The sequence below is a fragment of the Melanostigma gelatinosum genome (assembly GCF_949748355.1).
Source record: "Melanostigma gelatinosum genome assembly, chromosome: 15".
NCBI lineage: Eukaryota > Metazoa > Chordata > Actinopteri > Perciformes > Zoarcidae > Melanostigma > Melanostigma gelatinosum.
The window spans coordinates 10,470,482-10,537,280 of NC_136648.1; the positions used below are offsets into that span (position 1 = coordinate 10,470,482).

General features: G+C 42.8%; 1 protein-coding gene across 1 annotated transcript; it reads right to left on the reverse strand.

Annotated features, from left to right (window-relative positions):
* Positions 1 to 29,753: 29,753 nt before the first annotated feature.
* LOC306789006 (opsin-3-like) lies at positions 29,754 to 60,680 on the reverse strand (the record flags this gene model as incomplete). Its single annotated transcript, XM_079284757.1, has 4 exons — positions 29,754 to 29,889; positions 41,793 to 41,842; positions 55,702 to 56,030; positions 60,314 to 60,680. The coding sequence occupies 4 exons, from the start codon at positions 60,678 to 60,680 to the stop codon at positions 29,865 to 29,867; spliced, it is 771 nt and encodes a 256-aa protein (XP_079140883.1). The 3' UTR covers positions 29,754 to 29,864.
* Positions 60,681 to 66,799: the final 6,119 nt, after the last annotated feature.

The window sequence follows — 66,799 nt, forward strand, 5'->3', positions numbered from 1 at the left end:
TGCCTCTTCATTGATTATGTTGGATATGTAATTATAGATGAATGCATGGCTCGCTCAATAACCAATTGTTTCTCCTGGCAGGATGTGATCCAGTGTGGTGACAATGTGTGAGAAAAGCTTGTTTTATTATTCGATTTTTTTGTCAGCCCTGTGTGATGTGCTGGCCGAAACGTGGCAACACGCCAGGTTATCGTCACATGACTGGAAGCAGGATTGCTGCTCTGTGTCAGCTGAAGCCAATTTCATTATCATCAGGTCCAGGGTGTGTTATGATGCCAGATGTGACTGATCTCGGTGTTACCTAACATCACTTTAAATGCATGTGAATTGGTACATCCAGGAGCTCTTTGCAGTTGAGAGCTGAACAGAGCGGAGGTCACAAGGTTACTGTGTGTCTCTGCCAACATCGTTTCCTGACGGTGGCAGAAGCCTTTTGTCCGATGCCAAAGAGTCACGATGTGAATAGCCTGGCTCTGTCTCTGTCTCTTGACTACGGTTTGTAACCTTAATAAGCAGTCCAATTCGAGAAGCAGACTTCTGTGGTATTCGCTCATAACCTTTCATTCTGCTCTTAAACTTTCCCCCAGAGAGAAATACAAACTGATATCAAAGATACCAAAGAAATACATGTCATACAAGTGGTTTCCTTCGTCCTTAGAGGCATGAGATGAAATGCTGACATAGCTTTTGTTCATGCTAAGAATTAATGGCTCTTGCCAACCACATTAACTTTTCCAGGAAATCAAGGAAGCTTTTTAGATTTTCAGGTAGCCTACTGCCTTCATCTGCAGGACGGAAATCTTAAAGGATGTTGTGCTCATTTTATGCTTTGTTTACATGCTTTAATGTTCAAAATCCTCTTCATTTTTCTCCTAACTGTCAGTCTGAATATACAGCACCTGTATTCGCCTTTGTGCTTGCTAGGCAACAGCTTGGGTATCATAATAAACTGGGGCACATTTAGAATTTACGTTGAATGGTCTATGTGTTGTATAGTTGTGACACCACAACTGTATAAAGATCCTGACGGCTCATTTAAAGGCTGTGCATATTGCTCCATGGATTGAGCGTTTCTAAACGTACTGTGGCAGCCGGGGTGGGCGAGCCCAGGGAGTAGTGATGGCAGGAAGATACTACAGACTACCAGAGAGAAATGGATTGCACTTTGCACACGCTCCCTTAGTGCCAGCAGGCAATCAGCGCAACAAGGCACACCTGAGAGAGCCGGCCAGTGGAGCTTCATGGGCGGATATAAAAGGAGAAGGAAGATGTGAAGTCGAGGGAGTAACTTAGGTGAAACCATTCAAGACGGTGAGAGATTGTGAGACTACTTAGCAAACGACCCTGGAACGGAAGACTACCCCAACTGGATTGCCCCCGGCTACTGACCCCTGCTTGGAGGAGAACGACGCCCCTGCCCAATCCCTGGACCGTACGAGAATTGCGCCTTGTGTATCAGACCCCGGAACTGCACCTAGACCCTTCTCTTGCTTAACGGACTTGTATTGGCTGTGTGGCTGCTGTGTCGTTACCAATACCCCAGTAAAGTATTTGATTGCCACGTCTTTAAGTCTCCGTGTCTTTATAAGTATTGCATATTGTCCAGTAACACCCCTGACCACCCCGGGGGCTGTTACATTGGTGGAGAATGTGGGCATTCTAACCGGCTTCTGGACAATATCTAATATTTATATTACGCGTCGTATCGACATCAAAATGTCCGCGCCCAACCCTGTGCAGGAGCTTCTCGCAGGTCTCATAGCCAGCAATGCGGAGACTCAGAGGAGGCACGAAGAGGCAATGCAGATGCAAGTACAAATGCTGCAACTTCAACAGCAAACACAACACCAACACCACCAGCAAATGGAAAAATATATGGAGTTGCAAACCAACCAACAGGAAGTGAAACGACTGGAGCGAGTGAATCCCTCGCGCTTCCTGGTTAAACAAACAGCCAGTGACGAAGTGGAAGCTTTCCTTCTGACTTTCGAAATCACTGCAAAACGTGAACAATGGCCCGAGGAACGGTGGGCAGACTTGATCGCTCCTTTTTTGACGGGCACCGCGCAACGGGCTTACCAAGACCTAGCCAATATTTCACCCGTCACCTACGCAGCACTGAAGGAGGAAGTGCTTCAGCGTAGCGGGGTGACTCTTCTGACAAAAGCGCAGCGATTTCATGAGTGGAATTATGATGCCACCCTCTCTCCAAGAGCGCAACTGTATGATATCACGCGGATCACTACCGCCTGGCTGATGTCGGAGCCCCTCTCATTTTCCCCCCTTGATCGGGTAATCATGGATAAGTTACTGAGGTCATTACCGTTTGAAGCAAAAAAATTGGCAGGACAAAAAAATCCCCGCAGTCTCGAGGAACTGACTGAGGTAATGGAGGGCTGGCAAGCGGCGCAGGCTCTGGTGCGTGGGGGAAGACCGCCCAAGATGGAAATATCCACCCGGCCCCGACTGTTGAAACATGGAGATTCCCCACGAGAGCCGGCCATGAGGACCCCTCCCGTGGAAACCCCCCAGCGCAGATCCCTGTTAACCCCCGACACCCGCAGGTGTTATGACTGTGGTGAGATGGGACATATTGCCTGGAACTGCCCACAGCGGGGGGACGCCCCCATGCCCACAGCTAGCGAGACTAGTCACCCCTGTGGACTACTGACCACCTGTTGGGCCCAACAGGGCGATTCGGCCCCACTCACCCCAGTACGAGCGAACGGGCATGACGCGGCCGCCCTGGTCGACTCCGGCAGCGCCGTCACCCTCGTCCGCCCCGACTTCGTCGAGCTACCCTACCTGAAAAGTACAGTATCAGTCACCTGTATTCACGGGGAGACCAGAGACTACCCCACCGCGATCCTAGAGCTTCACACCACCCAGGGGAAGAGCACCGGACCGGCAGGGGTGGTACCCGACCTACCGGTGGACCTCCTGATCGGAAGGGACTCCACTGTCTTCCCGGGGCTATGGAGAGGCCTGGCCAACGGGAAGAAAGCCCCACCACGAAAACCACACCGCACGCCAGGAAAGTTGTGTGGGTTTCAGGGGGCCGACCCCCTGAGCTCCACGTCCCCCCTCTCAGAAGGCGCCGCCAGCGCCGCCGTCCGGGCCGCGGAAGCCGCCATTCGTCCAGCCAGGGAGGAGGACCCTCTTCCAGCCCCCGAAGAAAGGGATCCAAGCCAGGCCAGTGAGGACGCCGGGGCTGATTTGTTCCCACTAAACCCAGAGGACCAACCCCTGCCTGCCCCTCTAGCGGGACGCTTCGGGACCGCCCAGCTGGAGGACGCCAACCTCCAAAATGCCCTGCGACAGGTGTCCGTGGTGGACGGCAAACCCATGGATGGGGTAAGACAAATAATTTACCCTCACTTTGCCATTAAAGCTAATTTGTTGTATCAAGTGGTAATGAAGGACGGGGCACCCCTTGAGTTGTTATTGGTGCCCCGCCCTTTTGTGTCGGTGGTGCTCCAGATGGCCCACACCCACCTGTTGGGGGCCCACCTGGGGGTGGAGAAAACCCTGGAAAGAATCAAGGCCCGGTTTTACTGGCCCGGGGTGAAAAAAACGGTGGAGGACTACTGCCGGAGCTGTCCTGACTGCCAGCGGGTCGCCCCCCAGCCGCACCATCGCAATCCGCTGATCCCCTTACCCATTATTTCAATTCCCTTCAGTAGGATTGCGATGGATTTGGTGGGACCCCTCCCAAGGTCCAGTAAGGGATTCCAGTACATCTTGGTGGTGCTGGATTACGCCACTCGCTACCCAGAGGCCATTCCCCTTCGGACCATGGCCACCAAAGGTATTGCCAGGGAATTAATGATGTTATTTTCTCGTGTAGGCATCCCGGACGAGATCTTGACTGATCAGGGGACCCCCTTCATGTCAAGAATCATGAGGGACCTGTGCGGGCTAATGAAGGTAAACCAGTTAAGAACGTCGGTATACCACCCGCAGACAGACGGCCTAGTAGAGAGGTTTAATCAGACCCTGAAACGGATGCTCCGGAAAGCCATGGAGGCAGACGGACGTAATTGGGATCAGCTGCTCCCTTTCCTCATGTTCTCCATTCGTGAGGTTCCCCAGGCCTCCACGGGATTTTCCCCCTTCGAGCTGTTGTACGGAAGACGGCCCCGGGGACTCCTCGACCTGGCCAAAGAGGCCTGGGAACACCAGCCATCACCCCACCGTACGCTGGTGGAACACGTGGAAGAGGTAAGAGAGAGAATGGCAACAATTTGGCCGATGGTTCGAGAACACATGGCCGAGGCCCAGACTGCCCAAGCCCGGGTCTACAATAGGGGAACCCAGCCCAGAGAATTTAGCCCGGGGGACCGAGTCCTGGTATTAGTCCCCACATCTGAGTGCAAATTCCTGGCTCGGTGGAATGGACCCTATGAAATAATGGAAAAAATAGGAGAAGTGAACTACAGGGTAAGACAACCAGGGCGACGACATCCAACAAAGGTGTATCACATTAACCTGCTAAAAAAATGGGTGGCCCGTGAGGCCCTATTTTCCCTCTCTCTCTCTTCCCCTCCCACCACAGGAAAGACGGAGGCAGTAGAGGTTCCCATGGGAGAGCAGCTGACCCCCAGCCAAAAGCAAGACCTCCGCGAGCTAGTGGACCGATTCCGGGACGTCTTCTCCCCAGAGCCGGGGTACACCGACCTCATCCACCATCACATACATACCGAACCTGGGAAGAAGGTACGTCTCAGGCCGTATCGGGTGCCAGAAGCCAGGAGGACCGCCATTGAGACAGAGGTACGCAAAATGTTGCAGGCGGACATAATCGAGCCCTCCAGAAGCGATTGGTGTAGCCCCATCGTCCTCGTCCCCAAACCTGACGGCTCAGTCAGGTTCTGCAATGACTTCCGCCAGCTCAACCAGATCTCCAAATTCGACGCCTACCCGATGCCACGAGTGGACGAGATGATCGAACGGGTAGGGAGTGCCAGATTCATTACCACCCTGGACCTCACGAAGGGCTACTGGCAAGTGGCCTTGGCCCCCGAGGCCAGAGAGAAGACAGCCTTCGCCACCCCCGAGGGGCTGTACCAGTACAAACGGCTCCCCTTCGGTCTACACGGGGCCCCACCTACCTACCAGAGGCTGATGGACCAAGTCCTTCGGCCCCACCGAGAGTATGCCGCGGCGTACCTAGACGACATCGTCGTACATGGGGAGGAGTGGGGGACCCACCTGCGTCGGGTCGACGCCGTGCTCCGAGCCCTGAGGGGAGCGGGGCTAACAGCTAACCCCAAAAAGTGTCGCCTCGGCCTCCGAGATGCGGATTACCTGGGGTACACCATTGGGCGAGGTTGCGTCAAGCCCCAGGTAGGGAAGGTCGAGGCGATCCGGGAATGGCCCCGCCCCCTCACCAAGAAACAAGTAAGGGCATTTATTGGACTGGCGAGCTATTACAGGCGATTTGTCCCCCACTTTTCCTCCCTTGCAGCTCCCCTGACGGACCTAACAGGAAACCGGCTGCCAGAGCGGATCCAGTGGACAGCAGAGACAGAGGAGGCCTTCGAGAACCTCAAGAGGGTGCTGTGTTCAGAACCAGTGTTGGTGACCCCGGACTTTGAGAAACCGTTGGTGGTCCAGACCGACGCATCAGAGACCGGGGTAGGCGCCGTCCTGGCCCAAGTACAAAATGGTGAGGAACACCCGATAACATACATCAGCAGAAAACTCTTGCCCAGGGAACAGAAATATTCCACAGTGGAAAAAGAATGCCTAGCCATCAAGTGGGCCCTGGGCGAGCTCAAATATTACTTATTGGGACGAAAGTTCACTCTGGTCACCGACCATGCCCCATTGGTATGGATGTCGAGAAATAAAGAAAATAACGCCCGGGTCACCCGCTGGTTTCTGTCTCTGCAGCCCTATGCCTTCTCTGTCGTCCACAGATCCGGTGCCGCTCACGGAAACGCCGATGCCTTGTCCCGCAGGGACGCCTGGTGTTCCTGGAGCAGTCCTCCCCCCAGGTCAGATTTAAGGGGGGGGGTGTGTGGCAGCCGGGGTGGGCGAGCCCAGGGAGTAGTGATGGCAGGAAGATACTACAGACTACCAGAGAGAAATGGATTGCACTTTGCACACGCTCCCTTAGTGCCAGCAGGCAATCAGCGCAACAAGGCACACCTGAGAGAGCCGGCCAGTGGAGCTTCATGGGCGGATATAAAAGGAGAAGGAAGATGTGAAGTCGAGGGAGTAACTTAGGTGAAACCATTCAAGACGGTGAGAGATTGTGAGACTACTTAGCAAACGACCCTGGAACGGAAGACTACCCCAACTGGATTGCCCCCGGCTACTGACCCCTGCTTGGAGGAGAACGACGCCCCTGCCCAATCCCTGGACCGTACGAGAATTGCGCCTTGTGTATCAGACCCCGGAACTGCACCTAGACCCTTCTCTTGCTTAACGGACTTGTATTGGCTGTGTGGCTGCTGTGTCGTTACCAATACCCCAGTAAAGTATTTGATTGCCACGTCTTTAAGTCTCCGTGTCTTTATAAGTATTGCATATTGTCCAGTAACACCCCTGACCACCCCGGGGGCTGTTACAGTACACTATGGGACCTTTAAGGATCGCTACGTTAACATCAGCATCATGTATTGTCACTGAATATGCTGACATTAGTATTTAGCTCAAAGCGCACTGTGTTTCTCACTTCATTTTGTCCCCATTCCAATACGTTGTTATGCTAAGTTGAAGGAAATTATAAAATGATGTGACTTCCTCCTTTACTGACATCATCATATCACAATGAATTCAAAGGTAGCAAAACCTCTGAATTGATTTGTTTCATTGCCCTTGAATTGATTAGTGGGAAATGTATACTTGTCTTTTTATGTCCAACAGTGTGAAGCACATGGTAGCTTTACATGGTAGCTGTATACAGTACAAAGAATGATAAACAACAACAAATAAATGGTGATGTAAAGATGTGCACAAGGTTTCATTTAGGTGATGTTTATCACGACGGGAGGACAAACCTGTATAAATATTATCTTATCTGTGACAAAGGAATGGACAACAACTGAAGTGGCCCACAAATATTCATTGACCTTTGCAAGCGAAACGGAGCGTTAGTTTGATGGTGTAAAAAAACTAAAAACTGTGACGTCTGATAAGTCAGGGGAAGCCTGGACAAAGAAGGATGATGCAGATTCCAGAGGTCTGATATGAAGATGAAGACTTTCTTCTCTAACCATACCTCCTCTACCAAAGCTGCGACTCCAAACTGTTCAGAGATGTTAACAAAGCACATTTGAGATTTTATTTTCTATATCTCAGCTTCACGTCCCGCTGTCTTCTGGTGATCCTGAATTTAAGAGAGCCGGGCAGTTTGTTGAGAACCCCAGGGGTTCTTTGACATGCTGTGTAAGTAGCCAAGCCCTTTGATGGATGACTCTTATTTTCTTGTCAACCTCAGACTACTTTAATGTTCATCTTGATATCTTCTTGATGGGCTTTCATTTATCCAGGTCAGACTTGACAGGAAGGGAGGGAGGGAGGGACAGCAAAAAAGAGAGTCCATTAAAGAGAGACAAACAGAGCCAGGTGGACCACGAGGAACAGGGAATGACACACCACAGAGAAAACCCTGCAGTAATTAAAGGTTCCCTACGACATCCAGAGCATAGTAGCAAACAACTATCTGCTATATAACGATATGGAGCAGTGATGTCTACCTGAGCAGAGCATGAAGCTGCTCTCCCTCTGTGTGTGTTGTCATCCAAGCTTCTCTGTGCTTTGTTGACAGAGCCGAGCTGTAGAGTCTCGCTGACTGAACTTACGCTCGAGCTTCATGAGCTGTGAGCCTCCAGCTCAACACACGCCATCATTGGGCCATTGGGAGGCACAAGATATGCTCTGAAAGTCGTATTGAGCACCTTTAAACTGTTCTAGGTCTCAGAAACAATCAGCTCTGAGTGCCATTTTTTTGTGCAGAAACATGTGAACTAAATGCCATTTTCCTCAAAATACTGAAACAGATAAGCTTCAGTGGCTGCCAAATTTGGAATTCACTCCAATGTCCTTTATTTGACTCACACAGCGTTCATTGGTTCACCTTCACGGTCGGAAGCCGTGCGGGCCAGCGATGGAGCGAGTTCACACTTCTCCTCATGTGTCGTCATCACTGCTTCACATTATGGGCGGCATGCACAGTTGGAGGAGCTCTCATTTTTCTCCACGTATTTCTGCGGTATTCATTTGGGCCCTGCAGTTACTCACTTGATGAGCGGCACTCCTCCACACCACCCAGGGGAAATTGAACCACCTCACATTGATTTTCAAGGCCTTCCGTCAACTTAAAAATATCTTGAGCATCCTCGTGAGCGCTCCCTAAAACACAGAGAGAATGTCGTTTCTCACAGCCTGTCAGAGAGAAACTGGCACAAATTCTGTGAGTTCGGACCGTTGAACTGAGGCTCATTTGCATATGGGCCAATTCTGCGGCACATGTATGGATATTACCTAATTTAAACATGCTGAAACAGCACAGGAGCACCAAGCTGTGCTTGGCAGTGCAGTTATGGGTGCATTTCACGCTTTGCAGGTGCTTTGAGAATTACACGGTTTCTTTTTGTCTCATTGTGCAGGTTTGGCGGCCGCAAAAGCCGGTAATCCTCATGTGAATTCGCTCATCAATGTCTTTCTGTCCATTTTGCTTTTCATCTTTGTATTTGCAGTATTTAATGGATAAGACACAAAATGCAAAATCATGAGTACTGCTCCTTGTGATGAGTAAACAGAACTTTATTTGTAAAATTGGTACCCCTTCATGAATGCTTTTGTCCAATGATCTGTCAATGTCTTTTCATCCCACGATGTTTTATGCTTTCACCAATATTGCATTCATTTGAAACCATCAGAAAACACTTTTATTGTGATAATGCATTTGACCGTGACCATGAATTACATCAGGACACATAAGGACTAGATCTGGCCCTGAGGATGCCAGGATTGCATACAAATACAAAACTAAATTTTCAATTATGACAATACGACAAACCTGAAGACAGTAATATGGGTAATGAATTGAAAATAAGATCAGTCATGATAGAAAGATCTGTAAAAAGATATTTCATTTTCCAGATTAATGTCGCTGACGTGACATTTATATGCCGCCTGAGAAAAATAAAATAAATGAAATCTAGGATCTACTTCCTCCTACAATAGTGCACAACAATATGTGTCTATATTCTCAAAGTGCACATTGATTTGACATCACCGAATGCTCAAGCACATTAATATTACATTGAAATCACTGCATAAACAAAATTCACGCTTTACAGGATTATCGGGTTTCTCCTGAGCTCAGCTTCTTGCCGCTCGAATCCACCAATCTGGCGTCACATCCACATCGTCCACTCAGCTTTTATGAAGTGCTCTCTGTCCAGAAAGATGGATTTTCGTGGTTTCTCACAGTGTCAGGGGAATACTGTACATGATTTTAAATGGTTGAATTCAAACACGTTCCATCTGTTAACACCATTGTGTGTTTGCAAATGGATGGAGGAAAACTGAGCACACACAGTACATATGTTGTACTTTTGATTGTGCTAAATAAGGAGGAAACTACATGTAATTTAACTAGAAGTTTAACTACATTTTCCAACAGCCTGCGGGGTAGTCGTGGTTCGACTATATTCATATTTGCAGATTCAAGTTTTTACATATTTCTTTTAGTGTGGTGTTCTATGTAATTGGTTAATTAATGACCTGTGAACAGGTGGGAAAATGTATGTGGCGATGAACTGAGTTGCATTTATTGCCAGCATGTGATTTTCTTTGCATTACATGTTGTTATAATTGTTTTATAAGTTGTTCTAGTTAACCAAACTAGATTTCTCCCAAGAGTAGCTTTGCTGTAGTTCAACAGTGTGAAGTAATTGGTACAAGCTATGAGTTCAAAGGAACTTACTCAACACTGTAAATGAGTTAAATGATCTTAAGCAGCTGTAATCAATATTCTTGGATTGAAAATGGATCTGATGATGACTTGTATGTGAAAGGGGTCCTTTGTAGCGATGAAGCTGACCCCCTCAGATCTATGGAGATCATCTTTCAGCGGATTGTTTTGCTTTCTGACTCATAATGTTATACTGTTCTGTTTCACTCTCACTGCTCTCATCCGCCTCTCATATCGAGCAAGTGCAGGCTACCTGCCCAGGACCAAACTCACTAATACCGGGGATTCTATGGTGAGCGTATACCTAGCTTACCACAGCAGCATTGGCGTCTAGAGTGTGTGTGTGTGTGTGTGTGTGTAGTCCTGCCACGCTGGCTGTCCCTTTCACACAGACATCGATGTGACTACATCATGGACTCACCCAGTTTCAACTGTAGCCCTCATCTGCCAGACAGCTGGCGTATAAATCCCAGGAAACTGCCTCCTCCTGACACCCATGTGCTCATCGGCTACAGGATCTATGAGGGTCACGCATCCTTTTGTCGGCCAAAGCCCACAGCCATTATTACCCTGGCACGTGCTGCGTTTCAAAGGCGGGAGGGAATCTGACGGGAGTTGGCTGTGTACTGCTTCTCAGCTGGGCTTAAACAGCAGTTTGAAGTCTTAATCGGATGCACATGCACTAAACTGTAAAGCTTAATTTACTGAAGCTTAAAAACACAAAGGATTCAGAAAAAAATGTAAAGGGAAAAACAGCTGCGAAACGATGATTCAACAATGCGAAATGAACAGCACTGGTTCGTGGTGTTCACATTTCATCATGAGGAAGATGGTTACAGATGTCAGAGCTTAATGCCTGTTAATGCTTTAGTGCTTCCCAGCAGCACAGACATTCCTTAGACAAGGATACTATCACACTGATTAATGCAGTATGATCTGTCACGCTGTGACAAATTACACAGTGGCACACTGTATCATCAAGGCTTTCTCTGTCACTTCCTGTTGTGACCCTGATTCCCCACAAGTTAGAAATTGTGTATGAATAAAGCAGTATATGATCTATATAAATTATCTAAGAAGCTTTGAATTCAAAGTAAAAATACGTCTGACTTGCCAGCTATCTATTCCCATGAGGCTGAAAGTCAGCAGAAACCAAATGTAAGTCACATTAAAACTTGATCTCTTGAGAAACTATATCCTCAATTTACATATCAAGTATATCTTTATAATTATTTTCTTTAGCTATTTCTCTCCAGGAACAAGGTATAGCTTGAGCACACAATGGCCATGAAGCACAGCTAACTCCCTGGATAGGTCACGCATCCATCGCAGGGCTAATACAGGCAGACAGACTATCACTCACACTCACATTTATACCTTTGGGCAATTTCAAGGCTGTCTTTTCATCTTGGAAGGATAGGGAAGCGAAGCACGTTAAGGTATTCTGACCAGGAGGGCAACAGGCAAACTACACAACACGGCAGGAATAGACCCTGGCACTGTGAGCTGTGGGGACACTGCTGCCCTGCACTGTATGTTTTTGTTTTTATTTTTACAGTCAGGTCCAAATTTACAACATCGGATGGATTCTGTGCCCTTTTATCAGTGTTGAAGATAAGTTTGTTGACCTCCAATACCGTTATCTGCTGTAATGCACGTTTACTCTGACTAACAGTTCTTCAGAGTACACAGTTCATCAGCTGATTTAGAATTGCTTTTCACTTTACATCCTAATCCTCATCTCACCTTTGACATGCAGAAGAACTACGGCACATAACCTCGAATCTCTCTGCCAACCAGCACGGCCTTCGGTGGCTTTCTGTGAGAGTAAGAAGACACCATTCATCTCACGTCCCACCTGTCAGACTCACAGAGGGGTGTTTGTGATGCTGGCTATATAACGAACACACAGTCTCCAAGGACACACATTGTTACTGCTGCGGCCCCCCTGCATCAGAGCAGGAGTTTACTGCTCGGCAGTTCTTCAACACACCCACGCTGTGCACATAGGATCATTTAGGGGGTGACGAATAGACACCTCTGTGGGTTTCCTTAATCCTCAAAAGAACCAAAGACAAGTTTTAGAACTAATATTGAGGCATCACCAGCAACATAAACTGAGGATGACGATGATTAAGCCAAACATGTTGGGTCCCCTTACGTCTTTGCTTCTCTCGGAACCGAGACAGTCTGGACTATCAGGTGGAAGAAGCGGGCTGCTGCCCTGGCTCAAGACCCTCAGGGGATTTTGATGGCTCCAGGTTCAGTGTGCGACAGTTAGTTTGGTACTGTGATTAATTGTAGAGCTGTTTGGAAATATAACCAAGAAAAGAAGAAAAAAGAAAAAGAGGTGGGTCCTTTCTTTGTGATTTTCAGTCTGGCATGGTTGCCTCAGCATTACATTTCTGCTTTTTGTGGATAACGTGGTTCAGCTGGTTTCCAATCATGAGAAGATGACGGGAGGGACCCCAAATACACAAGAGAGGATTACATGTCGCAGCTGGACTGAGAGCGCCTTGAGATCCCCCAGGAAGAGCCGGAGGATGTCTGCACCATGTTCAGCCTGTTGTCACAGCGGCTGAATAAGCTGCAGAAAAGGGATGGACAGATTATTTTTGTTGACATGCTCCATATTCCAAAATAAAAGTGTGTCCAATCAAACAAGCACAAACTGACACATGGTCAATCTGGAGGCAGGGCCCCCCAGCGGGTCAAATCCACAATACATATCCACTCGTTCCTTTCTTCCTGCTCTGTGAATCCACAGTGTCAATGTAATGCCTCAGTCATGGACAAAGTTGTGTGTCTCAAAAAAAGGAAATGGAGACTTACAGCCCTGGCCCTGAAAGATATCCTGCAGATAATTGATCTGGCTCACCAAGTAATGATCTCCCTGTGCAGCTGTGATTACTGTCTTCTGTACTTTAGACTCCAATCCACTGCCAAGATTCTGTCCATCAAAAGCAGCACATGGGAATCCCTCTGGTTATTATTATAGCGCACATCTCTTTAGGCTTTAAGTCAAATCCATAATGTGCCAGAGTGACCGATACATAAGTTAAATGATATGGAGAGGGATTATCCCCTCACTTCTAAAAGGGAGGACTCTTCTTTCTGCAGGAGGGTGGACATCGTAAAATACCGAACAACACTGATATACTGCATCACAGTGATGCTTTAGCCCCATGAATTATCTCATTGCCTCTCACTATTATGTCTGTACTGCATGGCCTGTGTGTTTGTACACTGGGTGTATAAAATAAGTTCTACAAATACACTTCAAGATGGTTTTGAGCAGCTATGTTGACTACATTTGTTGTATTCATAGTCATACATGTGTTATTTATTATGTGAAAAGGATGATTTGAGATGAGTTGTTGTGGCCTCATTGATTATTTTATAGCTTGATGTTTGCACTCAAACCCTAGCATTAGCATGATGTCTGGAGTGGAGGAGGTTATTTCAGCTGCTGGATGAGCTGGATGTGCTTTCGGCCAGAGAATTGGTTGGTAGCCGAGATTGGACCACGACTTTGACATTTTATTTTAATTAGAAAAAACGGTTTGCACCAAAACCTTCACCTGCATCAAGGTACAACACAAAGCATGTCCAGACTAGAAATTATTTTAGACGTGAGTCATGATAAAAAAAACTTCAACACCATGGTGACTAAAGATTAGTTTGAAAGGTAAAATACAAAAAAGACAGACGACAGTCAAAAAAAATACTTCAAATGATGAATGTAATTAAGTCAGAATAAAGTGTTTACAAAGATAACACAATTTTCAAAAGTATCGAAACAAAGAACTCAGGTGTGACCAAAGGCCAAAACTAAGGAGCTGAATAAACAAAGCAAAACAGGAGACAAAAGGCCAACCAGCAGCAGGGAGACGTACAATAGATGAGATATTTATGAACATCATTCACCGCTAACACTGCACAATGAAACTATCTGTTGCGTGACTTTGTAAAGGGAATGGTGAGCAACATGTCAAGTCATTCATTCAAGCAAGACTGGAATGGAAGCTGCTATAAACGATACACTTATCTATTTGATGATGTTTTTTGATTAACACCAACCACAAGCTTATTTTATCTGCAGGATTTTACATGAAAGGCAAGAGTAAGAGACAGCGATCCATGTCGTATCGGTGTCTGCAGAACCCTTCACTGGAAGGGAAAAGTCTTCTCTACCTCAGAAACGTTGCTTGAGCTCCATGATTCATCTAAACATGAGTCTTCATCGGATAAAAATCAGTATACGTTTTTTTTTATCGTGATGCAAGATTTATTAAATCGTCAATCAGAAAATGTGGCTCCCCTCTGTTTTATTGAGCGTTTCATATCAGGAGTGATTATGATTGTGAGTCAGAACACTGAAGTAAAAGAAAAATGAAGGACCCAACGAAGATCCTTTTCCCGAACATGGTCAGTCAGTGAAGAATGCACAATTTAATTTATTTTGGAACATGATGTGTTACAGAGGGCAAGAAACAGAGAAATCATACGAGAAGGAGCTTGATAAAGAACTGTCGGCTATTGAACTGAAATAGCTCTTCCTTGTCACACACTCGGTCGTAGCCTACAATTGGCGAAAGTGTTTGGGGGGGGGAGTGAAAAGAAAAGAGAGAGAACTCAAAATGGCTGATGGGTGATTTTTGAAAGGTTTTGTGTGAGTTTGTGGTTGAGTGTGTGTGTGTGTGTGTGTGTGTGTGTGATGGAGAAGGCATCGGAGAGCTGTCAGCAGCTGGATGGATGGTTCGGTAACGTATGTCGATCTAGCAGACGCGGCCAGCCGTTACTCATTTCACCTGACTCGTCTGCATTCTGGAGGAGAAGCTGGTGAAGCAGGAGCCGGAGAAGGAGGAGGGGGTAGAAAAAGAAGAGGTTGACTGAAAAGGAGATGAAGCACCTTCCAATCCGTTTACCCCTCCTTCTCCACTGAATCAAGGGAGAGGAATGCTTAGGTAGAGAGTACGAGAAACCCCAAGTTCATGATGGGTCCTGTTGATCATGTGAGGTCAGGGGTTAACACTGGACACAATTAGCCAGATATAATCAATTAAATGTAGATGTGACTGTGTCAGTAAAAATAAGTTATTTGTTGTAATATGCACAACCGGTACAGGCAAGCAGTCGTACAAGACATGACATGAAGTTTGTCTTCTTCTTTGATGAATCCAACGGTCATTTGTGCTGAGGAGCACAGTCTTTGAGACTGATGTGGACTGAATTGTGAGGGGAGGAGAATCTCCAAAGCACATATGACACCCTGAGCTCGAGAAAGGTGACATTTTAAAAAGTAGCAATCATGTCACTCTTTTTTCCTTTTATATGTCGTGACCTTTTCTCATAAATGTGTCTTTTTGCTTTTTTCCCCTCAAAACTTCTACATTTAAGTGTCCATACTGTGTGCATCAGATTGAACAATACTGCACTTGTGTTGTTTACTTTTATTATGAGTTGGACTCCCTGCAAAGCATTATTAATTACTGAGGAGATCATCCTGGTGAAATAAAGTAAGAAAGTAAGAAATTGAATCTCAAACTCATAACGGTGTCTTGATGGGCTCTTTGTTATGAAAACTTCAAAGCGAAGATGTTTTATTTGATTCAATTTGGACCCTTCACACTGTGGCTCCAGGCTTAGGGACCTCCATTTGACCGTTTGGGCCCTTTGAGAGCAGGAGAGAGAGGCTATTGGCCAAGTTATTATTGTAAGTTTCATAAAGCATGACAATACTTTTTTTAAAGATAATATTATACATTTTCTTTGCCACATGGATACTTTTTTGTATTGCATTGCCACAACCATTTCCTCCACATTTGCCCCTCTGGATTGCAGTGAATGTCATTCAGTTTGGGTGTTGAAACAAGATATTGCACCTAACACGTGTGCCCAAGGTGAGCCAGGTGAGAGTAGCCTTCAACTAACAAACAACCGCGTTTTAACTAATCACGTGTGTTCACGTGTCGTCATGCTGCAGCAGAACGCTCACAGGTGGGAGGAGAACCCTTGTTAACAGACCAGAACCTCATCCAAATGAATGTAGCAGTGATGTTGCAACGATATCTGGAGTTTTGGTGAAACACAAGTTCCCAAAGTTACCGCAGACTGAAAACGGGTAATCGGACGGGAGGCCTAAAGTACGTTACGTAATGGACATATAAGCGGAGGAACGTTATTATTTGTCACGAAGGTCACGTAATCCGATGTGGGAATGTGGCTTTTTGCTTCCCTTTGAGGACATTGTCTACATCCATGGCTCTTCCTCTGCAGAAACCGGGTAGGTGCTGATTTAAATAACACCTTCCTCCTCGTCCCTGCTCGCTCTGTGGCCCGCCGTGGCTCTCTGTGTATGATTATTGCACATGGTCTGCTGTGATAAATGGTTCTTTATATAACCTTCCTTGGCTGGATTAAGCTGTGGGTGTTATCAGTAAATTAGTGGGGTTTCAGTTTGATTGTGGCCTTTTCTAAATGTTGCTTCTTGGACTTGCGATGCTCTAATAAATTGACTTCATTGAACGCAACACCCAATAATGTCACTCCTGATACATGGAGACATCCGGAATGTTGCATATTTTGCAAGCGCTCCTCGCTAACGAACGTAATAAATGAGATGCCAAATTGTTTTGCTGAGCTGACAATCCACCCCCTTTTAGGCGAGCAAGGGTTCGTCAGACGCGTCTCCTCCTCCTCCTTGTTTATTCCATTATCTTCGGTCGAATCCTGCCGCACGCTGGATGAAAAATGGGAACCGGTGGCGAAGAGTGTCCTCGCTCAGTCTGTCACTAATGCTTCATTAGATACTTGGCGGGGCCATTCATCGCTGTTATCGCCTGGCCACAACGTGCCCAATTTTTCACAAGAATGATTATTCAACCTGCAAACACGCATTGGCTAGTAGGCAGTGAAGCATATGGATGTTCCCACTATATCATGTGGTTAGACAGTTTCACCACTGATACACACAGACATCATTGACTCACTGGAACCTCAGTGTTGATTCATCCCTGTGCTGCTGGAGAGAACTGTGTCATTACCCGCTTCCAGCGGTTCGATACATCGATTAAACCGTTGCTCTGATTAGGAGATGTATTAAACGGACTCAAGGTGCTCTCCTCAGCATCCATTTTGGAACACAATGTACTGGCTTGTGTTGTAAATCATCTGCTCGGAGCATGTTCAACTTCAAAATGGGCTTCATTATGTGTGTGAAGCATGTCCTGACAGTTTTATTAGAGGTTTATTGGTAAAGGTTTTTTGTGAATTGGTGTAACGATCACTGGTGCTGCATTTGTTCTCTTTGTTGCTTTAAGCCTATGCGAAACCTATACAACACATCTGTACGTAATCAGCTAAGCCAAGGTGTTCGCTGTGAAGTGTCCACGTTCTTCTACATCCATGCTCTATTTACTGCACAGTCGACATTTCTTGGGTTCCTGACATGTGTAATGTCAAAGCTTTTCATAACCAACCCACCTCTTTTGATGTTGTAGCCAAACACAAATCAGTTTGCATCCTAATTGAGGCAGAGAACAAAACTATTTTTTTAATAGTCATGTTCACACCAATTTGCATCAGGACGTAAACAATAATTAAAAAACAAACACTTGGTGCTTCAAAGTATGCAATTTCTTTCCTTCAATTTTGCTTTCACCTTTATTATGTGTCTTGAGGGCCCACTGTACAATAATACCACTTCATTCTTCAGAATATTTTTAAGGACAAAGTTGTTCAAGAAGGCAAATCTCATTTCCTTCCCAAATATTCTTGTGTCAGAGTTCCAGCACACAGTGATGTTTGGGAGCAGGAGAAAGATGATTCTGGGACATAAAGTCACTGTACATAATTGACAGGTTCAACTTAAGGTTTATTTGGTATAGCAGCACATGCTTAGTATACTAACTTTGAAGACCTCACTGCTTGTTGCGGGGGGGGGAGTTTACTTCTCAATTAAAATGTGTGGACATCTTTTCTTGGCTCTCCTGTTGATGGATTTCCTTTGTGGTGGCAGTCCTATCTGCATTTGTTCTTGCAATGTTGGCTGTTTATTCCAGAAAGTGATCAAGCTAATTCAAGGTGGGATAGAAGAACAGACACATCTCCAGCACGCTCCCTGGCTGGGTCACAGTGTCCTCTGTCTGCTGCTCTGTGCCTCTCCCTGACAGCTCCATATTTCAGCTCCACGGCCATCCACCCTCCACTCTGCAGGGTTACAGACCAGACGTACGGCCGGCACACAGCTTTTATTTACTTCCAATTTTTCAGTCCATTCATACCACTCAACAGTGCAGTCATTCAGCCTCCCAGAGGAGAGCGAGGGAGAACGCCATCAAGCTGGATTAGATCGCCGGATAACAGTGAAAACAATGAACCTACTGTAAATCCAACGCGGTTTGAAATCTGTCAAACAAAATGTCAACATGCATGACTTAATCATATCCCTGAACATGCATGTTATTGATTAAAACAAACAGAATTTCAAAATACATTCAACTCATTTCATTCACTCATGTATCCTCCAGATGAAGGTAGCAAGCATAGACTGGATAGATGAACGACACGTCTGCCAGTGACTGAATGACCCCCCCCCCAGACTGATCAATACACAGTTGGTCTGTCCATAACTTTGGTAGATCTAAAGTCGATGGGAAACATTCTACAAACCTCATCAGGGCTTTTGTTCACCATCCTTTATTCCATCCCTCCATAACTACCTCCTTTCCTCTGAGTCCTGCAGCCCTCAGCCTCAGCGACCTGGGAAATTAATTAAACATCTAAAAATGACAAACTACCTTTCTCCAACAACCCCCCCCCCCCTTTTTTCTCAATACTTTACAAACAGCAGATTGATTTCCCCACCGTCTAGTTCTCTCAAGCCATGTCTTCCTTGGATTTTTTTTATTTGTGTTGTCAACAGTGAGGAGAAAGTGGAAAAATGAACGGGAGGGCATGAGGGGCTGCAGAAATGTCAGTGGTGATGCTGATACGTGTGTGTGTGTGTGTGCATTCATGTGGATGGCTTGTGGATATGTCAGCTGGTATATCCGTCTATTTACAGTATGTGCACGTGTCTACAAACAGTTCCTGTCAGCTGTGAAGACCGTTCATTAACTTCCTGCTCTGTTCCGTCAGCATCCCCTCCACTTCCTGTTCTGTGTTTTGTTGCATGTGTCCAATTGAGAGAAGAAGGTCACTCAGTGGAGAGGAGCTTCCTACAGAGACCTCATTAGCATATACCAGCATGATCAAAGACTAGATGTGAATACACAAACGAATACATAAATTGTTATAAATCGAGTAAAATGATATCTCCTTAATTACATTTGTAAGAAAATAATTGATGACGTATCGATTTGTGCTCGATTGAAGCTGTAACCACAACCATCACTTATGTCATGGCTTCTTGAAGTGCACCTGTACATCACTGCAGCGGGGTGAAAAGTTGAACCGCTGACGGTCAGCAAAAAACGAGATTTTCAGGAGGTTTTTGATTTTAATCTACTTCAGTTTATGCAGCAATAAAGAACCAATAGGTCAGCCACTGAACAAGCTCTCTGTCTTTTCTTCCGGATATCCGATTACAAGCACAGGTAATTGGTGTGATTCCCTCAGCAGACGGGGGCTAAATTACAACTCTATGCTCATTTACAACAGCCGACGACTATTTTTGACTTCGGTGCCTTTAACGACCGCATTGGATACTTCCGTCTCAGTTGAAGAAGATTTAAACTATCAGTTAGTACAGCCTGTAGTTTAATGGACAGCATTCAGAGCGGCATTTTAAATAAATATTGATGGAATGACTTTCGGGGCCATCAAATGAGGATTCTTAGTTTTCTTGAATATATTTTGGCTTTAGACTGTTCTTGAACAAAGCCAACACTTTGAACAGATCACAATCAGCTGTTGGAACTTTGTTGTTGAACTTATTCTTTTCATCAATTTTCTGACATTTTATCAACTAATCCATTCATAACTGAAAAACGCTAGTTGCAGCCATTAAATTAATGTAATTGAATTTACACAAATTTGCCGTTTTGTGCCACTTTGATCTTCACAAACTTTTCACATCAAAATGGCATCCAGCAAAAAATAATTTCAAACAACTTGCTGGAGCAGTTCATCCACACATTTCTATATCAGGGGTACACAGACCATTTAATTAACCATTTGTTTTTTTTAATTAACTCCCACTGACTCCGAGAGGACCTTGGAATAATGGCACATCACATGCTTCTGTTGTCAGGATGGAGAGAACATGTCAGTGTGTAATTGAAGACATTATGGGCTCATTACAAAATCTGTGACCCTGTTTTCTGAGCGCCACGCTTCCCCCTCCTTTGCTGAGTGCCATTCAGAGCTTCAGGTAAAGCCCTGTCTCTCTTGTGCTCTCGGCTACGATAGCATTCATGCGCAATGCCGTGTAATTTATCACAACATGCAAAGTGACAGAAGAAGAGAGATGAATGTAATCAGCAGCTCATCACACTTTAATTCCAATTCAAAGAAAAATCGAATGTTGGAAGTGGCAAACCCTGAAAGTGGCCAAATCCAAACAATTTGGTAATGCAAAATGACAAATGTTTAACTTTTGGTGGTAATCTAGAACTGATGTATCTTATCTGCATAGCGTGCACTTAATCGAGGCCATTTAGTTTTAAAATGTTTGGGTAGGAGCGAGTCCCTGGTGCGACCGTTAACCCGGGGCGGGTTAACAGTTAACAGACCGCTTCCTGATTCCCATGCTTTGTGGGAATTTGCCATGTCATCCTTATTCTTATTTATACAACCATTGTGTATATTATTCAAAAATTAGCGAGAGCACTAAGTAAAAGTCCTGCATTCAAAATGTTAATTAAAAGAACAAAAGTATTTCCATCAAAATATACGAACAAAGTTAAAAAAAACAACGTTTTTGAGCATGATCAATTTACGGTCTACAACCTACGTTCATTTATTTTCTATATTTAAATGTGACTTATTAATTAACCACAACTGCCATCCATAAGTAGAGTAAAATAATTAAGTTACATTCAATTGAAAAACTAAAGTTAATTACAAGTACCTGCAAATGTACTTAAGTACAGTACTTGAGTAGCCTAAATGTACTTAGTTACAGTAAAGTAAAGTAGAGTAATGATCTCTGGATGATGAAGGAGCTCGGGTTCAAGGGTCTCCCAAAAGCCCTGACTTAATCCATCAAACAGCCGGCACTTGTGGGGATTTGTGCATTTCTGTTAAACAGGTGAGGGTCAGAAGATGAGATTTACCAGAGAGGGGATGTGAAAGTTACAATGACAATCTGGGGCAGCTTTCAATGTGCAAATTGTAAAAATAGTAACAATCAAAAGCAGTCACAGATTATTCTATATGTTGTTGTACAAAGTTAAGAAAGCAATGTTTTAAGTCACGCAAAGAAACCATGCAAGGAGAAAGGATAAGAGAAAATATGTTGCTGCTCAAAGGTGACAAGAAATATGCATTTGAGCCTTATGTTGAGGAGCTATTCTTCATTAATTTTGGGTCTGTTATTTTTGGCTTTTTCTCCTAAGTGCTCGGGGTTAGCAGGTTAAACGTACCCAGAAAAATTTAAACGGAAAACACAGAATTTGGGAATAAATAAAGTGGGAAAGAAATAAATAAAACTGATTTCATAGCGCCCTACCCAGAGCCTAGTAATCAGTATCGGGACTGAAAACATGAAATTGGTGCATCCATTAGTCGCGTCACATCCTTAATAACCAACCATTAAACCCCAGTCTGCAGCTGCTTTTTAATTATTTAATGAAATTACTTTTCTTCTATTTGTTTTGTATTTATTAAGTCCTGTATAAATGCAACAGTCACGCCACCTTTTTATATGGTTTACGTTCGCATTTGTAGAAAAATATGCATAACTAGACAAATAGTTGATGATTGGTAACACTGGATGCTGCCATACAGGATCATGTATCCAGGTCACAACAGATTGCCATATGATCTCTGGGAGGGAAATGCACAAATTTGACTGAAGCTGTTCCAGAAATACAACACCAGTTGCAATGGACCCGTGCTATTTGGTGGAGAAAAATGTCTGTCTGAGATTCACGAGGGGACAAGGTGTTGTGGTTGAAAGTAGAGTAGAAGGGACAAAGAAGAACGAGAGAGGTGGTGAAAAGTCCAACTGATGAAGACGGAGGAAGGTGTGTAAAAGAAGAAGGGCTGACAAAAGGGGGAGGGAGGCTGATGGGGCCCGAATCAGGGTCCCTGCCTTTCCAATTTAGTCTAGCTGTCATCCTGGCTGGTGATTAATGAAGTATGGAATGCCATCTGTTTTCCCTGGGAATTTCTCCTCTCCAGGCTCAGAGATTGCCCTTCCCGATACTCCCACTGAATTGGTGTTTTTCCATCTCCACTGTACCTTGTGAGGCACCTTTTACTAATATGGAAAAGCCCAATTTACTTCAGACACTGAGAAACTGGAGGGAGGTGGCAGGAAGAGAGGAAAACTGGAGTGTTGGGGGACAGGAGTAGAGAAGCTATTAAGGTAAAGAGGGACAGTTGATGAAGTGTTATCACACAAGGCTGAGGACCACGGGCCACGAGGGAGAAGCTGGTAAGATTGCTATTTGTTACAAACATTACTGCCATCACCGTCCAGAGGGATTACTGGAGCAGTGAACTGCGACGAACAATTTAAAAACAAGTCCGTTATTTCTTTCACCATGAAGGCCATTTGGGGAATTTATCTTGTGGTGTAGAAATCATTTTTATCTAAAGGAAAATGATGATTAAAAGTTACTGTAAAGTTAAGAGACCAAACTATCCCTTTAATCCCACTTGATCAGTTTTGGGCCGATTCCGATATTGGGGATTGAAAAAATGTCCAATGTTGATATATTGTCCGATACTCTTGTGTATGTATAAAACAACGTACGCACAGCCTTCAGGAGCAATTTTGAGTTCAGTATCTTGCCGAAGTCCACTTAAACATGTGGCTTGGGATCGATCTTTAGATTAGAGGACGACCTGCTCTACCTCCTCTGCAATAGCTGCCCACTGCAGATATTCTCACATTCCTTCAGCAATGTATTGCTCGACAAAGCAATGCTTATTCAACCTCAAAGCCACCGACGCATGATCAGCGGTAAAGCGGCTTGGCGCTGGCCGTGCCACTGTTTTACTATGGGGAGAGTGGTGGCGCCAACTAGGCGGAAGTCTATTGCCAGTGAGAGCTGCGCTCAAAGTTTAGATTATTTTAACTTTGACCTGGTTGTCGTTGACCTTTTTTACAGTGCTAACAATGAGATAAAAGCTGTATGTGACTTCTCCACTTTTTGATGATGTATACCTGTGCTGTGCTTTGCCTCTGTAAGTGTCTGCTCTGTGCCATGTGCCTTACCTCATGGTGAGCGAAGACGCACATTTCTTATCATTTGAAGGCAGCTTAAAGGTACATTTTTCTACTTTTTCAGTTTGCGTCATGGGCTATCATGACATCACAGTTTGGGCTGATAATGTGACATGCCTCATGTCTTGGACTATCCAACAAGTTCAATCCTGGTACATGTCGGAGGCACTGTGTGATGCCCTGTTAGAATCACTACAGGAAACAGCGATTATATTGCTGCTCTACTGCTTGCTCTCGTATTGGATGAGCTTGTTATGATCTGAACTAAATCCACTTTCTGTTCCTCCGTCTTGTACATACTTTGTAAAAGCTGGTAAGGTTGTTTTATTGCACTTTGAGGTTTCCAGGGAAGGTAGCTGTTTGGCCTTCCAGCTCCCTGCCTATGTCCTTTAACTGCAGAGCAGCAAAGTCTTGAAACTTGTATCCAGTGAGAACATTTTGTATCTATAATGAGAGAAAAGACAGAAACCCCACTGTCAAAGTGACCTGTTTGTGCAGCAGGGCAGGGACCACCATCTGGTGTGCAGTCTCATTCCTCTGGCGGTGTGGCTGCACAACAGGCAAGGCAATTTAGAGCAGGCACAGCAACCTTTTCTTCCTCACATTTTCATGCACAAGGGGAAACTCACCTGCCTCTAGTTTGATAACAGTAAACTGGCGCAATCAGCTGATGAAGCTCCAGCCTAATGTTTTAGTGCCAAACTAAAATGTTCCACTGACTTCCTGTTTCATTTTTGGCATGTTCATTTAGGCACCCCGGGCCTGATTTTGATCATTTAAAAAGAAAATAAAAGGCTGATCTTGTAACACTGCTTATGTTTGCATAAGTTGCCATTCCATGGTAATGGAGAGTGACTGTTTATTTTATTTAGTATACTCGTTTTTTCTTGGACAAACATGTTCACTGATTACTGTGGTGACGGAACACATTTAGTTTTCTGTCGCTTCTTCACAAAACAATAAAAACACTGTTTCGCCAGTTAAAATGCTTTCAATGTTCAGCAGCAGCAGTAGGATTCTCCGTTTGCATTAGGAGTGACTGACACTGTGAGAGCGAACAATAAACCGTCGGACTGCAATGAATGAGGTCAAATTGTTGTGAATCCCTTATGCATTGGATTTTGTGGAATGTCTTTGCCTTAAATTGGCAGCTCCGAGCGGCTACACAGTCAAAACAGACAAAACACCAGACTTGCTCTGATGCACCATGGATTCAGTTTTTCACAACACTCTCATAGGGGATTTTGGAACTGAATAACCAGGAGAGTGACAAAACCGACACTGGAGCCACTCTTGACTTTTGCCCTGAGAAGTGAACGTCTGTTATCTTACGTTTTGCACCATCGACCAACAACAACAAAATATGTAATACAGGTTTTCCTGCACAGACGGTTTGAACATTTCAGCATGTAAACATGTTGTAGTAGAAACCCAAGATACAAGTATGAACCTGAAGATGAGCAATATGGCCTCTTTACTTTTTTAACAACAGCATGGACCGACGTCTGAGTGATTCAATTCTATAACCGAGCTTGGCCCGTGCTTGTGGATGATTATAGCTACGGTGTTACGCTGGCGTCACAGTGACAGTTGCACAAAAAGGAAGCTGACTCACTTATTTTCCCTTTCACACTCGAACTGGATTTCTTTTCTGTATTCAAATGCCAGACCTATTCTTGCGTTAAACAAGATGACTGTTGTTGAAAATAGCACTTATGAAGAAGACATCAATTGTTATTTTAATGTGAATTGTTGTGCAACTGTTTGTTCTTTCATACATATATTAATTTGAATCGACAAACTGTCTCGGTTTTTTATTCATTTTGAGAGAAAGCATTTGTTATTTTACTACAAATAACAATGATTAACATAAAAGATATGAAGGCATGAGCAATTCCTCAGTGTGGGATCTATTTGCCGATAGTCCTTCTAGGCTTCACAGGACAGATGACCTGATACTGTCTTGGCCTCCTTACAGAATCCCATGGCTCCAATTAAAGCCTTATGAGTGCTGCAAGCCTAACTAACTACCGCACACAGTATCTCTCTGATGACAAGTGGCTTGTCAAAAGTCATGTGAGGGGCTAAAAGTTACAGAATAGTCTTTTCAGCAGCTTGCTTCTTCAGTAAATGTCTCAATAGCCAATTAGTCTGATCAAAGCAAAAATGATAATGGCTCTATGGTTGCCACCAATAATGACAGTGAAGGATAAAGCTTAGAAACCAAAGACAATTTGTTTCTGTTCTTTTACGATATCTTTATCGTGACCTCAGAGAATGTACAAGAAAACCTCACAACTGCCATCTGATGGACACATTTGTTTACATTGGACTTATACTGACATTGTGCTCCAGGGTTTTCCAATATGACCGCAACAGTTTGTTGTAATCCTCAAAGTTTCAGTCCTGGCTACCGGTGGTAACAGCAAGTCCGGTGTAGTACTACAGGACCACAATTCTGGAGGCAGCAAACACTACTTCAGCAGAATACGTCATCCCCCAAAATGACAATTTGTATATCAATTGCTCAACACGTATTACCTTGAATTCTTAAAGAAAACTTTAATTTCTTTGTCCAAGTTTAAAATGACGTCTTTTTTTTGTTGCATTTTTAAGCAGCTAATGCTTACCTCAGTGACGACTTTATTGCTTTTTTGTTACGTCTTCCCGATATATAAGCCACCATGCATTTTGCCAGTTGAAAGCTTTTAATGTGATCTAAGAGCAGAGTGTTTGGTTAGCACAGCGATACAGTTTGAAAAGACTATTGTGACGTTGGATTACAATCTTGCAAGAATCATTAACCTCTCTTTACCCTTTTTTGCTTAAATTTATGAAAGCCAAATATTTTTATCCATCCTTCTGATATGTTGTGCTATGATTTGGGAGAGTTTATACCTTTCACCTGCATCATTAAAAAAAGATATTCATGCTTTCAGTGCTTTTTTTTCAGGCGAACCTGAAACCTTTCAATTTGAGCTGTGTGCCATCTTCATTCACTATTAACCAGTAACATATACACTATTTTCACATCTGAACACATCTCATAACTGTTACCTGTACTATAGAATCAAAATTATTAAAATAGGCCTTGTAGTTACAGATTTACAGTCTTTTAGGTAATGCAATTTTCGAGCAGAGGCCTAAAAATAGGGCTAGGGTTTAAAGAGTTTAATCTCTAGCTGTGCCAGAGGAATCACTCAGTGGTTAAAAACACCAAACTCCATTTGTACTTGGCTGCTCTCATCTCTGTGTTGATGTTTAACCTGCTTTCACCCCTGCTGTAGCCAGATGAACAATGTGTTTTTTGACCAGGTTAACAATATTTAAGAGAAGAGAAGAGATTGAAGATGAAAACAGATCTTCTTGACTTTGGAAAGTTGGCATGTTATTTTGGACAATTAGGGCAATTAGATAGTCATAGGACTCCTCCTTTGATTTGTCTGCGAATTTAAAACGTTGGATGGCTTCGTGGTATTTTCAGGATCTCCAGTGAATAAAACAAATCTTGTGACCTGGTTGGAAGTATACCCTGACATTTAATATCCCCCTCAGAAAATCTATTTATTACATAGTTTATTACATTAAACAATAAGTAGACAGTAACTTCATTAGCTGCTTACTAGGTTCACTCCAGGTAACCTTTATTTAAGCTTGTTTATTATTTTGTCAATGGAATTGTTCAACAGCTGTACTTTTTATTAATTTTTTCACCCAACTGCACTCTGAATGGTGACGTTCTTAACCTAGTCCCCCTTTTAAATACCTTTTTTTTTGCCCATCAAGCCTGCCTTTCTTGGATGGCACATAATGCAGTTTACAATTACAATACTGGCAGATTTATCTCTCAAAATCCTTGCTGTTCTTTTCAATGATGGGTCACTGATTTCAGAGAGTTAAACAGAAGCAGCATGAAGAGACATCTGCTGCAAACTGACTTTGTCAGCTGGAGCCAGCTGGCCAATTAAGCTAACTTTAGCTCTGTGAGTTGGTTGAGAACATCCGCCCTGGATTACTTTCTAAGGTGTCAAGGGGACTTGTTTTAAAACAAGAGCCCTGTAAAAGGTCCTTCAATATGCACTTGACGGCTACATACATGATATCATGCTAAAAGTCCAGACAATAAGACGGCATCGTCATCCATGTAGAGGACACGAGAATAAAGAAACGGCATTGTTCTTACATTGCAGTGTAGTCCTGTTATAAGAAGAATCCAAGAACAGACTTTTGTTTCATTATAACATAATTAGTCGTTAAAATAAACACACGTACAAATTAAAGGACCAGTTGTAGAATTTAGTTGCATCGTGCGGTGAAGAAGCAACAGATTTGTCAGTTATGACTATGCTGTTACATACATGTATATACATATCTCTACCATTCATCTGTATACGGCATATCACACTTTAAACCTACTTAATAGGTACCTACTTAAGTTTTTAAACAAGTTGTCATCAAAAGAAAGCACTTGATTGATTTAGATTTTTAAAAAAAATATATATAAAAAAATAGTCAAATAAATTTTGCTTTGGTATCAACTCATGTACATCACAACCAGATCTTGACAGCACATACAAAACAGTAGCTGAAATGAATTACACTGTGACCTATGCAGTATTACCACACCACTTATAGCTTAGACATTCACTGAACACAGCATCGATGCACTGCTTTAGAAACTCCGCAGTTATCTTTGTATTGCAAGAAAGAGAAAGTGTCAAATCACTTCTCAAAAAATGTGACAAAATGCAGACAAGCATATGGCAATCAAGATATACAGAATACACATATTCCATCAAAAAGACATTTGTTCCCTTGAATAAAGTATTTTCGTGATGTCCCGTGAGACGCTGGAAAGTTTCAGTTTCTTGTCAGGATTTCCTTTGATAATTCCAGTTGTTAAAAGACTGTTGAACACAGTAAGCTGACTTTTGTGGAAGCAAATAGTTTCAATACTGTATCTGATGCCTGTCTGCGTAAACTGCTGACTACTATCTGCCTATAAGCAAGGCACTGCACTGCTCATCATTGTAAAGGATGTTTGACGATCACTTACACATTAAAAGGGCTTTGACATCAGTTTTTTTTAACACATAGTGCTTTGGGTTTAATAAATTCCATCACAGTTAAAAAAGCAGATTACACAGCTTTAAGTACATGTGGAAGAGTCTGTCTGAAAGAACATTCCAGGGAGGCATACATTTTCAGGATTTTTACAGATACCAAGTATCTGTATCATTAGTATGGACTGAAAATGACCAGATACGGTATTTTCTCCAACCTCATTTGCATGTGATGCTGCAACAGTGCACATGCACAGAGTTATTGAAGGAACATTTACCTATTTCACCATTCCTAAGTCACTATTCCTGACAAAACTTTAATGGAGCGAGCAATGCTACTTCTGACGAACCACTCAATTGAACACTACCGGTACTTATGCATTTCAAAGTGACGAGTGATGAATTAAATGAATACAATTACTGGCGGGGAATACAAGCTAAAAAGACTGACCGTAAAAATCATTATCAGTACATTCCCATTACTCTAGTCTCTTACATCTTTTTAATCTTGTCCACTCAAAGACTTCAGAATGCTGAGGGTAATACAAATCTTGTGGTCTTCAACCTCACTTCGTAACCACATTCAGTAAGCAATCAATACAAAAATACATCTTATCCCTCTTCCTGCACTCATTTCTGGTATGCCAGACTGAACGCTTTACTGAACATCATATATTGCACAACATAAAGAAGCCCTACAATTCCTCTTCTATTACAATAACAGTCTGACTGTGCTTTCTCCAAAACCCGTGATAAGAACATCATTTAAATGGCTGTTCCTAGCAGGAGCGATACATGCATTTTCTTTGCAGGGAAATGCAGACTCCCAGCTTCTGCGGGTTTATATTATTCAGAGGCAGTCCAAGCTTTGCCACTATTTTCATTCATACAAGTTATCCGATTTATTATGTTGGTCTGCAGACAAACGGCTTATAAAACATGTCTCAACGCTACAAAGGTGCTCTACAAAGTTGGGTTGTAATACTTCAGAATCGCTGTTACATTCTTTGTTTGTTTTCCCAGATCAAAGTCAGTCTCATCAGGGCATTGCGTAATCATTTTTAACATTGTGCCTACTAGCCAGGGTAAAGCTGATGCTTTAAATCCACCAAGACTTTCAGGCTGCTGCTCTCCAAGCCTCAGTTACGCCACCACTCTCATAAATAATGACTTCCTTGCTGGGGACTTTGGGATTTCATGGTCACAGCCAATCATCAGCCATCAAAGTGGGCCACTAGTGATACGACAGGTTTGTTGATGTCTGAAGAGGGGCCTCTGGTGATATTGATGGTTGGTTCCACTGAGGGGCCCAGTTGGGGAATGGTGGGGACCGGTTGACCCAGGAAGGCTGCCATGTATAGGAAGTCGTTGGTGCGGCGGGGACCATTAACTGCTAGAGCCCTCATGGTCTTGGTGGCAACCTTGGAGGAGCTCTTTAAGCTGGAGCCTCGTCGAGGAGCCTGACAACGCATTAGGGCTTTGAAACATCTGAAAAACTGGGGCAAGCATACAACACAAACACGTGATCAGAAATGTACTGTAATGCAACATAAGTCAAGAAACCACCTAGAATGTAAGCCTAGCCAACACAAATATGTCTGTAGTGCGTTGTTGGACATATGTTATCGGAATGCAATACATATAAATGTTACATCTGTAAGCTATTATGTTGAGTATGTTAAGAAGCAGGGTTCCTGTATATGTGTTGTGTGCTTTTATTGTGAAGGAGAGAGAGAGAAAAAGAGGTTCTGACGAAATGTGTGACAAGGAATAAAGTGGCTGCCATCTGGGCGACGAATACGGAGCCCCGTGTTTGTTATTTTATTATTATCCTAAAGTATAGGGGCAACATAAACCCTCAGCTACACATCCATAACATATATTGCTCAATGTTGCCTTACACATAAACGATAGATCCCAGTCACAGTGAGGCATACAGCTTCTTGATTAAACACTGTTCAGTTCTGTACTTTGTTCATAAAGCCCAGGTAGCGGTATCGGAACTGAAAACATCACTTCAACGCATCCCAATAATCTACTGCCCGATACATTTCTGAGGGAAATACTGTACTTTTTACTTCAGTACATTTATTTATAATATGAAATACAATGCATTGTTGTACAGTAGATGTACGAATTAAAACACTCAACAAAATGACGAAAATTAGCTTTATTGAAGCCAGCTGCAACATTAAAATGCATCTTGCATATAATAATCTAATCCCACACTGTGCAAAAGCTGTGTATGGCGTTTAGTCTCAACCTGCGCACGTAAAACCAGGTAACCAGCACACAGCGCGAGGAAAAACCTCGCAACAGAGCATCTCTGCTCAGCATGCACAAATACTGTCCCTTAAGCACGGGTCTGCAATGAGCGGGAGCTCCACCCTCCCCGTAGGAGCTCCACCCTCCCCGTAGGAGCTCCACCCTCCCCGTAGGAGCTCCACCCTCCCCGTAGGAGCTCCACCCTCCCCGTAGGAGCTCCACCCTCCCCGTAGGAGCTGGCAGCTGCTCAATCCTCGCTCTTCAAGGTGACGTTTGAGACTTTGGAGGCGAGGATGGAATAGACTGTGGCTGATATCTACGATCCATAATGATCGTCATGTGACCAAGTCAAATTTTAACTGGCGCAATGCAAAAATAATCTGCATCTGTGACCATTTTGGTCACAGTCTTGAGCCCTGTTGCTAGCAATATTCAAACAGCTTTTTTCTTTGTCTTAACATTAACTTTTTCTACGAGTGGTGGTGGTGGGGGGTATAGTATATATAGTGTATAATATAATAGTATATTATGTCATAAAGTCTGTGTGGGAAACGCTGATAATAAAAACGAGGCACCCTGGAGAAGTGCATTGGGCGCTGTCTTGCTCTCTCTTCATAACTTCCCAGAGGGTACTCCGGAAGCAGGTTTCTGTGTCTCCATGGTTCTTCACACTGCTACAAGGCAGACATGGCTGGACATAACAACCCTTTGGTTACACAGAAAGAGGGGGGCAGCTAAAAGTAGTGATGGAGAGATGACGCTTCATTAAGCATTGAAGCTTTCCAGCAAATTGGTTCGCAACAGGGTTCATTTCTCATGCACACACACACAACCACCTTGTTGCCAAGGATGTAAAGCAGATCTATTACAGATGATCTCAACCATGTCATTTGTGATCGAGACTACTGTATTTTGTGCCAGTAGTATAATTGCCTTGTGAGTTTTGCAAAACAAAAAAGGTGTAGAAATCGATTCTTTGGTCAATAATTGTATCATAATATAATCATGGCTGGAGGGGCAATATTAGTGTTCTAAAACTGTGAAGTGGCAGTGGGTTAACTGGGCAGAGGGGAGACTTTATTCATGTTTGTTCAGGAACGATCATTTCTCAATGTTTAGGCTTAGAGCCTAATCAAAGACGTCATTGATCTAAAATAATAAAATCCTAGATACACACTTCACAAAAAACTTCTTTTGATTATTCCTTATTACTCCGAAGCCTCGGCGCAGCACGTAACACCACTAGCTATGACTAGCATTCACTGACTCGTCTTTAAAGAGGCTGAGGGAGCAGGCCGACTCTGCCACTCTGGATTTGCATTGTATCAACCTAATGAAAAAGGAAACAAAGATGAGTCCTTCTGCACTTCATCATGTATGCATGACTTTTACTAAGTTGTAACAGAGTATTCTACACTGTAGTAGTACTTTACCCTATAGATCTGACTACTTCCTCCACCACTGCATGTTAACATTAGCTTATAGAAGTATGAACTCGCACACAATTTTCAGATAAAGTTCATGCTGTGTTCACCTCTCAATCATATGCTCCGTCCATCATCTTCTCTCTCTCGCTCTCTTCTCTCTCCGTCCATCATCTGCTGTCTTTCTGTCGCTCTCGCTCTCGCGCTCTCCACTGTGACTTGAAAGTGTGTTTCTGCAATGTTTTCCCTTCTACTAAAGTTAGTTATTTACCGTTCTAGTTCGTTTTGGAGCTACAGCATAATGTAGAGTAATATTAATATATATATATATATATATATATATATATATATATATATATATATATATATATATATATATATATATATATATAAATATAAATAAGAGGCAACTACAGTTATGATGAAAAGAAATGCATTTCACATTATAAATGATAACCTACTGCAGGTTAAGTTATTAGGGGCTGATCGCACCTTCCCGCTTCAACGCCTTGGCAAAGCAGGTCAGACAAAATGGCGTGGTGCGCCTTTGGAGCGTGGGCAACCCATCCTATGTGATGAATGGAAAATGTTGAATGTGCTCACTTGCCTGCTCAATGTAGCCCACACATGAAACTGTCACAACATGGTACATGAATTCCCCCTTCTGTATTTCTTCAAACTGTTGACATTGTTTCAGTAATTTCACATGAACCTTTTCAGGGTTACACCTCCACAAATGCTGTATTCTAACCAGTGCCAAGAGTCCGAAACTATTTTGTGGACAGCGGACTGTCTCCAAGGCACAGAGGAAAGGCATTGCAATTCATACACCATCTATCAGGGTCTGATAAATGTACCCCTGGATAAATGTTTCAATCCAAGAAACAGATCTGGAAGTCTCAGGATTATGATTTCATGCAGATCTTCCTGTTCAACACCAACCATTGCACATCACAGAGCTCTGTATTACCCAGCTCAAAGTCCAGCTATCTGCTGATGGACAGGTAGGAAGATTCTGAATAATTGAGGACCCCAGCAGCAGGTTGAAAGCATAACAATGCATTCAGGGTATTTCGCTGTACTTAAAATTCCAGGCATTTCCAACCAAATCCAGGGCATATTCACAACACAGGCAGTCACAATTTAGACAATTTTCAAGTCCTCTTACAGTTCCTGTTAAATCGGGATTCTGAAGACGCCACTCTTGAGTAAACGTAGTATACTTAGTATACTCACAGTTTCAGGTATACTTAGTCTCCTACATTTTCTCATGAGGACAAAATATGATGAAAGCATTTTGCATCTAGTTGGAGGGAAGATACCACAATATTCAAATGTGCACATTAAAAACATTTCAACTGTGTCAGATATGGAGAGAGAGATACAATCGTGGGTTGGTGGATTCAAGTATGAATCCAAACACTTTAATGAAAAACAATTAATACAAGTAACGGGAAGATGCTCAGTGAACTTTAACACTAAAGAAATGTGATGTGAATGTGGGCGTGTGCTGAAAAACCGTACCAAAATTATAACTGGGAAAAAATGTAACATGCTGTCATACTCCTACTAACAAGTAGTGCCTGTGTAGTCAAAGCCGAATATAGTTTAATAATCTGTGCCATAGAGCTCCACAGCTGCGCTGGGTGATGCTACATCATTACTGCAATCAATCCCCGTCCTGTTTGCTGTAAATACTCTCTGGCACAGCTGAGAATAGTCTTCAATAAATAGACTCTTTACTCCCATTTGAGAAATGTTTGTGCCCGGCTGTTTAGGGAAATGACTCTTGACATTTTTTTTTTTTTGAACGTTTTAAATATTTACATCTTCAGTAATAATCAATGGGGTGCTGAGACTGGGGAAAGTAAAGTATTGATAGACGGACTAACGCGTTTTCATTGGATTCGGAAACAAAAACAGAAATATAGAAGTCATATCCTTTTAAAAGGATAAGTATGGTCTTTGAAGTGGGGTGTATGAGTTACTTATCCATAAGTATTACCTACTGAACACTGCGGTCGGCACGCCCCCAGTCTGGAAAAGCAGACAAAAGTAACAGCCATATAGTTAAGCAATGTGCTGCTTTGGACGGGGATGAACTTTCCCTATAAATGACAAAACGAAGTACTTTTCAGTTGGAAACATCTCTCAAATTGAATTTTAACAGCACCACAAACTCGTCTTTTTTGTTTTGTTTTGTAGTCATTTGACTCGACATCGAGCTCCTCCTGCATGCAGAGCGGGAGACACCGGGAGAGAAATGCCTCAGGACATCACCAGAAAATTCTCCTCACGATATCTATGAGCAACACATGCGTCCCCTTTGTCTGTTTGTACGGAACATGTAGGTCATCTCAGAGCGAGGCCTAGCGCAGAGATGTAAAGGAGCAAGCGAATCCACACCTCTCTGTGGTGCTGATGCATTACTCCCTGCTCCCCTCAGCTGTCCAAAGAATATACGAGTAGCAGTAGACAGACGGAAGAGAGGGAGATGGGAGACAACCGAAAAAAAGGCAGAGGATGAAGTTAGTTCAGACACGGGGGCCGTCAAGGGAAAGGTGAAGGCAATGACGGATACATAGATAAAGTATGACGGGGAGATGGAAGGAGCGACATGCACTGATGGAGGGTTGGAGATGACACAGGAAGGTGTATCTCAGACTGGTCTCATCTGGTTTGGGTGATGGGTTCTATGAGTGGGGCTGATCCTCTACGGATAGAGCATGACAACAAGAGGGTCAAATATCGGGCATCTTCTAAGGTGCTCATCTATTTTTTTAAAGCATGGGACGTTTTCTCACATTTTTAGGTTTCTACGTGACTATACACAGATTTAATTATTACCAGTTCTCACACGGCTCTGCAAGAGGAGACATCAACTCCAACATAACACAATCCGTGCATGTAATATTTGAGGCAATATTTCATGTTCAATCATTGGTTACATATCTGCATAAATGAATAGATCTTACTTCATTTTTAAAGAGTTCTCTGTGACACTGCTATCAAAAACCTGTCAGTGCAGTGGAACCCACTACTTCCATTCAACGTTTACGTGACTTCATTTGATTCAATAAACTTCCCGGTGTTGTGCAGAATCCTGCAGAGTATGAAGCCGGAAAAATAATGAGTGTCAAGACAGGAGCGTGTGAACAGAATGACAATCATCAGATTTCCTGGCAAATTCCAAATTCAGCAAAGGGCTGCAGTGTGTTTTTATATTGTGTGTATTAATCATTTCCACACACACGGTTGCTGGAACTTTCAAATATCACGGTTAAGATTTTCTGCAACTTCTCATTTCTGTGATGGAGAAGAGCAAGTGAATCCCAACAGATCAGCTCCCAGTCTCAAAGATGACTTTTTTTTCTGGAAGTGAATCTATCCACGTTCCTGTTTAATAAAGTGGCCCGAGGATTGAGATGATTTTGAAATGATTAAATAACCAGCTCCCCTGAAACCAAAACTCTGGTTCTGTTTGATGTTCGTTATGGATTCCTATAACAACTATTTCAGAGGCACCGTGCTTAAGTAACTACAACATGCATTTACATATAAGCTACAGTAATTCAATTTAGAAAGTTTCCATTATCAAGGTGCTGAGTGCAATAAAACTGTAACTGTGATTTCTGCCTGCCTGTTGTACTCACTACACTGTTGAGTACATCATTGTGAGTTGACATTGGCCTTTGTCTTTGTCTTGGTTTTAATACATGCGTACCTGATGAACAGCCCATTTGGGCCTGAAACATGGTTCTATTTGTCATATCATAAAAAAGACATTTTATAGGGAGTGTTGCGATCTTGGGAGACAGAAATAAAGCCATTACATGTTCACGTTAGTTCCACTATGCCTTGTTAACACATTCTTTCATGCAATCTGCATCTGCAGAGACAGGTTTAAGAACTTTATGATTTATCATTTGTTTAATAGGTTTGAATAGATGATGCTGGACAATAGCTCGCTATAAGAGCTTTGATGACGTAACTTTTACAAATGGTGAACTGATAAAAGCATTATTTAGACGTCTAGAGATTATAGAGAGAAGGCCACGAATCTAACTTTATCAATAAACAAGATTTTGCTCTGTTAATATAGCAACAGAAAATATCATCCTCACTGCCAACAAGTTCACTACAGTATGAATCAGATCGGTAGTATTGCTGGCTCTTGCCTTTTGCTGAGATTAGCAGAACAGTTTTGAAAACACAAATCGACTACGCTAAACTGTCATTTATTTCTGTCACAAAGAAGCACACACAAAATATAAATTCTTATTTGCTAGCAATGTGTGTTTTTCGATGCCTTATTGACCTCCAAGATAATTAATTATTCAAATAACTCCAAATAAGAAAACTAAATACAAGTTAATGTCGATGTATGAATGCACGTAAGACGTAGACTATTTCAGCGGTGATGGAGTAGATCACTCAGAAGATCACAGAGCCGGTCAAACTGTCAGCTGTGATGAGGCAATTCACAGCGATGAAATGGGATGTTGATGTTATACCACCTGTCAGTTTGTTTGACATGTTATTTAGGAGAATGATCCTCTTGACAATAAGTCATTTATATTCAGGAATGATACACAAATTGCGCGTGCATCAAGAGATCACGTTGGAGCTCAGCTAGGCTCGTGCTGTGTTGAAAATCGACCATTAAGTCCAGCGGGGGGAGGGGGGGGGGAGAGACTAATGATTAGCCAATCAGTGCCAGTGCCACTTAAGCTATTGTCAAGCTGTTGTCAGCTTTGTGCTGGAACAGAGTAATAGTGACAACAAATGAGACCGCTATAGGTGTCATGGACGCTGCTATCGAGGGTTTTCTAATTAAATTCAAAGTTCCGAATATCACTCTGCTTGGTCGTCTGTGAAAATGTATTATTTATGTAAAGTCACTTGCCTGGCCAAGACATAGGCTGGCACATAACCCCCTTTAAAACTGCAGATTGTAGTTTCTACGCAGAGTTTTTGAACTGATTAAAGAACTGGGCTGTGAATTAGTGAGCCTTAAAGGTGCTGGTAGGTGGATTTTGCTGCCTTTGGACAAAGCAAAGTTAGCTGTCCCCCCCCCCCTTTTTCCACTCTATGCTAAGCTAAGCTAGATGACAGATGTGAGAGGCACATCACATTTCTCATCTACCTCTCAAAGAACAGTGAATAGACTCATCTCAAAAAAACTGTTGAGCTATTCCTTCAACGCTTAAGTCCTCTCCCATGTACACTATTTATACACTCGGCGAGCATACAGTACAACCCATAATGTATTCACATGAAATAAAAAGATGATTCAGTGGAAACTTACCCATAATTCCTGCATGTTTCTGTGCACGTCCCTGACATCCACCTCAGGCCTCTTGTCTGTGAGCGCCGTTCATCGTGGACAAACACGCGCCAGCTGCTACTTGTATCTGTACAGCATTTTTAGTCTTCAACTCGCCTCAACTCACAGTTTCCATAGTAACGGGCTGGGAGGAATTGAAGACTGAAAATGACATACAGGACATTCGGTGTCCTCCTCTCCCGCTTTCGCTCTCTCATGCCGTCACGGTGTCCCTGTGAGGTCGGATAGCTGCGGCGCGGGCTTGAGTCGGAAGGCAGTGTGAGATGGAACAGATGGGAGTGCAATGGAGGCTCTCGTATACCTCCAGTTGACGTTGCAACATCTGGAACAGGGCGTAGTTTTGTGTTGATTTCCAACTTCACAATATAATAACTTTTGACGGTAAGAAGAAAGTTTGAACACTTGATTTGCTTTGGAAGCTGTGGTAACATTTGCTTTCCAATACTCTGTACTGTATATAATTCTCTGTCTAGTACATGGAATTCTGAGTCTGCAGAGAATATTTTCTAAAACCTTTAGACAGCATTTTGTGCTTCACTTAAAATAACCGAATGGGATGATAAAGATTACATTGAGGAGAAAAGTTCTATCAGTCTGCCGCAGTGGGAATGGAAGGCAATCCGCTCGTTATCTGTGTTATTTCTTTTCTCACCATGATGAACAGCGTGGCGGCAAAGAACACCTTAAATCTAAAGTGTGAATGTACGGTTCTGTACAAAGACTTTTGCTAGAGAGAGGAAGTGGAAAAATAAAGTACAAAGTTTGACAAGTTAAGTTCCAGACCAAAATATGACTCCTGAATCTAAGAAATAGACATTAAATGTTTTAAACAATAAGGCGTTCAGTCGGTGAAAGTAATGTTGTCATCTTTTATCCAAGGACAAAAGTCACTTGCTTTTGCTTTGGATTTGATATTACATTTTCTTTAATGGTTTTAAGTTCTTTAAACAGCTTTGGCCTCCTTTACTGAGGAGTTACTCTTTGAGGTTGTATGACAGCTAAACAACTTAATACACCAGGTACACACAACAAAAAGTTAATATCTGCTTTTGTACTCTTTTATAAGTTGGACATGAAGAAAGTTCAACTAAATTTTCGACTAGGCCCTTATTTTGCTAGTTTCTCTATAATGTGGATGGATTTTGTTGAAATTGCAGCGCTTCACCCAAACACACCCAGAGATCCAGGACCGTCTCCAGCAGTCAAACCCAAAATCACATTTTTGATCAGCCATTGCTTACAATATTGCAGCATAAGGTAGAGCTGAAAAGTATCGACTGCTGCAGTATGCTGATGCTGCGTGCATATCATATGTTCTGGCAATACAATCTGTCGACAGGGAAACGTCCCTGTGGGAATAACAAGTAGGATCTATGGACATGTTTGCAGCTGCGGTTATCACATACTTGGGAAAACACAGACGCAAAGCACACAGCAGTTCTATATTCATGGAGGTTGGCAAGCCATTACAGAAATAATTGCTCTTGTGCATTTGTTTGGTTTAATATACATAAATGATTGTGGATATTGTTGTCTCAATGATTAATGCAGGCTTTAAGACTAAAGAAACAACCTGAATATAACACAAAGGCAGCAAGCAAAGTTAATGAGGAAGTGTGTAAACAAAGCAACTGGATTAACCTGCAAGGACGCTACATTCTGATCATTCTTTTGTGGACCATGTACAGTAAAAACTGAAAAAATGAAGGCCCCTCTACGAAACAGGTCCTCAAAATGAGGTAATAAACAGTTGTCCAGTATTATTGTTGCAGTTTATATCGTGTTTTCAGAGTTCCCGGCAGAACAATTGTCAGCACGTGGCAAACAAGACATGGTAACATGGCTAGGGTGTTCGACTGACTTCTGGCCGATGGGCTTGCAATACCCTGGCTTTTGTGGAGTTCCCAAACAAACTGAGTTAATCCTATTGTCACAAACTAATTGCCACACAGTGAACATGAAGCCTTCAGTGGCTCCATTTTGGCTTGAGACCCCTTTAAATGAGGCAAAGGTTATATCTTCACTTTGTTCTTCACTTTCAACAATTAAACCGAAGAGTCATTTTTTTTCCCGCAATTGATTGTTTCATTTGAATGATTTTAGAGGCCTGAAGAGGTCAAATTATCCATCACTTCACACGAAAACAAGCAAAAGCAATTTATGGAACGTAATTTTTTATTTTTTTTTAAATCAACCAGTGTCCTCTCATATTTATCTTAACCCCCACGTCCAATAAGGGTTTAGGGCCCAGTTGGTCATCCAGCCTTTGTAAACTATTTTACTAAAGTAATAAATGAGTGATCAAACTTTGAATTTTGTGATCATTAATCAATCAAGTTGTGAACAAATGACTTTCAGGACTAAATAGTTGTAGCTGCTAAAGCAGTGAACTGTAGCAACTATGTTTAAAGCTCTACAGTGAAGCAAGTTATTTAAATACAGTTAATCAGTGTGATAGAAAACACCATTAAATAAAGACATCTGTAAATATAACTGGAGTTATCCATTAAGAATAGATTTTTCACATTAAGCCTACGCCTGTTTTATGTCATGTGCTGTATAATTAAACGTGATTGATTGATTTGTACTTCTAGTGGTTCGGCAATGTGTCACATTAAATCTGATTTGAATTCACCAAAGTCCTTTGCTGGAAAGATAGTCCAATCAAATTTCCAAGGAAAAGAATCTCTGATCCATTGCCACCATTGTTCTGGACTCTGAAGCTCCGTCTTCCCTCAACTTGAAATTTCCAAATAAAAAGGTTCCAACTCAATGATTCAAACAAAAGACAAGCTTGTTTCCATTATTCTGCGGATTCAATTTAATAACGCAAGCAAAGCCTGAGTTGCACAATAATGTGGCACTACTTTAAAGGTCTGCTGTGATTAATTATTTGCATACAAAGACTTTGTATCCCACAGTCCTTAATCAATACTTCAGTCTGTATGTATGTGCATCTAACATCAGATGTCGTTGTCCACATGTTGGCCACTAGTGGCATAGCACAAGGAATGACTGATGAAACATGTCTGATGCTGGAGTTCACGTCCCAACCCTGACTGCCTTTTAACTTTCATCCTGTCTCTCTGGCCCTCCGTCCAAACAAGCCTGAGCAGGGCCAGCGCCATCTAGTTTAGAAGCTGATCACCCAAAAGGTTTAGCATATTCTGCAAAAGTTGGAGCAGAAAAGTTTGGGTTGGTAAATTTCTTCCAAAATGTTTGTATTAAAATATGCTGAAATTCTCTCTACGTCCCAACAACAATCAATACATTGTTTGGTCACTGTCAATCAAATCCGATCAAACCACCCACACAGTCCTGATGAAGCGGATTAGATGAGTTTTTAAGTGTTAAACTAAATAAATGAAACCTAAAGATGTATTTTTTTTAACTTAGTTTGTTTCTTATTTAGTTTGACATTTTGGGAAATAAGCTTTTTTGCTTTCTGGCGGATAATTAGATGAGATGAGTTAGCGAGATATCTAAATATAAAGCTCCAGCCAGTAGCATCTTTGCTTTGCAAACAGCTGGGCTTCCTCTGTTTGCAGGTCACAAAATCTGCATACAAGCTCCAATAAGCGTATTTTCCATTTTTTTTTACCCTTGAAATGCTTAATTTGAAGCCAAGTTTTCAAATATTAACATTATTCAAGTCATATGTTTGGGAAATGCAGAACTTGAAAAATAAATATGTTCAACAGTTATAATGCTATAGCAGTGATAAACCTCATGTGAAATGAACTAAGAGATTAAATGTAACATAGAGCAGTTATAATGATCCCAGGCCACTTATAACAACAAGCTCAAAATGGGAGCTCCAAATTAAAGAACTCCTTCAGTGATTCATCAGGATGGGCATGGGTCAAGGTTAATTGAGCATTGTGAGACTAATTGTCAACACTTCAGGCGATGGGTGCCTTCATGACATTGCAAATAACCCTTCTGGTTTGACAAACAGTCAGTGACTAGGAATTGGTTAGAATCACATGAAAGGCTTGAGTTAGGTGATTACAGAATACATTTGATTCGTCCAACGTGGAGTCGTCTTATTGAATTGTCGATGTCATTAAATAACTGGATGTTGGACCTTGTGATGCCACTTGATACACTTTTGCCTCAAATCGGTATCAAATGGCTGGATTCAGATGTGGAAAAACACCTTGTTATTCATCATTCATACACGGGTACATCATTTAGATTATTCCGTGTCGAGAAGGCACTGGAATAACATCTGATGTGAACAATGAAACAAGACTCATTTCCAATATATCAAACCACAGTGAAAACAATCGAGACAACTGGCCTCCAGTAGGCAAGATGACCTCATCCTGCTGCAGCCCCCCCCCCCCCCCCCCCCACTCACCTGTTTATGTTCACACGTTTCCTGCTCATGGATGGATTGATCCCGCTCACCTGCAGACAGCGAGGGAAAGAGGGCGAAGATAAGAAATCATACTTTAGTGAGCTAGTAATGACACAAAGTGCTCTGACACTATAGGTGTTTGACTTTTGCTGCCACAAGACATCTGATTATTCCCTCTTGGAAATGGAAGCTAGAAAAGGAGGAGAGGAATCTAGGAAATACAATGCAGTGAGTGACAGAATAGAGTGCATTCCAGAGAGGTTGAAGTGGGGGATTGAAAGGTGTATAGAGAGGAACAGAGAGCTGCCTTTTCTTTGTCTATTTCTACAGAAGAGGAGGAGACAAACAGTAGAAGAAGAAAATGACAGTACGCTTTGTTAATCCTGCTAAATTGGATTTAGGTTGTGCAAATATAGACAAACACACATTGCTTTCATACAATGTGTCCTCATAATTTAAAGGACAATTCTGGATTATTACAACTTCAAACGTTCATCCTCCACAACCTTCTGTATCTCTACCTGGTGGGCACAGTGCAGCTATCACTCAACGTTTTGATTGCATTGTTCATTGTTCAGTGCACATTATACTGACGATGATGTAAACTCGTGCATTCCTGTAGACTCCTGTGTGTTGTCACTCATTACATTTACATTACATGCCGCAATACTCACATTGCAGCATTTGCATGAACACATTAATATAGCACTCGGCTTTCACCAGACGGGCAGTTTCTTTGCATCACTATCACAATATGACACAGAGCAAATAAATGCTTTTCTATTGGGGCTAATCAAGCATGTAAAAAGTGATTGACAGACTTTAAAGAGGAGGCTTCCACAACTCTGAGACAACAAAAAATGTTAAATATGATAAAGAAAAATCTTACGTTTTTTGTTCAAACGTAACCCAGTTTGACGGCTTAGCTTTCTTGGGCAAGATGGATGTATGGTAGTGATAAGATTTATGTTTCAAATAGTTTGTTTTTCTTTTGATGTTGCAGGCTTTGGAAACAAACTCTTTATAAACAAGGTATCTCTCTTGCCCTCATGCACAATGCTTCCAAAAAAAATCCAAAGCTTGACAGACCTGCTGTGCATAGTTACAGTTGCACAATCCCTTATTGGGGAGGGGTTTTGTGACCAGACAATTACGGCAAAGAGAGAAGTCCAATAAACAAGGTCCTGTGGAAACACCTATGTTGGATAGTTTGAGGCCGGTATGAACAACAGCAAAAACAAAGCATAACTTCAGATTCCAACAACAGCCTGCTACATATCCTGCCAAGAGCTTCGTGACGGTTCAACGCCTTCTGTATATAGCTCTCCTAATTTATTGGGTACGCTTATAAATTGATAGTTTCTGGAATTCATCGTTGTCAGTTGTCTTTCTGGCTTTGGAAAGTTCCAGTTTGGTTCTGTTCCCACCCTGTAGACTTTGTCAGCTCTGGAGAATAGGCAGCTAATAGCTTCAATCTTGGCTCTGATTAAATCAGTGAAGTGGCAGAGATCACAGAGAAATTGAGGAAATGGAGAGTGAGTGCTGAATGATTGCAATCAAAGGCTGGGTAGCTGGTGACGGGAGCTAGCTTACTAATTGCCTGCCCTACCAGAGAAGCCGTTTCATATGCGAAGCAGCCATTCCCTAAAGCCGTATAATTCATATTCATGTGTTGTGTCCATGTGACGGCACAAATCTGTTGCGGCCTTTTGTCAAGATGACAAGACGACAAGCTTGGTAATGAGCAATCAAAATAACAGGAGGTTTTTGATGACATGTGTTTCACTAAGCAGACAGCGAAGTGAAAAACAGCAGACTCCTTCTTTTTAACTTTGCACAATGACAGTTTGAAATCGAGTTGTAAATTCTGGGCAGCAGTCCAATGCCGCACTGAGGCACACAGAGTGTCGATAGACGAGAGGGAAAGAACTTGTCGAGAGCTGTTTCACGTGAAATGTTTGTCAAGAGCGAATATCTTCACAGCACTTCACAGACTTCATCAAATATCCCGTAGCTATTTTTCCTCCCTGACAGACGGAGCATTGTCTCCTCTTGAGTCCCCGGCGGGCTGTCGGTTATTTAGACCGATCATCTGACCTGCAGTGTGCCGCAATGTTAAAGTGAGTTTTGAACCAAAATAGAATAAAGCTTGTTACTGCTGCAGGTACATGAACTGGCTTTCAACATGTGTGTGCGTATACTCTGTCCATATTTGTAGTTTGCTTGTCTTGTTCCTGTCACACATCCAGTTCATTTTCAGTGTGTGTGTGTGTGTGTGTGTGTGTGAGTGATGTTAATAATCGTCCGTTTAAACGTAACCAACATAAAATAAGTATTTTGACAGATTATTAAAGGAGAATAACTGGTCCACCATAGAAGAGTTGTTTGTAGCTTCGGGGCTGTGACCTCCTGGTGTGAATAATGACGTTACTTGTTGATAAGAAATAGCGGCAGCAGAGCGACGTTGTTGTTGTAGCACCACAATATCTTTTAGGGATGAGGTCGGGGGTGGATGGTTGGGTGGGTCTTACATTGACAGCAGGGTCTGTTGTTCACATTTGGTCCTACTACGTCTATGTTGTTGTTTTTAGATTTTCAATTCAATTTATTTTGTGAATCACAAATTTGACTGTGATCATGTCTGCGTGTTGCTTGTCTTTAAACAACGTGTAGTGAAATGCTTTTGTGCCGAGTGATAAAGCAAGTAAAAATAAAAAAGAATATACTGGAATACGAGACAGAAAAATACTTTTCAAAAAGAAACGATAAAACAATATCGGTACGTTTCGGAAAAATGAAACAGTGACGCAATGAAACTATAAGTTTGAGTTTGAAAACAATATAACCACCTGTCCATATCAAATATTCTTTATGTATGTCAGGTGATTGAAGAAAGTCACTGGTTCACTGGCCTCAGGGTAGAAGCTCCTCATCCTCTCTGTTTTGGCCTTCAGGCAGCAGAAGTCTCTCCCTGACAGCAGCAGAGAGAACAGTCTGTTGTTGAATTGATTGAGGTCTTCTATGGTCCTCTCATCCCTCGTCCTGCAATGCCGGCTTTTCTTCAGTTCAACAGGGGAATTTTACCTTGATTCATTTAAAGGAAATTAAATGCGTTCGTCCACAGTTTTACAGCTGCTCCTATGACCACAAATTATATCCGATCAGACAGGTTGCATTGAAGTTTCAAGTGTGAACACTATGCGGACGCAGCTGAGTTCCGAACTGGCGCAACTGATGACAAAAGTCACAATGGAAAGACCTGCTAACGCCTTGTGTTTACTGTATAGACTGCCGTATTAAGGCCATGTGACCAACAGTGATAGTGTGTTTCGTGTTCTGCCTAAAAGCATGAATGTGTGTTTCCTGCTACACTTCCTTGTTGCTTTTCCAGATGACACTGAAGTTGACATTAAGAACCTGCTTCCAATATGTGTCTGTCATGTTGTCTCAAAGGGAGAAAACTGTCACACTGACATCTACTGTTGAAATTCGCTGTCTGTATCGGCAAAGCCATCTATTCTAATCACAGCATGTCACATGGAAGAGGATGCACAATGGTGTGTGAAGCGAGGTCGACGGGTAAACTGTGCGCTGTCTCACTTGAGAAATCTGACAGTTACACTTGACTGGAGGCATTTAGCTGTTCATGTCATGCTCAGAAGAGGAACTTACATTTTAAGTGCATTAAGTGCATTTTAAAATCAGTTCACAGTTAAGCGCCTGACAAATAATGAAGTGAGTAGTCAGTGACGAACAAAAAAAATGTATTTTCCTTTGCCGAATGGAGACGGAAGGTTAATCCACTCACAGCAGAAGCGGAGCCAAAAGACGTGATGACTTGGACGTCTCAAGGAGGGGAAGGAATGTAGCCCGTTGTGGCAGAATTTAGAGCGCTGGATGGGCTGCATGGTTCAGGCCGCAGCTCCATTATTAACAACCCTTTTCAAGGAGGGAATAGTAGGACATGCAAGAATTGGGGGAATAATTGATGAGTTTTAGTTTAAGAGAATACTTTAGCAGCCTGACTGCAGTGGTCAAGGCAGGGGATGATTAAAGTTTGAGCAAAGAGTCGAGCATAGCCCCCGGTGAGGAAAGCTCAGATTTGATGGGTTTTTTTTTTTGGGAGTGCGAACCCCCATACTTGTGTTGTGGCTGCATTGTGAGCTGTGTATGACAGTTCCTTGTCTAGAATGAAGTCAGGGCTCCTGCAGGCTTCAGGCAGGAGTTGTTGCAGTCTTGTCAGTGGAGATGGAAAGGTCTAGTGGAGGGGGACAGTGCTGCAGAGTCCTAAGATCCATCCTATCCGTATTGTTAGTTTTTAAAGAGAATAGTTCACGATAGAGTTGGGTTCATTTCAGGCTTTGCCGGTTCAGTTAATGAGCTCAAGCCGGGTTGACTTTATGCAAACCGACATTTGTCAATGAAAAGCAAAACTGTGCCAAAAGAGTGGTGCAGGAGTACGTCAGTAAATCCCACTCGTGAATTTAAAAAAAAGGCAGGTTGCTAACAAGTGACGAAATGAGACTACAAAACGTCATGACGCCTAAATACTTACGCTACGCTTAGTGGCGGTGACATGAAGTCATACGACCATGGTGTAGTTAGTTTATATTGTAACGTTAACTCTTTGCTTCTGCCGATTGTATCTAGGCTTAAAGAATCATGGAAGTGGTGTTCATTTGGGAAGATTATCTTGCTGAACAAAACTTGGAAGTATAATAAACTTGTGATTTCCACATTGCTTTTTTTTGCAATAATCCAAAATCCGATGGTAAATCCCTCATGTTTGGTCATAACTCCAGAATAATTTTACTAATTTCACACAAATGTTTTATAGGATTACATGATAAAGTGGTGACATATTGGACAGACTTTGATGTAAACAGCAACTTGACCAGTTGGCGGAGGCATGCGACCCCGAAGCGGTAATTCAAGTTATAGCAATGTAATCAAATAGTCTCAACAGCTTAATATTGGTGATATAGCTGCATGCGGTTGAATGGAATCTGGACCAGCAGTTTTCTTCCAGTGAAATAGTTGTTGTCCAAGATGGATTTTGAGATTGTAATTGCATTATATGATGCTATTATGATTGATGATGACATGTTAATAATCTGATGATCTAATCCAATAACCTTGGTTGAGAGGGTATCTTTTCAACTTTCTTAGCTGAAGTTTGGAGTTGTGTTGGATATTTGATACCAGGCCAGCAGGCGTAGTGACGTCCCCAGTGTGGAGGACAAGACACCTCCGGCATGTTCCAAACACATACAATGGTTCTGATCTAATTTATTTCTGCTTTGTTATCAGACAGTTTCTTCCTCTCTCTCTCTCACTTTATCAAATCAGATTGTGTAGGGCTGTGTATTGGCAAGTACATCACGAGATGATATATTGATATATTGCAATACATTCTTCTTTTTCACAATCAATAACGACTGCCAGTGTCTCCAATTTTACACCACCATCACACCAGATGCCCCCCCCCCCCCCCCCCCCCCACACACTCTAAGTATTCTTAGTTAATCCACATAATCACTTAATTTTGAGTCTTCGGACCGGCTAACTGGATTACATGGATGTAGTGGGCGGTTGCCAGACCGGCTGCTATAGATCACATCAGCCCTGGGAAGCAGGAGGCAGTTGGTACCTTCTGCGCCTCCCCCCAGCTGCTGCCTTCACCACACACTGACCATTACGATGTGAGATTGGTGGTGGCGGCGATGCGACAGAAAGCAGTCAGTATGAGCCAGACATGGGGGTGACGAGAACATTCAGGGGGAGATAGTTTGAGAAGTGAAAGTGCACAGGAGGAAGGAGTGGGACTGGTGCCGCAGAGAGAAATGAGAAAAGATAGGTGGGAGATTGTAAATCGCAAAGGAGAGAAATGGAGGCCGATAGGGAAGAGCTGCATGCAGGCGGGTTTAAAACGGATTACTGTGGATGGAGAGTCCTGTTATAGTCAATGGCAATCAGCAGAGACTCTTAAGTTCCCCCTCTCCTGCTTTTGACTTTCATTTTGGCCAGTTGTTGTGGGAGTTTGCCCCAAGTTGTAATCGGCATGTAAGCCCACAAACTTCAAATACCAGGCTGTCATGTAAGTGCACTCAGCTCAGCAATCTGAAACGAATAACCTTCTCCGACTGTCTTCTTTCAGCGCACCTACCCTGAGAGGCTCTTTGACAAAACGCAGAGCCAAGCCAAATCATTTGAGGCAATTGGTATCTACCTAGGCCTGTCACAACAATTACTATATCGACTTATCTTACAATACACTGTATATGGGCATGACCTCAATCATTTCACGTTATCAACTTATTGTACCATATTTGAACATAAACTTTATCATGTTTGCTGATATCGGCTGTTATTTTTACAGTTAGCCAACATGATGCCAGAATAAACCGCAGGGATTTCCCTGTCATAGTAAGACTTTGGCATTGAACCAATGTTTCACATTTTTGTTAAGAGTCCAGGATAAGTTTTTTGCAAGAATGCACCATCAACACTCGTGAAACTCCTGGGAGACAACACTACACTTCCTCAGCCAAGAAAGAAAGATTAGAAGTAACTTTCTCAGTGCATTTACTGTAATTTCTGACTCCGTATCTCTCATCTTTTGCTGAAAGTTTTTCTCATTTTCAAGTCAGCTTTGAAAAGCTGCAAGCCAAAAACTTACCTTGTGACTAAAGTTATGTGGAGAGGAACAAAATAAGAGGTATATGGTCCGTTGCGGGCAATTTTCTCTTAAAGTGAATTTAATGAGGTGGAAACTTCCAAACTTCTAATGCGACAGCGCACTAACCCTCATAAAAACGGATTCCTTGGAACTGACTTCTTCATCTGATCATTTATTAAACACGAGCATTTCATGTGTCGCTATCAAAACACCCCCAACATCTGGCCCCAACATCCTTGGCTGAAAGCCAGTGCTTTAGAAGACTTACAGGGATTGTAAATGTAATAAAAGGGGCTCATTTTGATTCAGGCGTCGCCGTAATTGTTGAATATTCACAAGTTTAAGAAGTAAAACCTTGTTGGTGTCCATTTGGAAGGTTCCTCTGTATGATTTTTCTCCCGTCGGCGGGGCTGGTGACAGCTGAAGCTTCACACAATATCAAAGCTAAGTTGGATCCTGGCACCAGAACATGAACGCCTCAGAAAGATACATCCTCACCAATCTGATCGCACTTTTGACCCTTCCATCATCTCCCCCCCCCCCCCCCCCGAAGTGCAGTCACCGAGACAAGACGTTCAACTAATGCTGAGAGTCATATTAAAACATGTCAGCGATCGTACGAGTGACATCTCCCCTCTGAAGTTACTTGAAGTGGTTGAGAGAGGGGGGAAATGGTTCTTGAAGCCAATCGGCTGTACACAACTCAAAGTCTTCTTCTGACGGTGCTTTGGGGCTTGCACACAAACACACAGATACACACGCATACGATACAGATATACACTCAGATGTATACTTTCCCTCTGCATGCAAATGCAGTCGGAAGAACTTTTTTTTATCAAAATAGACACCCAGATGTAAAAACAAACGTGTAGTAGTCAACTCAATGAGAGGATTTCTACATTTTAACTCACATCTGGGAACCCAGACAAATAGTCACACGGTACAAACACACATCGCCCAGAAGGGAAAAGACAGGCACAGCACTTTCGACTGGCTTGTTTTGTCTCGGCATTCCAGCTCCTGAGTCGACCCGGGTGTTCTGCCAGCGCAGTTGTTGGCCGCTAAGCATGATTGATCACAGAATTTGTGTCTGCCGCATTAGTCCTGTACACCGCCAGCCTCCTGTGGCCTGCCGAACACTATGCCTGCCTGTCGCCCATCAAAGGGTCTCTCTCTGCAAGAATCCTCAACGCTTCGCTGAGTCGCTTTGCAAACACACACTGTCCCCCTCCTCCCAACCTTTCCATATCCCCACCATTCCTTACCTCCACCTACGCCATCTCTCCCCCCCCCCCTCGCCGCCACATCGAGGTGTCTGCAAGGATCGCGCAGACCAGGAGCATGATTGTAACTTTTTATTGAGTGAGGGAGAGTCAAGTAGAATCTGTCGAGCGCTGGGGAATAAGCATTACCAGCTGCTTTCTACAGACGAAGACCTTGTAAGGGAGGGAATCGGTTATCAAATTGAGGGTGAGGCTCTGTCGGGCTGCCGGGGGAATTCAAGAGCGGATGCCTTGAATGCAAGGTTGGTGCGTTTAGGGTACGCTGAGCTCGAGTGCGACATTCATTTTCATTTGGAATAACAACACTCCGAGTTCCTAAGGGACAGGGGAGCAGTGCAGAGGCAATGTGGAATGGACTTGTTGAACTGTAGACCTAAAGGGCTTTTTTTCTGTTGGATTGCTTTTGGTAACATCTGAAGATCCGTCCTCCTGCAGCTCTAAAGGGACTCAAGATTCAAGAGGGGGGGAAATCAGGAGACCAGTGTTTTCATCCAATGCCAGAGGTCCTTATAGAGTTCACCAAATACAGAGAACCAAATTAAATATATCCTCTGGCTGTCAGCAAGTTGTCAAAAATTAGTTCATAGCAGCCCTTACATATGCCAGCTTTCGTCAGACACCAGTGACATTCGTCATCATATCCTGTATGAATCTCTCCGGCAAAAGTCATCATTTCTATAAGCATACAACATGTAGTAGGGAGGGCCGGGGAACAAGTGAACGTGTGAAAATAGGGCAGGAGCAAAGCTCAAAGCAGTTGTATATATCTCTGGGCGCTGCCCCATTTCCAATACAGAATCCTCAAGAGGTGTGTTAGATTCATATCCCGAGGAGAAACACAGACGGGGCGGAGACGGGAACAAGCACACACTCTCATAACGGCGGGCATCCGTCCTCGATAAACCTGCGTCCTGTAAAATGTGGTTGACTGCTATAATTTCAAGGAACGCAACGCTGTTTATCGCTGCTTTGCTGGACCAATAACTGTAAATGCATGCGCCTCAGCCAACAGAGAAATGCTGCTACACTCAGACAGATGGCTGAGGCTGGCAGTGCCAGATGAGAGGCGGTCTCACATCCAAATACTCCAATTAGGCCGTCGCTTATTGGGTCAGGACAGACGGAGAGCCCAGTATGTGAGCAAAGAGAGAAACAATGGCTCCCGTATACAGAGCAGTCCCTTTACTCACAAACACACATTTTCAAGCCAACTATTGGCAGATATTAGTTTTGTCAGATGATAACCATTACCTAATGGTTGTTATTGTCTATATTTAATGAATTACTTGAGTCGAACAAATTCAAATGTTGGTCTTGCTCTGCATGCCAGTGTCGGTACAATTTAGGTTAAGCCAAAGACGGCTCCCTAACGAGACCGAACACATCATCTTAAAAAGACAAGAAGCTGACTGTGTTTAGACAGACAAACAGCGAGTGCCCTTGGCTCTGCTTTGAAACAACACAAGAAAATGAAGTGTCATGTTTTGATTGAATCAGATCACGTCAGTCATTTTCAGGCTTACTATCATAAGGCAGCCTTAAGCCGTGTCCCAATTCAGAGCTTCAAGATTAAATTCAACATTAGTCGATGGTTGATGACTCAGGTCTTCCACTGATTTTATTGCCACATAAACGATGAACTGCTTTAAACATATAAACAGGACTGCAGCTGCTGACGGGCACATTATCAATTGTACAGTTCAAACCAGATTATACAGCCATCCCACTACATTCAATTATTTTCTCAGGGTTTCTTCTGGATTTTGAAGGTTGGCTGCACTTTTGACCATAATTTGGACGAAGCACCTACATGAGGTTATCAATTAAAGTATCAGCAAGGTCTAGTTGATGGAGTTCCACAGCTTGGATGTTAAATGTAGGAGTGTGATCGTATCATGTCCACGGATTGGTAGTGAGGGGTTGGCAGATGTCAGGGATCCCCAAGTACTTGAAATGTGCTGCTCTGTTTTGGTATTTTTTTGAAGTCAGGCTGGCATTTATTCACACCTTAACCCAGGACACTTGAACGTCTTGTTCTCAGGAATGTTAAAGCTTCCGTTTACAAAGAAAGTTAGTTTCACTGGTTCCGAGTATTTTGTTTTCAGCTCAATTGCTGTCTCATGTGAGGCAAATGGTCAAATTTGATGAGGAAGGGTTTATTTTTAAACAATGTATTAGTTGTATTTACAGAACGAGTACTGTTTTGTAATAAATACCGTATACCGGGATGTAACATTGCATGTACCGTAATAGAAGAATTTGGTCGTATTGTCCACCCATTTCACTGAGCAGGTCAATCTGAGACACATGGGTACGAATGACCAGGTTCATCCCAAACAATCTCCAAAGAATCTCACACTCACTGGTGGTTTGTTTTCTTTGCTCTGTAGCAGAAGAATGAACTCTACTGGATATTCAGCTTTTGTTTCAGTTGGGAACCCACCACCAAATGCAGCATTTCATGATTTACACAGCATTCCTAACGAAGGCTTCCCACCTCGTTTTGTTTAGCTTGTTGTAAATGCACAAATAACTCGTTGCTTTCAGATGTCAACATCTTTCTCATTGTTGTACAAAAATGGCATTTTTGAATGTTTTTGGAGAGGCGATTAGGGGTGGAGATGGGACCTCTAGCATCTCGCCACTCGCCCACCGAGCTCGTATCACGCAAGCGTGATGGCAATTTTCATCCCAAGGGTTGCTAAGAAGTGTTTTCACAGCTGTATCTCCTTCTCGTTGCTGTCATGTTTCTGGTGTGTGTGTGTGTGGTGTGTTTTTGTCACACATTTTTGTGGTGAGGAACATCAGGGGGCCTAATGTGAAAAAATAAATAAACACAGACAATAATCTGTTGAAGTGGCACATTTGGACTTGAGCAGCAGATTTCTTTTGGTATTATACTGACGAGCCTTTCACTGTGGCGATTTGGTAACGTAATCCTCTTGACATTAAAACAATTAAAATGAAAGAATCGGCCAGGAAGACATCACTCTTTGTGAAATGTCGGAAACAGTGTGGACAGTAGTGTGCCCTCCAGATACACATGTAGCCAAGCAGGTTTGTAACACATGCTGAGGTTCATGCTGTCACTTGCCTCAGATCTCGCTCCCCGTCGAAAAGGCACAAAGACAACCAGTGTGTGAGAGCTTATACACTTGTGCCAGTTTCTTAGGTACACCTTGCTAAAACTGATGCACTCTTATACAAGAGCCCGACCATAAACCCTCCCTGTGTTATACTAAGAGGTGTCCCTAATATTTAGTCCACTAATGAGTGGACACAATATTGGAAGTACTTCTTAGGATATTGAAGTACAATTCAACAATGCCACAGACTGCAGCCTCCAAATTGATCATTAAGTTTGATTAACAATTCTCTAAAACTGTTTCAACTCAAATGTAACATAAAACCTTTCATGAAGGTTTTTTCAGGTGTTAGACAGCATTAGCTTTAGCTCGGTCTACAAATACTTGTTTGAACTGTAAATATTTGTTTGCATGCACATGATGGTGTCCTAACATGTGTGTTCATCTGGAGAGTTTTGTTTGTATTATGGCACGTGTCCAAAGGATACAATGAAGCGAATATGCGATGCATGTGTAGAATATCAGGTTGTGAAGTAAGGTCAGCCACAGATTCTGGCAACAGGGTCTGAGAGTGTTTCTCTGCTTGTGACCAATGAAATTACCTCATGACCAGTGCAAGGTCGGTGCAGCTGATACATTTGATGTGTATGTGAAGGAAATAGCATTGTGCAAAACGCTTTACTGTCATGGAGCCAATACTTCTGTGATCAGTCAATATCACGTTAAACTGTCACCGTTGTTGAGACATTGACTAGCAAAGGGGCACAGAGTTTTATGCTTGTATACTCGAGGCCATCTGCTGTCTTCTGCACTGATAAAGAACACAATTTCCTATCACAGAGAAATAAAAGGAGATGACAAGACACTGACTGACTCTTTCAAGCATGCACAAGCAAGCAGAGGCGAGCTCGTGTAACTCATGGTGCTGTTTGATTACTGCTTACCTTGCATGGCAGCTGGATTTCTGGGTTGTCACATGCTCACATTATTTGGGAGTTTAACTTTTTTATGGGCAAGTTGCTCAACTTCTTTTACATAATGTGACAGGAGAACTATAGCCTGTAGATTACACAGCATTGTCAGTGGGAGAAGAACAACTCCGACGAGCACGGCCAGTCATTAAAATGAGCAAAGATAAGGGATGCAGGTGTACTCCTGAACAAAGAAGGGATAAAGGACGAAAAAGGGGGCAACAAAGCTGAAGCAGACGTATAAGACAGTTTGGAAGGAATTGAAAAAAGGCTGACAATGACAGAGCGAGAAAGAGAACTAAACACGATTACTTTCCCTCGCCTCGTCTGAATCTATACAAAGAACTGTGTGTTTTCTGATGAGGAAACAGCACATAGATAAAGTGTGAGAGGGGACAAAAGAAGAAGAACAAACTGATGCAAAATTATAAAGAAAACCGCACAAAAGGCCAAAGACAGGAGGAACACAACTAATTGTGTAATGGTGAAGACGTGATGCTCACACCGTCTGAGTGAGTTGTAATCCTGGAAAAATAAATAATGCTCTGGGACCTGTTCTTGCAGAGATAATCCTGTGTTTATAATAATTCATAATTTGTAGGAATCACGGTGAAACTATACTAGGACTTACCTAGAAGTTTCCTACACTTACTATTAGCAAAGCACACAGTGTGGCATAGATTTTTGTATTATGATGGCATTTTGTAGTTTTCTGACCGTTGTGGTTTGACATATTAAGGCAGAGTAACACAACCGTGAATGCAGGTGAGCACCCACCGGCTGCCGAAGATGCGTGCCTCGCTACCAAAAGTGAATGTTTTAACGCCCCTTCGCCCCCATAGCATGGAAGTGAATTGGGAAGCGAATGTAAATTTTTTGCATGTGTGACTTTAAGCTGTGGTAAAATTCTAAATGCAGAAAAAAGCACCATATTTTGGTGCAAAAAATGATTTCTTTTTGTAATGTTACCCAGTAACACACGGCAACACATTGTTAAAAGATGGCTCTGACATTGGTTACTTAACAAGGGAACGAATGAACGATTAGATGAATAAATGCAAGATTTGCATGAATGCCGCTTGTTTCTCCATAACTGGATGCAGAGTGGAATGAATTATCTGAAGAGGTGTACAACCGACCAAAGTTGATTGATGGCAGAATCAAAGAAAAGTTTTGACAGAATCATGACTGTTTCAAAGCAATATTTTCCCCGTCACTGTGAGCTTGTGAGCACATTGTTTTATACAAAGTTGGCGCATGCTCTCTTTGAGACAAGTTCATTTAAATCTAGTCATTTAGATAAATGTGTGAACCAAATGTAATGTGTGATGCGAACCATCAAAATGTAGCTCCCAGAGTCTGAATTTATAGACTTGTAGTGACGGCACAGATGATAATTGTAGTGCGATAAAACCACAGTTTATGGTTCATAACCGTAATTGCCTTTGATATAAAACAGCCGTTTGAATGCAGCTGCAGGTTTTGGTTCACTGGTTCACAGCTTTTGGAAAAAAAGGTTTAACTACCAAAGAACAGAGTGGACAGAGCGCTGTGAGCTTTTAGATGCATTTGCTCAACAACAAAAGTGAAAGTTAAACACAACACTGACTTATTAAAACATATTCAGTTGATTTGGCAAAGCTGTTTATTTTCAGCCAATATTTACTCTCCTTGTTTCTCTATTTAGTTTTTTCCAACTGCCAATCTGTAATAAGCCTATAAAAAATGGGAATATATCTAGATTTGTTTGTGTCTGTTTTTGTGGTTTTAGTGTTGAAAAACCCTGTCTCAGGTGACCTTTAACACAACAATGTTGAAGGAGGAACTAGACTTGCTTGTGCAGGTACTGGAGGTTTAGTGGAGTCCTTCCCCGCCCCCATATTTCCTCACCTGTCTGATGGCACACAGAAGCTTCCCGTAGCAGAACATGATCACCAGGAACGGCACAATGAGGCAGAAGACAAACGGGCAGATGATGTAAGATATGCTGTTCTCCGTCTTGGCCGTCCAGTCGACAGAGCAGGTGGTCCCGGGGCCCTCTGGGCCGTAGTGGCTCCAGCCAAGGAGAGGCGGCACGGTCCAGACGAGGGAGTAGACCCAGGACAAAGTGATCCCGAGGGAGATCTTATGGTAGTTGGAGGAGTCCGCCTCTGTAGGCGCCACCATGGTGCTGTAGCGCTCATAGGAGAGGACAGCCAGGGAGATCAGGGAGACGATGCCTACGGGGTAGACGGGGCACACACACATACAGAGGTAACCTTTACATCAGTAGATTCAGTCACACAGCATGTAGAAACAGGACTTCAATTCAATACACAACACTGTGCAGGTGTGTTCTTCCTTTTTATGCCCTGACTACTGTACTTCACATTTGATGGGGCCATCAAATAGAGACGAAAATGCACCAGCTGTCTAAATGTTTATCTATTCTGGCGAGGACAAACTGTGATATGAAGCTCTTTCTGAAAAGAAAATCGCAGCTAAAAGGAGCTTAATTTAACTTAAACCAAAGGACATGTTGTGATTTAATAAAATGATAAAACTAAAGCAAAAGTGGTCGTGAAATCATCAAGTATTTCAGCCGCCGGTGCTTTCCAGCAGATGCACACTGCTGTAAATCACAAACAGCTGCAATACCTGTAGTGTCTCTGCATGACAGAAGCAATGCGGTGAAACACAACACAGAATATTTTGAGAAGCTTATCTTTCATTCTCTTTGCCTTTTCTTTCTCAGTATGTCAAAGGCACGGCAGCAAGAACCTGCGATCAATGACTCAGTGTTCATGTTGACCCCCTCAGCCTTTTATCCTGTTTGCGATTTGGTTCGAAGCCATTATGAGCCACGAGGCAGTGCTTCATGCCCATTGATTTTTCAGCTGCAATGAAGCGAAGCTGAGCTTGACGCTCTTTTAAGTAGGCGATCCGGGCCTTTCAAGGTGCCAATGCCATGGCTACCCAGCACGATCAATGGAGGAAGAGAAAAGGTAAGGATTTGAGAGGAAATGTAGGAGGGGGGGGGGGGGGGGGGGGGTGGAGTTATAGCCAGTAAAACAGGATTTAAACAAATTAAGCTGAACCCACTGCACGTACCCCTGACTGAGTCTCTTTGGCACAGCCCTTGTCTGGAGCCTCCAGATATTGAGCTCATGTTGCTCTTTCTGTACAAACTGCTTCGCTCTCTATTAGCTTTGATTAGCCCCGTCACTGCAATATTTCAAAGTCGACACAGTTTTACAACAACCCTCTTGTGTTTCTGTTTGATCTCAGCTGGCTGACTCATAGCAACCATCCCAAACATAATTCTCAGATCATTTGACAAAAGGCGCGTTTAACCCTACTCATTGCTGCCCTATCGCATCCGAGTTATTCTGTGTCTGCACTCGGGAGAACTCTCTTCTGACAACAGGTGGCAGATGTCAAGCTAAACTCCTAGTGATAGTTTACAGCAAGGTATCATTAAACACGGGTGTTGTGCAATAGTGCTTGAGCCACAATCTGATAAAAGCTGCCTTTACTCCAGTATGTTTTAGAGCAGACATATTTCTATTATGGATTTGTGATTAGTTCTGATAGGTTAATACATTTAAACCATGGCCACAGAAAACAGGACACCTCCAGTGTCGTACCAATCAATGTTTCACTCAACATTCTGTATCGGTTTGTCAGTATATTAAGCTGCAGGAATCCGTAGACACTGCCCTGCATCTGCTATTTGCACTTAGCTAACTTCCACTGGTGAAATGGACCTAACCACTGAGTAAAACAGACTTTTCTCACAAGGAAAACAAAAAACAAAGTCTCATCAAGGTCCACTGGACCCACTCACACGGGAGCATTTGACCACATCACATGGTTTTCATCTGCAGATCAAAGCCAACGAGTCCTAAAAAGTGCTCAGAATAATGGAATGTTCCCCCGTCTACAGTTCAATGACAACTAAGCAAACTTCATCTGCAGGTAATACTTTCAGTCAATAACTCCAATATACGTCAACCGTATACAGTGATACAAAGAATAGCTTTGATGCCAGTGTTTTTATTTTCCAAATGTAAGATCTGTGCACTTCACTGCGTTGTACTCGTTGGGGTAATTGTTTATGAGGTAACGTGACGCCAGCGATTGCACCTGTACTAAGAGTCAACATTTGCCATAGGCTCTGCATAAATGTTGTCGTTGATTATGATTTATCAGCTTTGATTTGAAAACTTGATTATCACTTGATACTCACTTGATATCAGCTAATCCCATTACATGTCCACCCTCTTATTTTGCTTGTTACATAGTGAATGAGTGACAAGTCTTTATTGGAGGCAATGTAATATAGGGAAAGACACCCGAACAACTTTACAGCTTCATACCGTTTAAAATCACACGTCACCTTCCATCCATCTTCTAGGCCTCTGGCAGCATCAAAGGCATGCAGCTGAATCCAAGTCTAAAAAGAAATATATGATGATCTGATAATGACTGAAATTGGAAAAAAGGAACATCTTTGCTCTGCTGTCTCTGTGATGTCCCATCGCTGTTTCTGTCTGTCGTTTGTTTGAAAGCGTCCTGATCGGTATAACCCGTCCGATATCGTACATCCAAGAAAAGACGGTTTGAATGAAGAACACAGGGTCAAGCTAACAACGTCTTTTGTCGTTGACAGTTGTACCCTCTAATTTGAAGGAACATCGATCATTCAGAAACGCTTTATAGAGATTTGGTGACGACTGACACGTTCACTTTGTCATAGCTGCACCCAGCATTAGTTATTTCAATAATCAACGTGACTTTTCCTTTCCATGACCCTCCCTTAACTGTTTCTTAGACTCTGCTTTTATGAGGCCATTGAGGAATTACTCCTCCATAACCAATGGAGGTTCTAATGATGTCTTGGAGCCATCTCTCTCTTTCTCTCTTTCTCTCTTTCTCTCTCTCTGTCTCGATCTCTTGTTCACACACGCTCACTCTTTCTCTCCTCCTGCTCTGTTTTAGCTGGTAGAAGCCAAAGGCCTGTCAGACAGATTTTAATAAATTGCCTCCTTGTGGATGTCGGTGTTCATCTTCAGATGGTGCTAACTCTCGACATAACACTAGGGTTAACGAGACGGGGGATACAATCTGAGTGCATCCAGATACTGAGAAACCTTCCGGTCACTTGAGGTTGAGTTGTTTTCAAGAAAATAGTCCCTATGAACATGAAACTGCTCACAGCAACGTCTGTGTGGATTGATTGATCGATTGCTCAATTTGAGACCGATACAGCGCCACTGTGCCTGCATGAAAATACCCATAAACCAGGAAATATGAATATGCATGTCTTTCTCTAAAAAGGACAATTCGACCAAAAATCTAAAATACATATTTTTTTCCCCTTACCTGTGCTATTTATCAAACTACGGTAGATTGTTTTGGTGTGAGTTGCCTAGTTTTGGAGATAATGCCCACAGAAATATCTGCCTTCTCTCCAATATAATGGGACTACATGGCAGTTTCACTCATTACAGATGTTCCCCGGGTCATTTTATTCTGCAACAAATGCTGCTGATGCACCTGCCATCGCCTGCTCGTGGACTGAGGCCGTGTCCCCACAGACCTGCACAAGCAGCTAAAGGAACAGTGATGAGGCTTCCCTTGCCTCGGGCACAGACACTCAACTATGGTAACAAGCGCAAAGCGGTCATTTAATAGCAGGCTGCACATTGCTTTATTTGCAGTATAGGTGCAGCAGCCAAAGCACACTGGCAGTCCTGCATGACAGGTTTCCAGAGCTCCTATTCTGATATTTGAACAGATGACTAACTGAGAGGGAGCGCTAAGCACAAAAGATGCTTCCTAAATACCCCCAGAAATAATGACCTGTACCACACCATGAAGAGCCACACAAGATTGATTTTTTTTTACAACTCATCACTTGATTTATCCCATGATTTATCATGAGATCGCTGTAAGTATGTGTTCCGCAACATCGCTCCACTGAACCTCGTACGTTTTTTCGCAAACAGATAAAAAGAGACTCCGCGCCTTTACCAAGACCGTAACGATCTCTGTAATGACCGACTGCACGACGAGCACATCCAAAATCAAGAAAGAGAAAGCTTGAGGGGAAGAAAGGGCATTGTTCAAGTATGCAGAGAGATAAAAACCTAATCAGTTGACTGAATAATAGGTTTGATGTTTCCGAATCTGTTGTTCGATTTGTAATGATTTTCATGCGTTTCTCTGAAAGTTGAATGAGACTATAAATACGCAGCGTGCACATCGCAACAGGCGTGATAACGAAACCTTTTTTCAAATGTTTTTTCCCCCAAATTTTTCTAAATCCTTAATTTTGACTTCAGAAATGAAGCTTAACATCATGTACTCTGACAAGCTCCGGGAAGGATCCATCCATACAACGCACCATCCCTCACAACCACATCTGAAATACATGTTTTTTTTTCAATACAATAATCTACAAATGTAACAAAATCAAAACGTATGATCATCGCCTCCTAGGTTCCGCATTTCTACTCACCAAAGAGGGAGTTGGCAAAGCCGTACCACACGCATCCGCCTTCTCCTATGAGCCACCTTCCCTGCGTGCTGGCGGCGAAGCTGAACGGTGTCCCCAGTACGCACACCAGCAGGTCGCTGATGGAAATGTTAATCAGGAGCAGGTTGATGGGCGACCGCAGTATCTTGTAGCGGCAGAAGAGCACGAGCACCAGCAAGTTGTTCATTAGTCCCAAAGTGCCGATGAAGCCCAGGCACACAGCCACGACCAGGTTCCCTGTCGGGGTGAGGGTGGCCCGGTATGAGCCTCCCCTCAGGTGCCCTTCCAGGGCTGCTGCACACAGAGCACTGTTGACCCCTGCGCAGCCGCTCACGTTGGGCACGATCATCGCAGTCCGGTGGCACACTGGGTGGCCGCGGCGCACAGAACGGCAGCAAATATGTTGACGTGTCTCTTTTTTCCTGTGTGTGTGGAAAAAAAACAATGTAAAGAAAAAGCGGTCGCTGGTAGCCAGCAACAAGTTTGTGAGGATGTCAAAACTTTGTTCAGTACAGGGAGAGAGAGGGGGGGGGGGCTGTTACAAATGTAAAGAAAAAAAACGAAAAAGAACACTTTTGGTTTGTCTTTGCTCCACTGTATGTCACACTCTCACTCTTTCCAGAGACGCGTCTGTCTCTCACACAGGCACCGTTCCTCTCTGTCCGAATTTAAATCACTGTAGCCCGCTCTCCAGCAGCTGGGCTGCGGGGGAGGGGGCGGAGCAGCATGTACATCTTGCGCCACACCAATCGGACAATCATCATGTGGCTCAATTAATGTACTACGCTGAAGTCAACCCGCTGTGCTCAGAGCTGCATTAAAAAAGAAAAAAATGAAAGTCCACCTCAAAGTTTTAGGAGCTGTCGTCTCTCCAGTCCTGCTCTAAAGTCCACTGAGCACGTATTGATGCGCAGCGCTGAACACATTCTCTCAGGAGTGAGTCACCAGCAGTGGCTGCTCCACTAATCAAATGTATTCTAGTTCGTCTGCATTTAAATTGCTGTGCGGAAATGAACTTCTTTGTTTCAAGACCCAAATATACTGATCAAATTCACCAAGTGAGTTAATGATGCTCACAGGTCAAAATAGAAATGAAGATTTCTGAGTTATAGCCTCCGCACCTGTCTGAAGTCTATATTAATAGGAAGTCCAGTGGTCATTATTTGGCACAGAGGGAAGTCCTAAGAATATACTGCTGTATAGGCTCAAGGAAATGAGGTGTTGACTCATTGTCTAGATTTAGCCTCAAGGAAGGATGAGACTTCCAGGCGACTCGATTTGGTGTTGGTTCGACCAGAAGATGGGGATGAGGTCATTTTAGAGCATTGAGGAACACTTGGTAAACTCAGCATGACTCTGGCCTGTCAAGTCAATTGTATTTACATAGCCCAATATCACAACTCTGCCTCAAGCGACTTTGCAATCTGTCACAGATGGATATAGACGTGTGGATATTTGACATGCAAGCTGCTTTTTATTACACAGAGGAAATCTATTTAAATAGGCTTTCTGCTTTCCGATGGGTTTTTTCTTTTATGTTTTGGTTGATTCTATCTGTGAAATAGAATCATCATTGTTTCCATCTGCCAGCACTGAAAGCATATACTCAGGGGTATGTGGCATTTTTGGACTGGAATAATGAGGAGCAGCGAATTGCTAAAACATGAGTGTCAGACGTCTACCCTCATGGTGTCCATATATTCTAGCACAGGCTGAGAGAAGTTATCTCTTTGCAGATAGCTCACCCTGTGCTGAACCTTAGAAGTTCAAGTCTCTTTTGGATGCTTTCTGTGTATAGGAAATAATTGATATATTCTGGGTCCAGGCTACAGGGCTAATGATACCAATGACTCTCTCCAGGAAAAGTCGGGGCCCTGTATGCAGCTAGCCGCTTCTATTCCTGTCTTGCAAGTTTATAGAAAAAGAAAGGTGAGGCTGCGAAGAACAATAGTAAACATGCAAACTTATCAAACTTAGCATACATTCCTCGTCAGCCTGTCCAAATAAATTGGGCAAAGAAAGCTTTAACCACATTAAACTTAGCTTTATTAAATGTCAGGTCTCTGTCAGGAAAAACATTTTTAATCAATGATTTTATTGTTGGGCACAAACTGGACATTTTGTTTTTAACTGAAACTTGGTTAAATCAAGATAACAGTGCAGCTGTTCTTATTGAATCAACACCTCCCAACTTCAGTTTCATGAGCGAAACAAGAGCGCATAAGAAAGGAGGTGCAGTTGCTGTTTTATTTAATGATTCTCTTCAATGCAAGCAGATGTCCTTTGGTCATTTTGGTTCTTTTGAATATGTGGCTCTGAATTCCACTCAAGCTTTATTCCTAAACATTTACAGACCGCCTAAATACTGTGCAACCTTCTTTGATGAGTTTACTGAACTGCTGTCTGTAATCTGTATTGATTTTGACTGTGTTGTTATTGTTGGTGATTTTAATATCCATGTTGATAATCCCCAGGACAGAGAGTCTATAGAACTATGTGGTGTCCTTGATAACTATGATCTGACTCAGCATGTGACAGGACCCACCCACAACAAGGGGCACACTCTGGACCTAATCATCACCAAAGGTGTAAACATTTCCAAGGTTGCTGTGACTGATGTTGCACTCTCTGATCATTTCTGTGTTTTCTTTGAGAGTGCAATCTCCTTGCACACAAATGTCCAAACCAAGGTTGTGACAAAGCGTTACATCTCTGAAAACACCAGTGAACTATTTATTCAGAAGTTCTCCTCCACACCAGCCCTCTCTTGTCTCTCAGTCAATGAGCTTGTAGATGGCTTCAATTTTAAAGTTAAAAATATTATTGATGCCATTGCACCCACTAAAGTGAAGGTTGTCTCGGGTAAGCAAAGATCTCCTTGGAGAAATGCTACGCTGGTCAAAATGGAGAAACGAGAGTGTCGGAAAGCTGAGCGCAGGTGGCGAAAAACTAATCTCCAGGTTCACTGTGACATCTATAAAGAGAGACTTCGCAATTATAATTTGGAACTTAGAAATGCAAGGCAGTCATTCTTCTCTGACATCATAACCAAAAACAAGAACAACACACGCGCCTTATTTGCTACCGTCGACAGGCTAACAAACCCTCCAGTGTCGGTAGCTGCTGAGCTCCAATCCACCTGGGCATGCAATCAATTTGCCACCTTTTTTACTGACAAAATTCAGAAAATTAGACAAGCAGTCAGTGCCTCCACATCAACCACAGGATATGTGTTGTCCCGATCTAACATCCATTCAAATATCATGACACAATTTCATTCAATCAACCTTAGAAGCCTAGAAGACATCATACAACATCTGAAGTCATCCTCCTGCTGCTTGGATATTCTACCAACACACTTTTTCAAAAATATTTCAAACTGCATGAGCACTGATCTTTTACAAATTGTAAACACATCCCTTCTCTCAGGTGTCTTCCCACAAGCCCTAAAAACTGCAGTTATTAAACCACTCCTAAAGAAGGCTAGTTTAGACTCCGCAACGATGAAAAATTATAGGCCAATATCAAACCTCCCATTTTTAAGTAAAATAATTGAAAAAGCGGTTTTCCAACAGCTGACCGACTTCTTGGCTGTAAATAACTGCTTTGATGTTTTCCAGTCAGGCTTTCGACAGCAGCACTGAAACTGCTCTTGTTAAGGTCTTCAACGACATCCACTTGAACATAGACAATGGAAGAAGTTCAGTCTTAGTGTTACTAGATCTCAGTGCTGCATTCGACACGGTCGACCATGCCATACTCCTAGAAAGACAAAAAATCTGGGTGGGACTCTCTGGCACAGCACTTAACTGGTTTGAATCCTACTTGAAGGGCCGAGAATACTTTGTGTCTGTAGCTGATTACACATCAGAGCTGACTAAAATGACATGTGGTGTTTCCCAAGGTTCAATACTGGGGCCTCTTCTGTTCAACATCTACATGCTTCCACTAGCTCAGATTATGGAAAACAATAAAGTGTGTTATCATAATTATGCAGACGATACACAAATCTACATAACTATGTCACCAGGGGACTATAATCCCATACAAGGGCTGGGTAACTGCATTGAACAAACCAACAACTGGATGTGCCAGAATTTTCTTCAATTAAACAAAGATAAAACAGAAGTAATTGTTTTTGGTACCAAGGACGAACAATTGAAAATCACCGCTCAGCTTCAGTCACTGATGTTAAAACCCACAAACCAAGCCAGAAATCTAGGTGTAGTTATGAATTCAGACCTCAACCTGAACAGCCATATCAAGACAATTACAAAATCAGCCTACTATCACCTGAAGAATATATCAAGGATTAGAGGACTTATGTCTCAACAGGATTTGGAAAAACTTGTCCACGCATTTATCTTCAGCAGACTGGACTACTGTAACGGTGTGTTTACAGGTCTCTGTAAAAAGTCCGTCGGAAAGCTGCAGCTGATTCAGAACGCTGCAGCTCGAGTCCTCACTAAGACCAGGAGGGTGGACCACATCACTCCAGTTCTGAGGTCTTTGCACTGGCTTCCTGTCCAACAAAGAATTGACTTTAAAATCCTGCTGTTGGTTTACAAAGCACTGAATGGTTTAGGGCCAAAATACATCTCTGATCTGCTGCTACCTTATGAACCATCCCGACCCCTCAGGTCGTCTGGGACCGGTCTACTTTCTGTTCCCAGAGTCAGAACTAAACATGGAGAAGCAGCGTTCAGTTTTTCTGCTCCACATATTTGGAACAAAGTCCCAGAAAGCTGCAGGTCTGCTGAGACCCTCAGCTCATTTAAATCAAGATTGAATACCTTTCTGTTTGCTGCTGCCTTTAATTGAACCACGTTCAATTAATATATTAATCAATTTCCTGCATTTCTGCATTTTACGACTGCATTTTATTTCTTACACTGTTTTTTAATTGTTTTTAAATCTCCTTTTCTTTTGCCTTATGTTTTGATGCTTTTAATGGTTTTATGTGAAGCACTTTGAATTACCTTGTTGTTGAAATGTGCTATACAAATAAACTTGCCTTGCCTTGCCTATATGTCTGCTGCTGCCATACTTGTGCAATACAGCACAGACACCCACAATATGATCCGACAAAAAAAAAAAGGAAAAAAAGGGTTCAAAATGTCAGAAACTAAGTCTGTATTAAAATGCAATTTCTTATAGTCAAACACTGGCATTTGGTGTTAAAGCAGTGTTCTTAAGTATGTGTGGCCCGGTAAAAATGTGCCTTCCAAAATCAGAATTTACTCCTATGGCCTGTTCTAATCCCTTCCCACCAATTAACCCCCTCGTTACACCGAAGTGAGGTAATTACCCGTAAAAAATGTACAGTGACATTTACTCTGACATCTCCCCCATATACAGTCGTACCTGTAATTGGGCTGAATTAAGACACTTGGGTTCTATTGTGAATACCACCTCCATTTAATCACCTCAGTGGGACTGGGCAGTTGGTATTTTAGATGGGTTTCTAGGTCAATTCAGCGGCAGCACTCTGGGGAGATGTTCAGGAAAATACAAATGGGGTTAGAAGGACAACACAGATAATATGTTGCATGTAAATCAGAGAAAAGGTGCAACCAGAATACTCTTTTATAGTTATTATCCAATTTATTCCTCTTCCTGTTAACTTGGTTTATTCGACCCAGATCTGGCCTCCATGTGCACAGCGAGGTCCCATCTGGTCCAACTTACAACATTTGCTAGAATGAACTCATAAACAATAATGACACAATTGACTTAAAGCGGCCGGCCCTTCTGTGTCATGTTCTCTCCGTGTCAGCGCGGGTATTTTCTTCCGGTTCTCCAGCTTCCTCCGACAGTCCAAAGACATGCAGGTTTGGTCAATCGATGACTCTAAATAGCCTGTTGGTGTGAATGTGACCGTGAATGGTTGTCTGTCTCTATGTGACAATCCTTTGATAGCCTGGCGACCCGTTCAGGGGTGTACCCTGCCTTCGCCCCAATGTCAGCTGGCATCGGCTCCAGCCCTCTTTTGACCCTGAATAGGATAAGCAGATAAGGATAATGGAGGGATGACTCACCAGCTCAGTGTGCCAATTTTCTTTCATTAAAGTGCATTGTGTTTCTGCATTTCTTACTCGGTTTATTGTGATTACTCTGTGAAGTCTCCTCTGCTTTCCTGCAGCCTAATCTGCAATTACAGATCAAGTTTTCAACCTAAAATTAAGTTAGAGGAAAGCGATAGAATCAGCCCCCATACGTGATCTCATTAAGCCTTGACTCTATATTTTCAAACATGTGGAGTCTTTGCTCAGCTATCATCCTTTACTTGAGACTCTTTGACTGTATAATACTCTCTGCGATGTGGCTGCTGCAGCAGCTGTTGGGCTTCATAATGTCATATCCTCCTCGCTTCACTGCCTCCAGCAGTGGCTCCACAGCTCGTTGTTTCTCTGTTGGGGATTTCACGAGTTACCCTGTTGCTCCAAACGTTTCCTCGTCTCTCAGACA